The following is a 72,089-nucleotide window of genomic DNA, read 5'->3' on the forward strand; positions in this document are numbered from 1 at the left end:
AGAATAATGCTCTAACCTGGTTTGTACCTTCCTTTTTTCTCTTGAGGTTTAGAATTGTATTCTTATCTTTTTAACGGTTGCAGGGATTTCATCATCTAGATGTACCATGATTAACTTAAGCATTCTACTACCGATGGACGTTTATAATTTTTTCTGTTCCCTTTGCTTTCTCAAATAGACTCTTCTTAGTCTTTGTCTGCATCACTGATTACTTCTCACAGCAGAGTCCTGGAAGTAGGCATCACACTGTCCTGTGTATGAGGAGGCACTAAGTGGTCAACAACAGAAGCTCCAGGGCTAGACCACACTGACTAGCTCTGTGACTTGGGTAGGGTATTTAACCCCTGTGAGCCTCAGCTTGCTTACTTGAAACTGCAGCTGATAATAGTTACCAACAAATAGGATTGTTGCAAGAGTAAATGAATTAATATATATAAAACACATAGAACAGCACCCGGCATACGGGAAGTGTTCTATGAATGTTTGCTATTATAGTTGTTGTTGTTATTATTATTATTTATAATTACATGGCTGTGTCCCACAAAGCTGGGAGACCCTTGACAGCAATGGTCATGTCTCACCCAGCCATGTATTCCAAACCTCCACAACCTGGCACTGAGGAGGAGCTCTGTGCATATTTGGAAATAAGTAAGAAACACAGATGTGGAAATCAACCATTGACCTGGCCGTTGCCCAATATCCCTCAGTAAGTGGTTCATTAGTTTGGGGATTAAATCTCCATCCCCAAATATATATTGAGCTTTACCAGTACTTTGCAACTACATTTGGAATGAATTTATTGGATATATTCTAGAGATAAGGATTGATAAAAGGAAGGAGAAAGACACGTGAGGAATCTAGGTGCCCTAGGTAAGAAGAAGAACAGACCTGAACAAGGAAGCAAAGGGTACAGGAATAGGAGTGGCCAACCTGAAGACATATGTCAGTGGCTCACCAATTTTTCCCAGGGTTGGCTCTGTACTTGTGAAATTATATTACGCAGGCTCCTATTCACTTAACTGTGGCTGATCGTACCCCCTTCTATCAACAGGATAAACTTGGAATGAGGAAGCAAACAGGCTAATGATTATTGAGTGCCTAATATACAAAGAAGACTTTTAAATAATGGTCTTATTTGAATCTCACAGACGGCCCTGGGAGGTCTGTGTTATTATCCCCTCCCTACAGATGAGAAAATGGAGACACAGCCATGCATAGTCATAACAGCCAGAACACACAGAGCAATAATTTAAACTCTGACCTCTGTACTTCCCTGTTCTAACCCTTTCTTCCTTGTTTAAGCAGAGCCTAAATGGGGCTCACTCCCAAGGAGCAAAGCATTGTAAGCTTAGTATTCTGGCTTCCTGCACCAGGCAGGAAAAGAAAGAATACATTAACTTTAAATCCCATCCATTACATTGCCAAGAAACAAGCACAGTCATTAGCTTTTGTTTCTACTTTGGTACCATGATTAGAGAAGCAAAGGTGTTGAAACAGGTAAAAGTTAAGTCTGCCCAGTCGACAGGTGGGAACTTGCATCATTAGGGAACAGATACTGTTGAAAGTTCTATAGTTGGAGGGAATCCAGCGCAGCTGAACGTCAGAAGCAGTGTTCAAAGTTTTACGTAAATTTCCTTTCAGTCACCAGCTTCCCTCTTGGTTGTAAAAAAAGGGAAAAAGGAAAGAAACAGAATTTTTTTTTCTTAGTGTTCATTTTTGACTGTGTCAGAGTGTGGTCCCAAGACCCCCCCAAAACGGTTGAAATGATTCATTGTGGTTCCTACAAGAATTTGGTATTTTCTGGAGAAAAGCGCAGATATATTTATGTGTCTGGAATATATGTACTGCTTTAGGCATCTGAATCATTCATATCCTAGAGTAAAATCTTAGATTGATTTTCAGTGGTGCTTCCAAGGATTTGATAACACAAATCTTCTATTATTGTCTCATGTGTTATCATCTCTTGATGGGGAAATAAAATAGAGCCTAGAATTTATATCCCCACCTATACAGGTAGGAAACTTGAGGAACTAGGATGAAGCAACTCATCTAAGCAGTATAGATAAATAAAAAGCATTTTTGAAGAAGAAAGAAAAATCATGTCATCCAGGGCCCTATAATCAGAAATCTCAAGACATTGGACGTTACAGCCAATGGTTGCCACCATCACAGGGATCCTCTACAGCCTATCCATGGGCGATGGCCATCCAAACCCTGCTTCAACATGCTCAAAGAAGAAACGATGTTTTTCCCTCTTTGTAGAATGCCATATTTCACAGAAAATATTACCCATGAGCAAGGCAGATCCTCAGTAGACATGGAGCAGGCCTGGGGAAGGCTGGAATCTGTCTGCAAGACAGTGTTAATCCCAGGTGGTTACTGATGAGTGACACGGCTAAACTGATGGTTTATTGAACTACTAAGAAATCTGTTTCTCCAGTAACAGCTAGGTACGTGGCTGCTTCAAAAGCTGAGTCAACACTTCACTCTTGTTCTTGTCACAAACGCTTTATCTTCATTTTAACCTTATCGGGTTTATATTTACAACCTGAATATGTGGAGTATTTACTGAAATCAGACACCGGTGAAGCACTTCTAAAGCTTTTGCTCGTTTATCCTTACAGTCACCCTGATGAAGGATTACTATCCTCCCATTTTCTGGATGAGAAAACTGAAGGTTATAATTTTACCCCAATGAGGGAAGCAGAAGACCAAAGGAGCCATTAGCAGTAAGTGCTGCATTAGGAGTTACTCTAGGAATCTTTAGAAAGAAACCGTCATCTCCATTGATGGCCTATTGAGAGAGGATGACTTCTGAGCGGGGCCTGGGGGATGAACGAAGGAGAGGAAGGCTTACAGACAAAGGTAACACCATAATGAGAGGCCTAGGGTCTTGCAGGAAGACAGTGAATTTGCAGTATTTCTTAAAGGTAGCTCACTGGACTCCCTGACCTGGCTGTCTTCACTATAACCTTACACAGAGCACATATACCTGGTATATACGTATTGATTGCCTTCTGTGTGGTTCAGATGTTTGATTTCACAGCACTTGCCCCTGGAGCTGGGTCTTCAAGCTCCCAAGTGTAGAATTAGCTCTTAAACCCCACTTGATGTCATGGTGATAAGGATGGCATTGGCTAATCCCCCAGCAGGCAAGGAGAGAGATTATTTCAGGAACCAGGCTTGGGTGGACAGAATGCTCAGGCCTTCCAGGTCCTTTCATAATAAGCAGAAGATTTGCTTTTCCTTCAGTGATACCTGTACTAAATTTTGACTTAAGGCAATAACCGGCTCCACTCACCAAATGGCAATCAGCTATGAGTATCAACCCTCAGGGAATCATTCCTCTTTTAAGAAGAAAATTCTCATTTAAATAATTACACATTGGCCTCTGGGTTAACGCAAATTGTAGGATGTGCTACCAGGACTTTTGTGAGAACATATGAGACATTATTACTAATACTCAACACTTTCTGCCTTAAGCTATTAACCCATTCTGAGCTTTAATGAGATCAGCTGTGGATCTAGAATATTCTGGGAAGTTTGACACTGAGTTAAATGAGAGAAAAGTAGAATCAGAGAAAAGCAGATCTGGAGAGGTCTTAGGAATGGTCTTCTCTAGAGATTTCAAACTTGTTTTTAACAATGGAAACCCTTTTTCAGACTATCTTAAAGGGACCCTGAGGTAGGCATCTGTTATTCCTACTTTGCCTCCTTCTTGATAAAATACACCTTAATTTTCTTGGAGAAAACACCCTTACTCCATGTATATTATATGGGAGTGACCCTAACCCAGCTTCTGCCATTAGCAATTCTAGCCTGAGGCCAAAGCTGGCACAGGAGGCAGATCTCTGAGAAACACAAAGAAATGAACCTCTAAGGTAAATACAGTTAACCTGCTTGATCAAGCTGTACCTGAAGCCAACTGACCATGGACTTCTTAGTTATGTAGATAAAGAGATTATCTTTTATACTGAAGCCAGTGTGAGTGGAATTTTCTGTTACTTGCAAATGAAAACATTGTAAACGAGTCTAAAAGCCAGCAATATAAAAAAGATAAGGCCAGACTCCTCTGATTAAAATGAAGTTAGGAAACTTGGGGCCCCACTCACAATGTATTCCCTCAATTTCCAAAAGGCTCTGTAGATGGACTCTACAATCTAACTCAATTCTTTTCTTTTACAGATAGACAAACGATGGTCCAAGGAAGAATAGTAAAATATTGGCATCATGCTTGAAGGACTTAGAACGTGAGTACAAGTTTTTTGCTTTTTGTTTTAAGCAAGTTTCAGAAACTTAGGATGAGTAGTTACTACTTAAAAATTAGAAAAGATTTTATTGAGGGAAATCATAATAATACAGGACACAAAATAACACTAAATAAGCTATCAATAATTATAGCACAATAACCCATGTAATATGGGTCTCGCAATGTCCATAAAAAGCATTAACAGTTATTGCCTTATGGATAGTTGGTCATCCTTCAGAAAAACAGGTTTGTGTAGACCTGACCATGCATCTTATAAACTTGCCAGTGAAATTTCTGGTATGTTCTAATAAAAATGCACTTTTCCTTTGGGAGCTGGCTTTATCTGATGCCATTCATCTTACCTCTTACTGTTGTGCAAAGCTTCACACCACGTAACCTCAACTTTCTCCTGAAGGACATCACTGTTGCAGAAGATATCTTTACGACAAACTAAAAGAAATTTAACATACAGATCAAAATTTGGTAGCACAATATGAAAGGCATGTGGTAAACCATTGTGCCATGGTAGACTAGTAAAAGGTCAGAAGACTGGCAATTTCCAAGTCAAAGAGAGGAGAAAGTAGATTCTGGCCATGAATGTATAATTCATAAGTGAGTCATTGCTCTCTTCATTTAAATAAAATTATCTACTTAGAGGGACTAATTCCATAAACCACACTGCCTCTTTTCTCTTTCCAGTGAGGAAAAAAAACCACAATTTAGTGGTTAGATAAACAGATACTAAACCAAAATTTGAAAGAACATCATTTCCTTCTGTCTCTTGTCTAAAGATAAATCATTACATGACCCCTTTCTGAAGTTTGAGAAGCATCTTAACAGAAATATGTGTCTTTAAGAGCTTGGAACTCAACTCAGTAGAAAAACCTTTTAATCCTGCTGTTTGGTGGAATGATTGTAATATTAGTAAAAGTACATCCATTCTGCCTAAAAAGAGTTTATTTTTGGAGACCCATATAAATGCTTTTATATTATTTTTTGTTTGTTTTTTGCTCTCTCATCTAATATTTTTGAGTAAAGGAGAGTTCTTAAAAACTTCATTTGCTTTTAGTGGCAAAGTTGCTGAAGTATTTGAGAAACACTGAAGAGGCTGAGAGTTGTTATATAAAAACACAATATAATGATTTATTCAAGAAAATGCAAGGAAATTAACTTTTCTCCATATACAGAAAGAGTAATTTTGCTATTCAAACTTCATCTTGTTTGGGCTTTCATCACTGAAAACATCTATAACTAGTTACTAGTGCCAAGGAGTTATTAGAAATGCCGCTTTGGTGGGTTTTAGTAAAATTTGAGATTGTGCAGTTTTTCTGAGATCTAATATCCCACAACAATATGCTGCAGGGTTAACCGACTGCTGCCACTTACTAATTATGTGAACTTGGGTAAATTACTTATCTTTCCTCAGATGACTTTCTCAGTTTTCTCGTCTGTAAAATAGAGCTATGTTCAATACTTTAATAGGGTTGTTGTAAAGATTATATGAGTTAATATATATATTTAGGGCTCTTAAGATGATTTCTAGCGTATGGGAAACACTTAGTGTTAGTCTTTATGAGCATATATGCCTAGTGTAACTAACACTAGCAGGCAGTCTGTACCATAAAGGGCTTCACCTTGAGGAAAACTGATACAGCAAAACCTGATCTCACCATCCAGATACACATGCGGCTAGTCTTTCAGGTCAGCCTGAATACTCACTGGTTGTAGGAGGCAAGATTCTTAGCTTCTTCCAAGATTCCTGCCCCATCATGTATGGGCCCTTTATAATCTCCTCCTCTTTAAGTGCAGCCAGAACCTTGTATAGGATGGGGTACCACTCTTGTGATTAGGTAACTAATCAGTGGACTTTGAGTTAACCAAAAGGAAGGTTACCCAGGTGGGCCTGACCTAATCAGGTGAGCCCTTAAAGGGACCAGGTCCTTCCTGAAGTCAGAGATAAAGTGTGAGAGGGCCTATGGAAGGAGCCACATGGCAAGGAACTGAAGTGGTCTCTAGGAACTGGGAATGGTCTCTGGACCACACCCAGCAACATAATGGGGGGCCTTGGTCCGACACCAGCTGAATTCTGCCAATAACCACGTGAGCTTGAATGGAACCCCTTGCTCTAGAGGAGATTACAGCCTCAGCTGCTACCTTGATTTCATCCTTGTGATGTACTGAGCAGAGAACCCAGATGAGCTCTGCCTGAACTCTTAACCTACAGAACTGTGCAGAATAAGTTGATGTTGTTTTAAGCTGCTGTGTTTTTGGTAATTTGTTACACAGCAATAGAAAACGAATACCCTTGCTAATAACCTAAAGTTGTACCTCATCTGCTGGACTTATGAGAGGCTAGGAGGCTAGACAGTAAGAGTATGTAGTCATCGTTTTGCTCCTCAGTGCCTCTGTGAGGGAAGCATAACTCAGAGAGTCATGTGGCACCAGAGAATAGCCCTGTTGATTTGTGTGGACCTGCCTCCTACAGGGGAGTTTTTGTCACCCCCAAAATGCCTTTAATACACTCGTATAATCCCCAGAAAACCCTTCCTCTAGAACTCTGTCATCCTTTAGGCTTCTTCTTAGTAGAAATTCCAAGAAACTTTCCCTAACCACTCACTCTAACTTTGGCCCCCTCCCGAGACATCACCATTTACTTCCTTTGTAGCACTGGTCTGTATGAGTATGTCACCTTACATGGTAAAAGACTTCGCAGACTTGATTAAGTTAAGGATTTTGAGATGAGGAGATTGTCCTGGGTTAACCAGATGTGCCCACTGTAATCACAATAGATACCCTTATAAGAAGGAGACAGGAGGGTTAGAGTCAGAGGAGATGTGGCAACAGGATCAGTGGTTGGAGCTATACGATTGCTAGCTTTGAAGATGGAAGATTCCTGGAGCCGAGGAACGCAGGCAGCCACTAAAGGCTGAAAAGCACAAGGAAGCAGATGCTCCTGTAGAGCCTCCAGAAGAAATGCAATTTTGCTGACACCTTGATTTCAGCCCAGTGAAACCCATTTTGGAAGTCTGACCCCCCAGAACTTTACGACAATAAATTTTTGTTATGTTAAGCCACTAAGTTGGTGATAACTTGTTATAGCAGCAGTACGAGACTAAAACAGAAAGGTAGAGAGACAGAGCTATCTTAGATATATGTTTCCTCTTCATAAAGATCATCTTGCATTGCTTTGTCTATTAGTCAGTGGTGTTAGGTCCTGCCAAGAATGGGAAACATAATTTTTACCTCTAGTAAATCTTTCCTCATCATCTCCCTGGCTCCTCCTTGTGCCTTGGATGTGATTTGGCAGATGGAAACAACATGGGCTTCAGAATCAAAAAAAGTTGAATTCAAATCTTAGTTCTGTTATTTATCAGTAGCATGCATTAGGACAAATAACTCCACCCCTTTGATTCAGTCTTTTCATCTCACTTTCAGCATTGTCACAAGGGGTAGGAAGCAAACAAATAAATCATAACAAAGAAAATAATGCTATTGTTGATAACCAAGGCAGCCTTCCAAGCAGATGGATGGAGAACTCACATTAGTGTGTTTCTGCTCTGGACATCCATACGATTGCATGGTGGCAGGAGCTGTGGATAGCTAACTTCCTTCTTCACATTATAGAAGAAGATTTGGTGCCAACAGGCCCAATCTTGGAAGGAAGAAGCAGCAAAGATTGGATGGGGAAGAAAAGAGGAGGCCAGTGAATAGCAGAAGACAGCAAGTTTAGTGATGTGAACTTCCCTGCAATTTCCAAATCTTCAGGAGCGAGTTCTAAATTTGTATATTCTTAGTGTGAGTGTATTTTTTATAGGAACGGATAAGGGCAATTCCTATAACCGCTTTGACTTAGGGCAAAACAGAAAGAAGTTTCAGGTGGAGGGTGACCATGAGAGGGTAAGCCCCTGGGAATTAGTAAAAAATCAAGGAAGGACATTAGACTTCCGTGGACCATGAGATCGAGAATTGAGCCAGGCTTACCCAACTCTGTGAAGTACAAGGCCAGGGCCCTGCTAACAGCTCATGACAGGAGTGCTTGGCAAGTTATAGACACACAAACCAGTTATAGACACACAAACAATTTGGGGATGTTCTGTACACTTTCTCCTCCCATTTGAAACATGTTATCTTCCAAGTTTGTTTAGATAAGAGACATGGGAAGCCCTGATGATCTGAACTAACAGGAAAACAGTGGGTTTGACAGGTGGTAATAGCAATCAAGAAGTCCATTCCACCTCCAGGGCCCAGAATTTATCCCTTTTGTTCCCAATCACCTCTCTGCCCTCTGGTCCAGTGCTGTCTGCTGGGGAAGACTTAACACAAGAGAGCAGGTGGCTTCACAGACCTCTCATTTGGGGGATGAGTTAGAAATTTTACCTAAAGCCAAGCCCAAGGACCCCTCCAGCTGCTATACACTGGGAGTTGACAGACAGCAACGTGTGTGTGTCTGTGTGCGTGTGTGTGTGTGTTGAAAGGGAGGCTGAAATGTCTTTGTAATAATCAACACATTCATACCTGTTTCCTTTCTTTTCTTTTCCTTTTTGTAAACCACAACAGTTTCTTGAATCACTTGATTCTTTTATGGGGTAGTGAAATAAATAAAGCCTACCTTCAATCAACTACCTCTTCAAGCAGTTAGCTTTATGCACAAATTTTCAAGGAACTCCTCGTTGCCCCTTCTGAACTGCTGTGGGAAAAGATTGGAAGGAGATAGCCAAAGGTCAATAATATAGGGCGAGGCACCTGGGCACCCTCCTCAGCTCAGGGAAAGGTTAATGAATTGCATTCTGGGGACAAAGAGAACTTTGACAAGAGAGAGTCTGGCAGTTTTCATAAGGCAGGAAAGGTGACCATTATCAACTGAGAGCTGGGTGTGCAAACACAATCTATATGTTTATATACCTTCTCCCACCTTGTAGACATTGTTTAAATGGGAGGGGAAGAAAGTGCAAGTGTCTGTGTCTTCCTTTTGGAAAGACACAGACAGAAATTCTCATGCTTGACCTGCATCTTTTGTCTCAAGGAGCAAGTGCCACCTTCTCTGTGTTGGGTGTCACAGAGAGAGTTTGAAAGACAGCATCACAACCATCAACATTATTCATTCAACAGCCATTTACTGAGCACTGACTGTGGGACAGTCACTACCCTAGGTGCCAGACCTACAATAATGAGCGAAAAGTCAGTGTCCTTTCTTTCTCCCGTAGGACTCTTGGTCTACTCATTGTTGTCATTCAACTTGCCATCATCATCATTGCTATCGTCACTATCGTCTTTTCTTGTCTGTTAGTGCAATGTTTAAAATTTAAGTGTGCTTTTGAAATGAGTAGGGATGAAACAAGTGAACATAAAAATAAAGTCTTAAAAAAATAAAACAGTGAAAAATAATCACCTGGAGATTTCATTAAAATGCAAATGTCCGTATATTTGCCATGCTATGAACTAGCAAATCTTGAGATGGGTTCCATGACTCAACGTTTCCAAAACAGTCCAGAGGATTTTGATGTAGACATTTCATGGCTCTCACTTTGCAAATATAGGCTTATGTTATAGCACTTCAAACATTTTTGTCACAGTCATTGTTTCAAATGTCACAACAGCCCAAGAAAGTAAATAGAATGGGAATTATTGTCTCCAATTTATGGATGAGGAAAACAAATGCATAAGAATGTCTATTTAATCTAATTTAATATAACTGGCATCCAATTTGTTCAAGCTTTGTACTAGAAGTTGTAGAGGAGAATGACATGCACAATGAATTTGTGTTAGAAGGACAAAGAAAAGTACACAAATATTCCAGGTGCTTTACATGCTATCTTATCTGCAGTTTACTTTTACATATATCAGTATATACATGCATATACAGGTATTATGTCACCTTTATTCTGTACCTTGAGGGTGATAAATTCATTTATTCACTAATTTATTCATTGACTACCTAATATTTAGTGAACACTGCTACGTGCCTTGCATTCCTCTAGGTATTGGGGATACAGTAATAAATAATATACACAAAAACATCTGCCTCCATGGAATTGACATTCTATTTGGAGAAACAGACATTAGGAAAATACACCATGATGTAGTTCATTCATATTTGAAGGGACCTATCCAGGAACAGAATGTATGGCTGTTTGGGACCTATTTGATAATATAATAAATATTTATACAAGTGACAGAATTTAGCCTGAAACTTGCTTTGGTCAAAATATTCTTTACAGAAGTAAGATTCTTGAAGAGTAGATTAACAATGCCCATCTACCTTTAATTGTCGTAAACCATTGTTTACCAAAATAATCTAACAGTTGTAAACAGCCAAACTGGCATATCAATTTGTAACAGATTGTCTCATTTCATCTTTACAGTAATGCCGTGGTGTAGATAATATTATTATCTCCATTTTGCAGATTAGACATTTGAGGCTTAAAGAGGTTAAACAGTTTCCTGATGCTCAGTTATTAGGTATTGCGTAGTAGAGCCAGGATTTAAACTGGTGTGTCTCTATAGCCTGAACTATATCCACTTCACCATCCTGCTCTAAGAAGATCTCAGTGTCACAAAATCTATATAACCCATCTCTCAACACTTCCCAGTGGCCTTGGGTTTCAGCTGGCCATTCTCTTTCACACTGGCAGCATTCATCTTACCTCTGTGCCTCCTCTCCAGCCTTCTGCCTATCAAAGCCAGTTTAAGGTTCCCTTATCACAGAAGTTTCCAGGACCAATTCTAATTGGTGATGATCATGATAACTTCTTAGTCTATATCAAATCTTGTCTCTCCTGAGTAACTAACTGAAACTTTCCTTGAAATTAAGGAATATTTTTCCTACACTTTTCTAATATCCCACAGCATCTAATATGATACACTGCATACAGAAGGCGGGTAACCTTTGTTGCTTCAGTACATAAATGTTAACTGCACTGCTTAGAATATAGTGCCTGTCACATACTAGATGCTCAGTAAGTATTTGCTTTCTTAGATAGAATTTCCACAAGATTCTGAAGAGTACATTGGATGTCTCTTTCAATTTAGATGATTAGAAGGAGAAAATCAATGAGAATTCAATTTTTAATTTAGGCTATTTTTATTCTAAACAGCTATTATTTACATACTCATTTTAATATAAGGCTTAGAGACCATGGAACAAGAAGCTCATTTTCAATATATAATGTATGTGTCTAGAAATCTGAGTCAGCAATGAGGTTATCTGAGGCCAAATTGGGGAAATATTCATAGAGAGAGGTCCTGGATAGCATGGGCAGGATTGACATGGAACACAGAATGTGGGAAAGAGAAAGTATGCATGGGGCCAAGCTTTTACATATTAGGTTTTCTCTTTTGTATTACGAACAAGTTGGAGGAAGAAGTGGTGAATAAACCATATACTAAGCTAAAAGGGGTTATTTAAGCAACCCCCTACTTACTTTGGAAACATAAATCATATTTCATATCTTGTCACTTCTCAATGACTCATGCACACAGTTAATGTCATTTGATGGCATTGAAACAGACAGATTTGGCAAATATTGATTAGTCACACGTAAACATGTGATAGACTCATAGCATTTAATATATTCATATATGTGTGTCTCAATATGTGGACCTTGTCTTCTGAGGCCAATACTAAGATAAATGGTTCAATAGGGGATTTTATTAATTTATGAATTTCCTTAAATTAACGTCTCAGTCAATACAAATTTATCACGTTCAGGTATATGTATTTGAAAAGAATAAAATTATCTGAAATTGGACTGTTGTCGATGTGGGAAATATGTTCATTCTGTGAACAAGTGTGTACAATATAATTACAAAAAGCCACTGTCTAAGCTTTATGCAGACTCATAAGGTCAAAAAACATTATACCAGTAAAAACTTAAGAAAAAAGTATTTGTGTGACACACACCCAGGTATGTACACACACATACATACATGCATGTTAAACTCCTAGAAACAGTGATTTCATGATGAAAGCACTTTGGGCTACATTCGTTTCTCCCTCTGTACTTTTAGTTTTCTCCTTTCTAAACATGGGGATAATTTTAATTGTGTCTATTTCAAGGAGATGTCAGAATTAAATGAGATGGTATATATAAAAATGCCTAAATCATGCGGGACCTGTAATACAGAGTGTCCACCTCTGACCTCTCTTTTTGTCTCTGTTCCCGCTTATCATGAGTCTAGCCTTATGCTATTCTTTTTGGAAGAGCCATAAGAAGTAGGTAAAATCCTACCTGCTGCCAAGGGCAATGCTGTTTGGGAACCAAAATTGTTCATAAGCAGATTAGAGAACTTCACGGGAGAGGATGTAGCCAAACATTCACTTGTGCACTTTGTGCTTTTATGTGTATAATGTAGAAGGTGGGAATTTTGAAAAGTGCTGGTTAAGGTTTCTTCAAGGTTTATCCTATTAGACTATGACCAGCAAGAATTACAGATAAGATCTCCAGTGAGCCAGAAAAGTCAGAATCAGGTCATTGCCACACTGGAGAGATACCCTGAAAGCAGGAAGCCCCCGAGGAAAAATGATGGCAGCAAGTAGGCAGGAGGAAGGGCAAGGGATTCGCTGGAGCCAGGCTATAACAGTCAGATGACAGGAACTAGAAAAGTACACCAGCAGGAAAGGAATCTTCCATCTGAGCCCAAGCTCCATGGCCTACTCAAGTCCTGAAGCTCACAGATGCTACCGTACACCTTTGCAGCATACCCAGGTGTAAAGCACAGGGTAGGTAAGGAGCACTTGCTTGCCTCAATGACATGGATAGCAATATCCTGACCTAGTGGAGCGAGCACTGAACCAGCAGCCAGAAGACCCAAGATCGAATCCCCCTTCCACTTAACAGCTCCATAATATTGGGCAGATAAATTCCCTTAGTGCCCTTACTTGCAAAGTGGTGATGTTCACTCTCTTTCATACATCGTGTGAGATCCAAAAAAAATAAATATGAAGCATCATAGGTTAGTGGTGAAGAGTGAAGACAGCCTGGATTCAAATCCCAGATCCACCACTTACAGCAGCACATGATCTTACTAAGTGTAGCTATTCTTCAGAGTCCTCATCTGGAAAGTGGGATAATAAGATGCCTTTTTCACAGAGTTATTGTGAGGATTAAGGGTAACTGGCAAAACATGTGAAGTAATTACAAAAGAACCAGGCCCATAGTAAACATTCAATAAATGTAATGGGATCTATGATCATTCATGAGGACACAGCTTGTGAGCAAGGTGATGTGGGAGCCCAGGAACCTGGCTTCAGAATCAGACAGGCTTAGGCTCCGATTCAAATGCCACACGTATAAGCTGGATGACTGGAAGGAAATTACTTAACTCCTCAATATCAAGTTTTTAATTTGCACAGTGGGCATGATAATTCACTGTTCAAGGTGTTCTTATGAAGATTTGAAATAGCCTATATCAAGCAAATGGAATATGGTATATTTTCAATAAATGGGAGTTATTATATGTAACAATAGGGTAATAGACACATCTAGAAAGTATTACTATTAGAATTGATCTTGCTGTCAAGTTCTTTCCTAAGCAAGATATGACTTCTCAGATGCTGAAACTGAAGCACTCTTGAGTCCATATCAATGAGGTTGACCACTACAGCTGGGAAATTTGAGAACCTCATTTCAAGCAAGCATAAATGCATCTTTCTTTACAGAAAACTTGATCAGAGCAGACCGATTCACACAATTCATCCATCCCCAGTGGTTTGTATTTATAGTGGCACTTTGCCCAGCCCTCTCTTCTCTCTGGTCTTACGTGTCGGTGAGACTGATGAGGAGAACATCAAAATGTCCTGGGAGCGAAATGCCACAGGTAGCCTGAGGACATGAGCTGCGTCTCCTGTGGGCCTCAGACCTCAACAACACTGCCACTGTCCTTCCCAGAAAGGCTGGAAGGTGGACAAGGGCCAGCTGGACCCAAATGCCACGAAGCAGACCAAAGTGTTGCAAATGGGCCAGGAGGAAGCCTGAAGATGGATCTCTGAGAAGGTGGCTGGCAGTGCATTCTCACAGTGCTCTTCAAAGCCCTGGACTCATCCCAGCCCCAAGTGCCAAACACCCAAAGGAGCTAGCAGCACACCTCTAACTCCGTGTAGGGAGTCCTGGCTCAGAGGATCCACGAAGGAGAAAAAGGGCCCAGCAATGGCTAAGTTCCTTGTATGTGGCGAGTACTCTACCTCGACCCCGTTTGGTCCCTACAACACCTGTGTCAAGCTCCAGTCATTACCCCATTATACGCAGCCTGATACGTTGTGAGCCTTCAACAAATGCTGGCTATTATTACTGTTGTTGTCATCATTCTTATTACAGATGAAGAGAATGAGTCTCATGGCTGTGAAGTCACTTGCCCACGGTCATATCGTTTGTTAGTGACAAAGCTGGGTCTCAAACCTGATTATCTACTTCCAAAGCATGAACACTAGCATCAAAGCCTGCAGCCAGTATGGCTTATTAGACACCTTCCCTGCACTGGGGGCCATAGAGGTGCATTGGCAGAGACAGGTAATTCCTACCTCCCCCAAAACTTTAGAGTCTAAAGTTTTTTTCAGACTATGAGTCTTGGCCTTCAGTAGTTCATGAAACCACTTTGAGATCATCCCAAATCCATTTTTAATGATATAGAATCAAATTTAAACAAAGAATGCATCTTACATAATTCAGCGATGTAATGACACTTGTTTCAATCATGTATATTAACACGTATATGCATATGCTGGATCATGACATACAAAATATAGCTAATAAAGATAGTGGTCAGAAGTATTTGAAAGCCATTAATCTAGCAGATCTGCAAGCAGCAGACAGAGATTTAAGTGGTACAATTACTTGCTAGCAAACTCTTCTCATTGGTCTCTTTGGGACTGCAGGGTGCCCTTAGTGGTATCTCCAGTGGAGGGGAGGGCTCATCACGGCCCACACCAAGGTAAGGGCATCACAGGACAGGACTTCATAGATCAGACTTCCGAAATCCATTTTGAACATTGCAGTATCCTGAATCCAATAACATAATATGAATTGAGTTTTGAATCAACCTGGGGTAAATCCATTTTTTTTTTGATTCCTATGTGGATATTTGTTTCCAATTTTTTAATTTATTTAAAAAGTTTTTAAAATTTAAGTATAGTTGATTTACAATGTTGTGTTAGTTTCAAGTGTACAGAAAAGTGATTCATATATACATAAAGATATATAGATATTCTTTTTCAGATTCTTTTCCATGATAGGTTATTACAAGATTTTGACTATAGTTCCCTGCACTATATAGTAGGTCCTTGTTGTTTATTTTATATATGGTAGTGTGTGTATGTTAATTCCTAACTCCTAATTTATCCCTTCCCTTCTGGCTCCCCCGTTTGGTAACCATAAGTTTGTTTTCTATGTCTGTGAATCTTAAATCCAATTATTTTTATTTAACATTCAACTAACATTTTTTAAGCCCCTCTGGGTACCAGTCACTGTATTAGGCACTGAAAAGAAGAGGTTCGAAAGACAGATGCACTGTTGCCTTGCCCTGGTAGTGCTCCCAATTCCTTCCACAAACATGAACTGAATCCCTTTTACGTACTAGAACCTGAGCCAGGCGCTAGGAAGATCAAAGCCAGACCAAGCTGTGTTGGAGCTTGAGGCCAAAGGAATTTTAGCATAAGTTTTTAATTGCTGATTTTTTCCAGAACACTAGAATGGCTGAAAAATCAAAACACAGAATTGTTAAAACTCACTTTATTTTAAGTTTAAATGTTTTATTTATACCCCAAACTGAATTTATTATAATTTTACCTTCCTGGTTTTATTGGAAGCAAACTCATCAATAACATTTCAGAATCAATTCCTTGCTTATCTCATTTTCAGCTGGGAGAATTCCTATGTCTGACAATTTCCCTTGGCCAAGTAATGGTCTTAAATAATTTTTAATTAACTTCAGTTTACTGATCCTGTCTTTATTTTAAACGTTGATATTATGTTCACTGTGGAATGTTTGCACTAATTTTGATTTTTTAAAGTCATGCATTAAAATAGTATTTACCTTGGTAATTTATATTGCCCACCCTCTTCCCACCAAATATTGTGCCCACGCAAGCACCTTACTGGGTCCATACTAGTCCTAGCACTAAGGGATCCACAAATGAGTTAGGATGGAGCCTTTCTTCTTCAGCTTTTGTAATCCAACAGTAGACTCGAGCAAGTAAACACATACAGTTAACACTTCTTGAGCATTTATTTAGTGTTGTTCTAACTACTTTACATGTATTAATTAATTTAACCTTTCCATCGATCCTGTGAGGTAGCTACTACTTATTATCCCCATTAAAAAAAAAAAAAAGAAATTTAGGCAAAGAGCATTTACGAAACTAGCCCAAGGTCACACAGTTCTAAGAGACAGAGCCTGGATTTGAACTCAGAGTCAGCCTGTCTCCAAAGCCTAAGCCATCAACCACGGAGTAGTTTCTAGGTTAAGGCAGGAGGTCGTGAATTTCAATGTAAAAGATCACCTGCTCAGCTGGAGGAACAAAAGTACACATCATATTATGTCAACCCAACAGTTTTAAACCCAACTGTTAAAAAAATAAATACAACGATGAATAATACTTTGAAAGCAGTGTGTAATCTACCCCCAGATAATTTTATTTCCTTCTTTTAAAAGAATTACCTTCCTTCCATGAGACATATGCTTCCCATTCCTAAGGTGGCTAATAGGACTCTCTCTACAAAAGTGTAAAGTAACCAGAGGGTTTCCTTAGCGTGACAGTGTGCTCCCAAATCAGCCCCTCTTCCACAGTAAGTGGCCACACTGAATGAAACCCACCACATGGTATCCATGTCTCTTGCATATTCCATCACACCTATTCATTCAACAAATATTTATTAAGCATCTACTCTGGGTCAATTTCAGAACCCACAGTCTCCTTTTTAAAGAAAATATAAAATGTCTTTAAAGGATGCATATCCAGAAGTCTATTTTACTCTGAATTTCCCTGAAGAGATCCCTGAGGAGGAAGCAGTGCTAACGCATGAAGCCAGATGCTCAAATAAAAAACTATATATAACTCACATCTGTATCATGGCTTATAGGTTACAAAGTGCTTTCATATGCATCATTTCATTTGCTATTCGTCCTCTAGAGTGTCTCAGGAGATAGTTAAGATTAAAACAACACTAATTTAAACTACTCTAATTAAAGAAACCTAAAATGACAAGCATTAGCAATAGATAAACACTAATTGTTACCCCACTGAGGAAGAGTGTTTGAGAAAAAAAAAAAAAGTCATGCATCATGCTTTCCCTGATTAAGGAAGGAAGATAAAATGCTTAAGCCCTGCCACTAACCCCTTGGGTGATGTCAGGTTAAGTCATTAAACTCTGTGTTTCAGTTTCCCTATCAATAAAGCAAGTGTTCAGTCATGTGCCAGTTCATCTCAGAGAGTGATTGTGGGAATCGGTGATGATGCCCTTGACAGAAACTGTTAATATTTTCATCTCTGCAGCCCCCATGCCTCTCACAGCTCCTGGTATGTGGAGGGTAAGCAACTTGATGATGGATGGACAGACAAATAAATGACCAGTTGAACGGGCTTCCTCTGCCACTGTCCCTTTAAATGAATTTGCACAACCCTCCCATCACCTGGAGCTCCTTGTGAGCACTAGCCTATGAAAGGTATTTGCCCAGGGCCTTTGCATGTGCTGGGGCTGCCGCCTGGTATGCTCATCTACCAGTTCTTTACCTTCCTTGTTTATACTTGTAATTTGGATCTCAGCTCCAATGTATTTTCCTCATAGGGATCTTCCCCAATATTGCCTGCTCAGTCCTGTTTTATCAATCACCCTGTTTTATTACCTGAAGAACTCTCAACACTCTAAATGATCTTATTAGTTTTTGTCAATTTATGTATATGTTATCTGTTTTCCCCCTTGAATATCAGCTCCATTAAGGCAGTGTATTAGTGTCTCTTATTCACTATTGAACCCTCAGTCTATCCATAATATGCTGCTGGTACTTAGTAGCACTTAATAAATGATTATTGGATGGATTATTGGTGGTATATTAGCCTATACCACCCTTCCAAGACCTAATTGTCCTTTTTTTTTTTTTTTTTTTTTTTAATTTTCTGGTTCATTTGACATTATTGTCTTGGTTGGTCCCAACACTTTTTCTAGGTCTGCCTATGCATTTGACAAAAGCCTTTGAACTTTCTTATCAATATTATCCAAAGTAAATCCATCATTCACTAATTTTCAGAACTCTACAAATAAGAGAACTTTCTCCTTCTTCCCATATCCCATGAAACTCTCACTGGTCCGGCTTATTCCTAGATTTTCTGTTAAGAGAGGAGCTAGTAATAATTGGGTGGATGGGTGGATGGATGGCTGGATGGATAGATAGGGCAGACAGACAGATAAACGAGTGATGAATTTGAAAATGCTTTCAAGGTTTTATGGCCATTTTCACCAGTTGGGTATTTGTTAAAGTTCTTTTGTTTCTTCTGTGAAGGCTCCTCCTATGAAAAGAGAATTGCCGTTATCCCAGGATCCCAACACTACTCTGTTTTTTCAAAGATTGTTCACAACTGTGTCTTCAACCACTATTCTGATAGTCTGTGGTACATGTACAGGCTGAGTTTCCACCTTGAGTTTAGAAACAACTGACTGATCAAAACAAAAATTTCAAAGCTGCATCTGAAAGTCAAGACATCAATGTTATTACTAAAAAAGTTCTATTGGAGGCTGTGACATAGATGTATCATTGCAATAGGGTTTATTCCAATTGCCTACCGTCACATAACAACCACCTCAAAATTGGTGACTCAAAACAACAACAATGATTTATTTTACTCATGAATCTCCAACTTGGGCAAGGCTTAGTGAGGACAACTTGCCTCTGCTCCATGTGGCATCCGCTGGGGTGGCTCAGCCAGGGCTGGAGGATCCACTTTCAAGACAGTTCATCCACGTGATGAACAGGTTGCTCCTGGGTAATGACTGAGCTCAGCTGAGGCCGTCAGCTGGGAGTCCTGGACCCTCTCCTTCCCACATATTCCAGTAACACTTGGTTCAGACCTGGGCTACATGTCCCCCAAGACTTCTCCAGTTGCCTCCCCAGGGGTGAGTTAATCCCAGTGGCTCCCACCTCCGCTCCGTTCCTCATTGCCCCACTCAGCTCTTCCCCTCACCAATACCCACATTTTTTTCTGACCTGGACACTCCTTTTCTCACATCGTTTCATCAGCTCCCCATCACCCAGTCTGTTAAGTACAAAGTTCTCAGCCTTGCCCTTCTAGGCCTTCCATTTTACCTTCCCAGATTTAACTCCCAGGTACTTTATAATCTATCCAAACTATATAATTCAATTCTCTGAAAAAAAAAATGCTCCCTTTTTTCCCTCATGTCCTGACTTTGCTCTTGATATTCCTTCTATGATAGATTAATGATAGCTACAAATCCTTTGCTACTTCTCCCATTAAGAGGGGAAGTCTGTCTTGAACATGGGCTGGTCCTTGATGACTTGATTGACCAATAGAGTACAGCAGAAGTACATTTCTGGGAAAGACATTTCTGGGATTTCCAAGGCAGGATGATAAGGAGCCTTGCAGCTTGTCTGGGCTTCTTAGAATGTATGCTGTGAGGATGCTTTTTCTTAGAACACTCTCTCTCAAATCCCAGCTGCCGTGCTGTCAGGAAGCCCAAGCCAGCCTTGTGCAGTAGATGCAAGTAGAAATAATGCCCAGCCAGCCTCCAGCTGTTTCAGCCATCCTTCCAAGACACCAGACCCATCCACACTGAGTGACCTCAGTCTCAGTCAGTGCTGCTTGGAGCAGTCGTGAGCAGACAAGCTCTCCTCAATTCCAGCTGCACAAAATAGATATCATAAAATGGCTACTTTGTAAGCTACTAAGTTTTGGAGGTAATTTGAACATAGCTGTATGGCCAAAGTAAGGCCAAGTTCCCGAAGGAAATCCCATGACAAAATTCCTCCTCTCTCCTCAATCAGAATTTTAAAAGTTTATGGACAAGAAGTTTTCATTGATACTAAGTGGTACAAGACAGGCTTAAGGAGTATTTCAAGCATGTGATGCCTTTATGTATCTTGTGATAAATGAATGTGTAGAGCTGGCAAGGCGTGGGCAATAGAATATTCTTGGGATAATGGTAATAGGAGGAAACGGTGTTATCATGTTAGAAGTCCAGGAATGAGTGTGCACAATCATGCCCTGAACAGAGAAGCCTTCAAATGACCCCATATCGAACAGCCTGTTTCACAAAACGTAGAAGAGAATCATTATTGCTTATTCTTCATGATAAACATTATGATTGATTTTTATAATAAAGATGATTTCTCCTTCTCAGATGCTCCTAAAAAAGCAAGTGTAGATTTTTATCTGTTATTCTAAGCTTTTCTCTTTAACCAAACTCTGCCTGCTGCTTATAATTTGCAATTGATTATGGAGGTTTACACATTAAAATCGAGAATAATTTTGTCATATTTGAAAGAGGCCCAAGGCTACATTATCTATTTCCCTTACCATTAGCAATAACCAACCCAAAGAAGAAAAAGAAGGAGGAGGAAGAAGAGGAAGGTCATTCAAAGTAGAAGTGCTTGCTTATAAATAAGATTGTGTAATTCTTTGCCATTTTTCAAACCCTTATTCAGAAAATTAACCTTGAACTGCTTTTGCTTTTTCACTCCCTATCATGTGAAGTGAAACACTATAGAAATAAAACACAGAAAGCACAAAGTAATTTTTAGCATAAAGCCTGAGTACAAAACGAAAAACTCTAAGCATGCTTTGAATACCATTGTAGAAATAAAATACCAGAATCTCATACACATACATTCATATATATATATATATATATATATATATATACCCCATACATGTATACATACATACACATACATCTCAATATTTACCATTGTTGAAGTCCTCTTCATCAATCTCAACAGATCTCAAGGACTGTGTTTATTCATTCATTCTTATATGTATTCATTTAATAGTGTTGATTGTCTCCTACATGTCAAGCCCTGTGCTAGATGCTGAAGATACCATGATGAACAATACAGACTTTGACCCCATTCTCCTAGATCTTAAAATCTAATGGGTAGACAGAAGTTAATCAAATATTTAAGCAAATTTTTATTATAATTTTTGTCATTATTTGGGTGTGATTTATCAAAGAAATTGTCAACCAGTGGTGCAGGGTGTTATAAGAAGAACACCAGAACCTTCTAGAGGATCACAGAAGGCTTCCTTGGGCAGAACTGTAGGTTTCTCTTTTGCAGCATGTCATTTGGCTTCGTAACAACCAACGATTTCAGTCCATTTCTTCCTTTTCCTTTTTGCCTTAACTAGACGGGCTGCAAATGCTAGGTCATCAGCCCAGGCCTCCCGTGCAGCAGGGGGTAGCCAAATGGCTCAATTCTAACCAAAGACTCGTTGAAGGGCCTTTGCTAGTCTTATGGGACATGTTTTCTCTACCTTGTCAAAGTAGATAAGCTTAAGAGGGGAGGTCTCCCTCCACTCTGCCTCCCCTCATTTGCTGACTTTGACTTCAGTTGGCCACAGGAGACCACCATTTTGCAGCCATGAATGAAAAGGAAGGGGAATTACATCAGTGGTGGCCTAGAGCCCTGATATTCTTGAGCCACTGGGCCAGCACTAGACATCTTGCCACGTGCAATAATTATGTCTTAATTATTCTAGCTTGGCTATTATGTTACTTGGAGTTAAAATCATTCCCAGCTTCCAGCTCCCCAGAAAAAGTGACATTTAAGCTGATCCTCCTGAATTACTGTACTCTCTACCCTACTCCTTGAGTAAACCCAGCATCTTATTTATATCTCTCCTACAGCATGCATTTCCTTATATCTTGCATAATTGCCATTTATATAATTTTCTAAGTTCCTCTAATAGACTATTGTCCTCCAGGGCAGAAATCATGGTATAGTATTCTTGATATCTCTAGGTCCTAGTAGAGTGCCAGGCTGTACTCAGTTAATAACTATTTCAATAACTGCTCAATTGAAAACTGCTGAATTAAATGAAGGTAGTGATGATGGTGCCATTATTAGCGGTAGTGGTGAACGTGGAGCAGCTAAGATGTAGTTTTGGGTGGATGAGTTACTGGTGGTGGTGGTGCTGATGGTGGGGATAGTGGCAGTGATGGTGGAGGTATGGCAGTGATGCAGGGGATGCGAGTCAGGGTTCAGTAATGGTGGTTGTAGCAGTACCAGCAATCGTGGTAATACAGGTGATGGTACTTTCAAGCCTGGATCAGAGGGAGGGGTGCTAAGTTATCCAGGAGTGATATCATTTTGATGATGAGGGAAAACTTGGTGACAGCCCTGATTTTCTGTCTATGCCACAGTTTTCGGGAGGAAACATTACACGTTCTCTAACACACTTTGGGATCTGATGGATAGACAAGCAGAGGCTATTGGGAGAAATTTTGTCAACCACCAGAAAAGATGGTCTCTGGAGTGTTCTTCTAGTTGATCCTCCAAATTCCTCTTTGCCCCAGGACTTATGTTTTTGAAGGTACTGAGCAATGAATAGGAAAGAAGAGAGATCAACAGTCACACCCAAAGTGACTTCCCCCTCCTCATTGTCTCGTGCGAAGAAAAGAAATTCAAGGAAGAGGGTTTCTTCCAAAGAAAACATCCAGGGCACCCAGGCAGCCTGCTTTGGATCCTCAGTAGCCAGCAAGCTGACTCACCGACATTCACGCAGCTCCCTGGAGCCAAGGAATTGTAATGAGAACATTCCAGGCAATCAAATTACCGGGGCTGGAGGGGTTAGGGAAGTGGAGGTTGCCCATGTCTGTCACTTTCTAGAAAGCAGATTCTGAGAATGTCTTTCTGTGTGCTAAGATTCAGACCTCACTCCTCCAGCAGGAGATGTTCTGCCCACAACATACACAGGCTCAGGGAATTAAAATGCATTGGGCTGAGTTGAAAGCTTATTGTACTTAAGTCCACAGAAATTCGGTACTTTCAAGCTTCTTTACCCTGCACTGTATTTAAACCATGTCCCTCCCACTTTTGTTCTGTAAATAACTATTCCCAAATCCAAACTGCCTATCGAACAACAAAGCAATGATTCAGTTAATAATTGTAAACTCGAACAATTCGGCACACACCCACATGCAAAGGAACTAGACATCACTTGCCTGAAATATTTGACCATGATACAAGAAAGCAAACAGGGCTACTTGAACACGACAGTCATGTTGGGATGGGAGAATTGTTGTTTTTGAATGAAACTTTGCCTAAGCGGTTCCAGTTGATTCTTTCCCACACAAGCTCAAGCCTACATCTCACAGAAGCATTAGATCTGTTCCCTTCCTTGTGCTTTGCTCCAAGAATCAGTGAGTCATGTTTTAAGCACAAATTCTTAACATAGGTGCTACCAGGGAACAAAGGAAAACAAAACGCCTCATTCTTTTATTCATCCTTTGAAAGGAAGCTCATGGCGGAAACATTTGTATAACATTCCATTTATGTAACAGCAGAAAGACCAGCTGAAGGAAAGAACAGTGCAGCTGTGTGTTTTCTTTTCACACGGCTGCACCCCTCCTGGCCTAATCGGTTTATAACACTCTATCACAGGTTCTGGGCCAGCCAGGAAATGTGAAGGACCATCACAGGAGTCAATGAGGTGGAGGGGAATACACCAAGACAGCCGAAGTCATTCAGCAGGGATTAGGAAGTGGTTCAGTGAAGTGCTTGCAAGCATGGGCTCCAGAGTCAGGCAGCCTGGAGTCAGATCCTGTTCCTTACTGGCTGTGTGGCCTTGGGCAGGTTGTTGGACCTCTCTGTGCCCTAGTATTGTCACTGGCAAAATGGGGATCATAAAATCTACTCCTATATAACCTATATAAAAGTGTGACTGATAACATGAACCAAGTTCAGAAAAGCCCCTGAGGTCCAATTCTGACTTCTCCTCTTGGTCTGGCCATTTTAGGTCTCTTAGTGTCAGTTTCCTCACCTTTCCCTGGATCTCATATGTTCAACATTGACGGAAGAATTGCAGAAGTGTTCTGAAAATGGGAAAGTCATTGGGCACCAGCCATAGCTTGATGTTACCCAAGCATGACTTGCTCTGTGACCATGAAGGGAAAGGAATAAGGATGTAGGCTATCTGAACTTCTTACAGCCCGTGCATCTTGGAAATGTTGAAAAACCTTTATTTACCATCTTCAAGTCAGTTTATTAATGTCCTATTTTCTTGATCCTTTTCATAGTGGATGATATGTTAGACAGGGCTCTGGATGCAGACAGGCAGGGTTTTTTTTTGTGTTTTTTTTAAATTTTTTTTTTTTTGGCTGCGTTGGGTCTTCGTTGCAGCGTGCAGGCTTTCTCTAGTTGTGGCGAGCAGGGTCTACTCTTCATTGCAATGCGCGGGCTTCTCATTGTGGTATCTTCTCTTGTTGCGGAGCACAGTCTCTAGGTGCACAGGCTTCAGTAGTTGTGGCATGTGGGCTCAGTAGTTGTAGCTCACGGGCTCTAGAGCGCAGGCTCAGTAGTTGTGGCGCACAGGCTTAGTTGCTCCACGGCATGTGGGATATTCCTGGACCAGGGATCGAACCCGTGTCCCCTGCATTGGCAGGCGGATTCTTAACCACTGCGCCGCCAGAGAAGCCCGACAGGCTGGGTTTTAATTATAGATTTTCCACTTTTCCACTCTGTGCCCTGGAGCAAGGGAAGTGAATGTCCTTTTTCCATTCAGCAGCTCACCACGATTAATCTCAATCTCGTTCATTGGTCTTTTCAAAGAACTAGGTTTTGCTCCTCTTTGTCTTTTCTACTGTATTGTTTTCTATATCGTGAATTTTTCCTTTTGCACTTGTCAATTCCCATGTATTCCCTCATGATTTACCTGTCTTTTTCTGGACTCTTAATTGGAATTATTCATTTATTCTCAATGAAATAATTAAAACATGTTAGGCTATACATTTCCCTCTAATTATATGTTTATATTCAATGGGTTTGATAACAAGTAGTCATCTTTTCATGGATTCCTAGATAAGATTTAATTTCTGTTTTTACTTCTTTGCTCCTGGATTTATGTTGAACAGTATTCTATACTTTTCCAGTGGTTAAACTTTTAAAAAATATATATTTGCTTTGGTTTTCTATTTGTTGGGCATATGAACTTTTGGTCCTTGATTCTCAGATTTACTGAATTATGGTCAGAACATTGCAACTTCAAAAATCTCTATTTTGGGAAAATTTTAAAGTAGTATTTTTTTTTTATTGTGACAAAATATGTACTGGGTTTTTACAACTGATACTGGATGAACAGAATGGTTAGTATTATCTATTTGTAGGCTCCTTGCATATATTAAATCAAACCTATTTGAATCATTCAGATTATCCATATCTTTCTAAAATTTTTTGTCAAAATTTTCTGTCACATTCTGAAACAGGCAGCTTTATCTAGTGATATTTCTAGTATGTCTTTCTGTTTGAGGCAAAAAGATTCATGACACATCTTCTTCCTTGATTTTTCATCTTACTCTTACATAACAAGGCTCTGATTGAACACTTTGGACTCTGAATTCATCTTTACTGGACTTACCCACTCTTAGCCTTAATTTACTCAGCCATAAACTAGGACTAATAGTGCTGCTATTGCAATGTTGTTGTAAAAATATACAATGCGAGAAACATGGTCGAATAGCCAGCATAGCAGCCACTGCACAGTCAGTACACATTACCTCATTTTAGCTCTCTTCCTTCCTGCCCTGTAAGTTTTCTCTTAATCCCAAGAATAAAATCTTGAAAATGGAAAAAGCCCTCCTGATATCTATTTACGGCCCCTTAGAGACCAGATCATTGGTATTCTTTCCTATTAACTACCGGGCTATGGGTTTGAAAGCAGAGTATCATTACCTCATTCTAGACAGAAGCATGGAAAACGGGTGTTCTAAGCTGGATCAAGGGGTGTTTTGTGAAACAATGCAGTCCTTGTTCCAATAGGTAAAGGATGCACTGGAGTATCTGGGGTAGCGATGCATCCTGGAATTTCCCCTTTACTACAAAACAGATGACGTAGGTATGAAATTCCAGGCATCTTGCCCATCTTTTGTAATCCATTCTTCCTTTCTTCTCTCCTCTGGTTTCTTCAGATTCTACCTCCACAGCCCACCTGGCTTAGAGCACTGATGCTTTCACAAGGTTCCCTCCTTAAACTTCCCAGCAGATATGACTGTTCCAAGGGAGACTGAATCACTGTTCTGGAAAATGAAATGAAAGTACACACAATGCTTATCAATATCAGAGAAATTCTTTCTGGTGACTCACCCAGCCAGTGAACCTCTACATTTTAAATTATAAGCTCTTGCTCATTAAATATCCATTTAGCTGCTTGCTCTCTCTCCTTCCTTCTCCCGTAAGTGTTTTCTTTTCCCTGTGACTATAAATACCTCCACAATGTTAGGTCTCTTAAGAATGAGAAATGTTGCTTAGTACAAGAGATACAACACTTGTTAAACAGTTCAGTTGGCACCTGTATATATCATCACCTTGAGTTTTCACAAAAAGCCTAAGAGAAGGTACCGTATGCACCGTTCTGAAGACAAATCTGAGGCTCAGGAAATTCACCCACCAAAAGTCTCACCCGGCAGATCTAGGAGCCTAAACCCTTTCTGCTAGGCTCAAACCCACGTTCTTTCCATTTGATTGTGCCATCCTCCCACAAAGCTCCCTTGGGCTTTAGGAGAGTGCAAAGTGAATGTGGAGTGTTAGCCTGAGTTTCCTCTCTGGTAAGTCCCCTACATACGAACTTTCAAGTTGCGAACTTTCAAAGATGCGAATGTGCGTTCGCATGTCCAATCACGTAAGTTAGTTCACGTGTCTGGCATACATTGTCCCGTGTGCGCATCCTCTACAAGTGGTTGTCCTTTACTGTACAGTACTGTAAGCAAGCCTAAAAGCAGCAGTGATGTAGCTGGTACTGCTAAGAAGCGCCAAGAGCCAAGAAAGGATGAAGACAAGAGGAAGAAGAAGTAACTGAAGAACCGAAGAGATTCACGATGCAGGAAATGGCAAGGGGATTTTCTGTATTTGAGGAGGCACTGTTAGTTTTTGAGGCACAGGACCCAAACGTAGAACGGTGTACAAAAGTTGCAGCAGCCGTTCAGCATGCAAGCCAGTGCCACATGTCATCTATGACAAGAAAAACAGAGCTACTACCCGGACGTCACTGGATCGTTTTTCAAGAGGGTAGATAGAATTGAACCCAGCAAGGAACCAGAACCTGTGCCATCAGCATCAGGCGTGAGTGACATTGCAGCTTTCCCTCCGTCTCCTATCGCTGATGATCCTTCAGCTCCACCATCTCCCACCTCCTCTCCCTCCCCCAGTCAGTAACTCTTCTTGCCTGTTCACTCAATGCCAGCCCCTGTATGCCAACTGTTGTACTGTATTACTGTACTTTTCAACGTACTCTACTGTAAGATTAAAAATGTTTTCCTTATTTTTTGCGTGTATTTGTTTTTTATGTATTATTTGTGTGAAAAGTATTATAAGCCTATTACAGTACAGTGCTATATAGCCGATTGTGTTAGTTGGGTACCTAGGCTAACTTTGTTGGACTTACAAACATGCTCTTGGAACAGAACTCGTTCGTATGCAGGGGACATACTGTAATTAGAGTTGGTCAATTAGCCTCTTTTCCAGGAATATAACAGAGGGAGGAATCCCATTAGTTCTCTAATCCCTTTAAGACAGCCATTTACGGTCTCAGATGCTCATCTGGTCCAAATGCCCATTTTGTGCTGTTTTGTTTAGTGTAAGGATTGACAGTCTTCAGAAGTAGGTGCTATGTTTCAGATTCCTGTTCTTTAGCAAATTGGTAGGAAGATGTCGTGGTAAGCAGTCTCCAAAGATGACACTACCTGTTCCTTCCCTCCCTATATGCACTTGTCATTCTGTCCATCAAAATGTACTATCTATGTCACATCCCCTTAAGCCTGGGGAGGCATATCGTAGATGTACCAGTTCTAAGCCTTGCCTGTAAGAAGCCTGGCAGCTTCTGCTTTCACTCTTGAAGCTAGCAACACTGTAAGAAATTTCATTATCCTGAGACCACCATGCTTTGCGAAAACTCAAACTATTCACATGGAGAGGCTGCATGGAAGAGAACAGGCCCTGCAGACATGAGAGAAGACTTTTCAGATCACCCAGCCAGCCTCAGACCTCAGCAGAATGCAGCCAAACGAGCGACCCAGCTAATGCTATGCGGAGCAGAAGAGCCGCGCAGCTGAGCCCAGGCAATCTCAGAATCATGAGAAATATTTAATCATTTTTGTTTCATTCATTAGGCCTTGGGGTGTTTTATTACACAGAAATGTATAACTGAATGGATGTTTAAGTCAAGAATAGGCAGAGGAAAACCTTCCAGTATTCCATAATAATTCACCAATAGACAGGAGTTCGTAGCTCTGATTGGGCATCAGAATCACGTGGAAACCTTTCTAAACTAGAGATGCTCAAGGCCTAATATAGATATTCAGAATGCAAAACTTAAGCTTGTGCATTTGTATGCTTTTCCATTCCCCAAATTTGTGCCATGAGCAGTCACTGTAACCCACAGAATGGGAGACTCATTTACTTTACGAAGCGCTTCTTTTAAAATGCAGATTCCTTCTGGGAGTGATAAATCAAGCAGATGGTCACAGGATTATATCCCTAATCAGATTGTTCTCCTAACTCCTGGCTGAGAATAGCAAGTGTAGCATAGGAGAGAGCTAAATACGGAGCATGAACACAGCGGAGCGGGATGTTGCTGCTCAGGCCCCCAGAGCCGCCACGTGAATAATCGAGGGTCAGCTTGTGCCCAGCAGATACCTGCAAACCAGAAGACAGTACAAAGAGGACAGTGGAAAACTGACAATGCCAATTACACCCACACCGGATGGGAAGTCACTAAAAATCACCCCAGGGGTTACCTTTGAAGTTTGATATTTACGAGCCTGAGGAATGATTATGGCGGTTACTACATGGGACCATGGTACAGATTGATCCAGATAGGAATGTTTGTGTTCACATCTGACCTTCCAGGAGGCCAAAATATGAAGTTGTCCTGATCCCTTCATCCTAATTATATAAATAAAATGTGTCTAAAGATCTAAAGATCTAAAACCCAGCAGGACTCAGGGTTCAGTATTGAAAGCAGAGAGTTGAAGGGAGAAGGCTTGTCTTGTAAAGTGGTAAATAGTAGGGGAAGTTCCTGTGTCTTTCTCTTGTCTTTTTCACTTCATGTTTCCCCCAAACTGGCCTTAGCATCTTCCCTACAAAGCCTCACAGGTTGGCTGCTTTTCCCTAAGGAGTGTGAGTCTGCGCTCTCTGAGAGCTTTTCACTTTTACTCTTTTCTTCCCAATGATTCTGTACTAAGACACAGCTGGGGGTTTCATGCCCCGTAAAGAAAGGAAGTGAAAGAGATCTTTCACTTTCACTTTGTAGCATCTTTTCCTACAAAGCTTAACTTATCTCTGTGAAGGGGAAAACCTATAATTCCTGAAACTTCTTTACTTGCAGTGTTGCTGAGTCAGTAAGAAGAGAATTAGCATGTGTTAAGCGCTGGCTGCATACTAATTGCAGTACATTCATCATCACATCATCGTACTGAATTCTCACATCCTCTGAGTCTTCCTGCTTGAGATAGATTTTATTACTTCATTTTATAAATTGGAGCACTGAGATGAAGAGTTTTGAGGTAACGTGCTTAAAATCACATGGTTAGGAAGTGATAGAGACAGGATTAGAGACCAGGTCTGGTGGTCCTAAATCCTATTTCTCTAGCCAAAAAACAATTGGTTTTAATCCATTATTTCAGGCTATGGGGTGAAAATTTTTCAGAAGGTCATTTTGGAATCACACAGATGTAGCCTAATGACCTGCTACTCCAAGTGCAGTTCATGGTCCAGCAGCCTCCACCTCGCCTGGGAGTATGTATGATTCCAGTGTGGTCCACCGGCTGACCTCGCTGACATCACCTGGGAGCTCGTTAAAAATGCAGCATCTCAGCACCCCCTGCCCCATAGCTACTGAATTAGTGCCTGCATTTTAACAAAATCCCCAGGTAACTTAGTATACACATTAAAGTTTGAGAAGCACTGACCAGAATTAAAGTCTTTTAATTATTTGAACCTGATACTTCACTGAATGTCGACCTCTTTCTAGACCCAGTGCTACTCAAATACTTGAATTCCTAGAGCCTTGGAACCGCACAACAGGAGGACCTTGAAACCCAAAGAGGCAAAATAGCTGGTCTTAGGCATCCCATTAAATAGTGGCAGAGTCAAACCTAAAATACTTCCTTAGCAGGTGCCCAATTCCTGTCGTTTCGTCAACCATCATGTATTAAGCTCTTCGTCTGTGACAGTCACCTCGCTCAGTGCCGAGGATTCAGAGACGATTGGAACCATCTGTGTCCTTAGAGAATGCATGGTCCACCGGAGGAAACACACACAGGCCCAGACAGTTATAATACAATGTAGCAGCGCAGTGACATAGAGAAGTACAGGGTATTGTGAAGTCACCAATGAGAGACACAGAGCTTCCCGGAGGAGGCCTTGCCTTCCTGAGTCCCTGCAGGGCACTACCGCATGATTAATTGACGTACCAGCTCCCTCCTCTCACTTTTCTTCACTCCACACCGCCCCCCTCCCCCCGCCCCGTCACCATTTCCCCTTGGAAAAGATCCCTTCAGCCACTCAAATTCCTATGTTTTCCTTCAAGGCTTTTCCTTTCTGCACATCCCGACCCACACGTTCTCCTTTCTCTCAACATCCACAGCTTTTTTATTTACTAGCAGTTCCCAAACGTGACTGCACATTTAAAAAAGGAGGTTTGAAAAAAATGGCCCTTAACAGTCCCTATGCCAGTATGTGGAAATGATGCCAGGACATCAGCATTTTCTTCATGGCATTTGACATAATTCCAATGTACAGCAAGGGTCAAAACGGGAGCCTTACTTAATCTTAATCTTAAACTACTCACTTAATCCTAGTAGCTTGCATTACAGAGATGTAGAGTTTACAAAATGCCTCATTTCATTGGATCCCCACATCAGCCCTATAATATATCAAGTGAGAGATGGTTATCCCATTTTACATATAGGAAAGCTGAGTCCCAGAGAGGTAAGGTACCATGCCCAAGTTGCACCAACCGTGGACCCACATCTTCTGACTTGCCCTGTCAGGTTTTGATGATAGATATACACATGGAGTTAGGATGAAAGGAAGGACATGCCTTTCTCTCTGAATGGCCCCCGTCTCCACCCCGGGGCTAACACATGTAAGATGCTCAGCACAGGACAAACAGGTTAACTCCAGCCACTCCTCAGAAGTAGAAATCTTTACAAGAGGTCAGAAAGGTCTCCACCTGAGAAAGAGGAACTAGGAGTCAGTATAAATCAGAAGCCATATGACCAGACACACTTGAGAGAGCTCTGTGAGAAAAGGGAAGGATGCAAATAGCCTGGGGTTTTGGAACTTTCCTCAAAATGAATCAGGAGTCACGTTCTGATGAGAAGGGCAGATAACAGGGTCCTGAGGACTGAAATGTTCTAGGGTTTCATTTCTTTCCGCCCAGCGGCCACCTGCTATTTTGGCTCACCAGTGCTCTTGTGAATGGGTCCCTTCTTACCTGTCTTTGCTTCAAAAGCAAACCCGGAAACATTTGTTAAGCTCCCCTCTCTCCATTACTGAAAGCAGCCCAGGAAGTAGGGCTGACTAAAAGAGACCTCAGCAAACATGAACTTGGGCAGGAAGGGTTTTGGAGTGGGGGGCTGGCAGAAAAAAAAAAAAAAAAAAAAATCCTTTTTTTTTTTTTTTAAATTTAATCTTTGCTAGGTTTCTTCCCTCCTCCACATCTTCTCAGGAAAAATGTTCATATTTCAGAAGAGAGCAAGCTGGGGGATGAGAAGGGGTGGTTGGATGCCCGCCTGCTGTGGGGAATGAGATCCCCATCGGGTGCACGGGAGCGCTGACGTTACACCGTCAGCGGATCCGCATTTCTGGGGCACTCAGAAGGGTATTCCTAAGGGGAGCATGTTTTAAACCAGCAGAAAATAAATGCTGCTTCAAAAATAAGCCTCTCAGGCTGTGACTTTCCTGGGTCAAAGCAGCCTTGTTATTTTTTCAGAGAAACGCCGCTCCAGTGCACGGGGGCTGCTAACGCGCTGACTTCAGAAGGCGCTGGGTCCTCATTTTCATAAATAAATAAACCCTCACAGGCTTTGGAATCTGATTATATTTGGAACAAAACTCCTAAATATAGGACCATTTTCTGAAACCATGTGACCAACCCCAGTCTTTAAACCTAATTTTGTCTATTAGGGAATGGCGTGCTTCCAGGGCTGTGATTAGGCATGTAAGCTGGTTGGCAATAAATATCCTGGGTTCTCTTCTCTTGTTTGGGAGAGAAGTGGGGACAAATGACTTTTTCTTGATTAAACAAACCAGTACTTTAACTTTCACCTGGATAAGCTCCCTCCTCTTTGGTGTTGCTCATTTGTCTTGAATAGGACACAGTCCTATTCTAAGAGGAAAGCCTAATACAGCTGTCATCTGTGCCAGTAACTGGTGGGGAAGTTGGTTTCTGTCTTAGAAAACTTATCCATCCCCAACTTGATTACAGTAAGTCCCCTACATACGAACAAGTTCCGTTCTGAGAGCACGTTTGTAAGTCCAATTTGTTTGCAAGTCCAATTTGTTCGTAAGTCCAACAAAGGTAGCCTAGGTACCCAAGTAACACAATTGGCTATATATTGTAGTACTGTACTGTAATAGGTTTATAATACTTTTACACAAATAATACATAAAAAACAAACACACGCAAAAAATAAACATTTTTAATCTTACAGTACAGTACCTTGAAAAGTACAGTAGAACAGTACAACTGCTGGCATATAGGGGCTGACATCGAGTGAACAGGCAAGAAGAGTTACTGACTGGAGGGGGGTGAGGAGGTGGGAGATGGTAGAGCTGAAGGATTGTCAGCAATGGGAGACGGAGGGCAAGCTGCAATGTCACTCACGCCTGACGTTGATGACACACACATGCACATCTTTGAAAGTTTGCAACTTAAAGGTTCGTATGTAGGGGACTTACTGTATTGTAAGTTAAAGAGTGAAGGCAACTCTATTCATTGACCAGATGCTGATTTCCTAGTGTGATCATGTTTGACGGATAACTTGATCAATAGGACAGATGTCTTTCTTGCTCTTATCAAGCTGTTAGTCCAATGGGTAGGAAGACATTAATACTCACACTGTAAGTAACCTAAATGGCATTGGGCTAAGTCTCTTGGAAAAGGACTATGAAGACATAGAGTAGGGACATAGGTTGGGGGTGACAGTATAGGCTGGAGGTTCAAGAAGCCCATTTCTGAGGTCAGGATATTGCAAATGAGGCTTAACAGGTAAGAGTGACCACTGAAGAGAAGCCAGGAGGGCACGTGTTCTAGGCAGTGGGAATGGCCCACGTGAATGCCCTGGAGGAAGGCCAGCCCTACGTGGACACTAGAGGTGGCAGTGATAAATGCAAAGGGAACTATGCGGGCGTGTGATGGGAACACAGAGGAGGGATACCAGAGTCCAAGATTCCCTGGAAGAGCCACACCTGAGCCAGGTAAAGAACAGGATGAAATGTATTCTTAAAGGAGAATTGGCCGGGTCGGAGAGGTGACAGGGACCTGGGGGATGAGATGAAATGTAAGCTGATCCTTGTGGCAGGAGTATGAAGCTGGGGTAGTGAGGGCAGAGATGTGAGACCACTCCGTGGAGATGTGGATGAAGTGGGGAGAGGGACTAGGACAAATTGCCATTTCCTGATGGCTTTGAGGGGACAAAATTGGAAACAAGGACTCCTGTTAATGGAAGAATCACGTCTCTCAGACTTCTCTAATCTTAAAAACATAACTTAAAATCCCTTTTTTTCCTTGAGGTTTTTTTGAGTACACATTTTATCTGCATTGTTGTTACTGACTTAGTGCTTCATAACTTTTCATTTCTGCAGGACCCATTTACACTCCTAGCTGCAGCGGGGCCCGATGGTGGAGATACTGTTTATTCTTTGTGGCTTGTGGCTAAACTGCAAGGCAGTTGTGAGAGAGATGGATTCAATGGTATGAGGAAAAGTGTAGCGTTGGAAGGCTTTCCTGGAAAGAACTGCCAATGGCAAGGTTGGAGGAAAGAAATGGAAGGGAATAGGCATCAGTCTCTTCTTTCTCCCCTTGTGCCCAGGCAGCTGAAAACTTTGAGAAAATCCAGGAGTCCAGCTGCCCTGGCTCTTTCATGCCCCACCCCCCGGCCCCGATCCCCGCAGTCATGAAAGCAGCAGTACGTCTTTCCTCTAAACATTTCTCCTCATCTCAGTGTATCTTCTGTTGAGAAGGTCACCAGGAATTTCCCAAGATTACTCAAGGGATCTTTCTAAGGATAGGATATAATCACACCATCCCCCCAGCCAGTATTCGTCAGTAGCTCCTCATCACCAAAAAGGCAAAATCCAAACCCCTGATCTAGCCACTACTGCTTCCCCATCTTCATTTTCTGTTAAAAAAAAAAAAATGTAAAAACTTACTTTTCCATCGACCTTGTCTTAAAGCACTTATTCTTTTTCTATGCTATGTCCCAAAACACATGGCAAGCGCTCCCACCCCCGAATGCTGTTCCTCAAGCCTGGAGCAAAACTCCTTCCTCACCCCACCCCTTTCCTCCATCGGTGTCACTATTTGCCTAGAGAAATCTTGCTCACCATTAGGTCAAATGTCACCTTTCTCTAATTCCTCCAGTTACCTGTAGGGGTTCCTTGCCCTGTACTTTGGGTAAACCCACATTAGAGCAATGTCACGTTGTAAAAGAATCAGGGGAAGATCCAGGTGATGTGGGACATGAAGCTTTAAGCAATTTTAGGGGCTTCTTTTTAAGGAAAAGAACAGAATTACAAAATTGGACACAACTTATTCGGGTTAAAATATCTTCCTATTGCAAATTTTGTAAGTACATACGGATCATGTGAACCTATTAATAGGGATGTGGAAAGGGTCCATGGGTGTGAGGGATCCTGAATCCTAACCTCTGGGAGCTGCACCGTCAATCTGGCCACGACTGTAGTTGTGGGTTATCATGCCTGGTCCCCCTGGAGACTGAGCTCCTTAAGACAAGGGAACATGTCTTCTTTCTCTCCATTTCTTAAGAGGCCAGCTTTATGCCAAGTCACATTTCACAACCTCATATGACCTTTCTCTGGATTCTCTGAAAATTATATTTGGTTTGGACTAAAGTTCCTTTTTTTTTTTTTTTTTTTGGAAAACCTGCATAGGAAGGACATGATGGTTTTACAGAGATGAACACCTGACTGTGAGGGAGAACTGAGAATGCCCGTGGAAGAAAAAGGGGAGAGGCACGTGAAAACTTAAAATGTGCCTTGCCTAATGACATCGCTGCTTGACATTTAACAGGTAGCTCAGAGTTACCATATACAAAATTCTCCCAGTTATGTCCCATTAGGCAAGTCACTTGGCACTGCTCCCAAGAAGGCAACACATTAGGGCCTTTCCTCTCATAGTAAAGACTCAAGAATACCAGCCATTTACTATTAGTTCGTGGGCCAGCAGCAGCTCATGAAGAGTATAACTCTCTGGGTTATGATAACCAGTTTTCTATAATAGGGGTTGGCAGACTTTTTCTATAAAGAGCAAGAGAATAAACATTTTCTGCTTTGCAAGTCAGATGGTCTCCATTGCAACTCTCATTGTGTAGACAATATGTGAACGAATACGCATGAGCATGTTCCAATAAAACTTTATTTACAAGAGCAGGTGGCAGTGGACCGGATTTGGCCTATGGGCTGTCGTTTGCCAACCCCTGCTCTAGGCCACAGACTGGAGGTTCAGGAAAAAGTGTGTGATGTATACTAACCCTAGTGTTATTCTCTTTTGGAGGAGAATGCATACATAGAGAGTGTCGATAGAAGGTTCAGGAATAAGTATGTGATGTATATTAACCCTAGTGTTATTCTCTTTTGGAGGAGAATGCATACATAGAGAGTGTCGATAGAAGGTTCAGGAATAAGTATGTGATGTATACTAACCCTAGTGTTATTCTCTTTTGGAGAATGCATTAAAAGAAACCACCTTGCGAACTTCTCTTTCTATGATAGTTGGTTTCTTGCAGTTCAGAAACACAATGAGTAAGCCAGTCAGAGCTACTTCTTAAGTGTCTGCGAAGTGCCAGGCCCTGTGCTAGGCCCTAGAGAACCAGTGAGAACAAGACTGACTGGGCATCTTTCTGTCCGTTGCATGAGTAGGTGTGTGTTTATTGTCCATCACATGCCAAAGCTGTGTGTGAGGGCCAGGATTCAGAACTGAATAAGACTGACGGTCCATCTGTCCCTCCGTTAGTCCATCCATCCGCCCATCTACTCAACAAGCAGTTACTGAATTTCTATTATTATGAGACACGTTGGCAGGACTCTGCAGAATTGATCATCCGTAACCAAGCCACGGCTCCTGCCTCCATGTGGCGTACCTTCTAGGGAGGACATAAGCTGCGTGCACTAATATCCAGGCTTTGCAGGGAAAGGTGCTACAGGAAAAGGACAGATGGGGCGCTGTGGGTGCTCAGAGCTGAGCAGGATGACTTCCAGCTGGAAGAGATCAGGAAGGCTGACAAGATGATATCTCATTTCCTGTTAACCCTTTAAAGTGACACACGAGCCTATGCAAGATTACAAGCAGATTCGGAGAAGACAATGCTCTTTTGTACATGTTACCAGCCCTCAGGTCCCACGGGGACAAGCCTTGCACACACTGTGGATTCAGAGTTCCAAGAATGGCCTTTCTCCTCTCCCAGCAAATTTAGCTTACCTCTCAGTTTGCCTTTTGGCAAGAAGTTTCCATATTTGTCAGTCCTTGAGTTGTGCACTAAAGAGAGTTGTTATTAGGCAAAATAACACTAGTAATAATAATTCTTGCAATAACTCTGTGCAGAGGACTTTTATATCTGTTTTGAAGATGGGGAAGCTGAGGTCAAGAGATATAAGTGGCTGGCCCAGCAGCATCACAGAAGAGAGGAAGGAAGACCTAGAACCTGTGTCTTTTGGCTATCAGTTTGATTGCCAGTCTTTAGACCAACAGTCTGGAGTTCAGTTTGATCCTTCTATGATCTTGGGCACTGAGGCCAGCTCCCTGCTTGACATTGCTTTCTCCACTGTATTTCTCGAGATGTCTCTTTCTGTTTCACTCCCACAGCCAACGCAGCAAGCCATGCTCTGCAGACACCATTTACTGGGTCAGAAAACATTCATCCCCTGCCTACAGGGAGTTTACAATCGATTATTCAGGGCTTTAAACTGGCTTTCCCACCTCTTTCTGGTTTGTTTCAAATCTACCAAGGAGAGGATATTAATAAGCCACCTCCTTAGGGTAACTTAAGATACATTCTCTGATTATTTACTTTGTTCCAAGCACAGTTCTGGGTCCTGAGGAAGAAAAGTTACAAATTTACAGATCTCATAGTTTACAAAGCATTTTCCTTAAGTCACAAAGGTTTCAGGACAAATAACAAATCTCAGATGAATTGGTCATGAGGAATCTGAGCAAAAGAAACCTTAAGGAACCAAGAAGAAAGAAAAAAAATGGGTTTTCTTAAAGAAAGTAGTGACTGAAGAAGTTTTGTGCAGCCTTCATCATTCCCAGGCCTGCCCCATCGGCCAGGCAACAAGAGGAGAGGGAAGGGAGAAAGACGATCTCATTCCCAATTCCAAGGCAAGAATAGATACAATATAGCTGCAGAAAGACCCAAGAAATGAGCGGACAAGGCCTGGCCTGTCACCTGTGCCCAGGAGGTTAGCACCCTTGACCACCCTCTGTATTCAGAGGCCGGTTAGCAAAGGTGGTTGGTTATGATAATTAAACTGGTTTTTTAAATAAGATTAATTCCAAGAAGGTGGGTTGACCTCTGGGAGAATTTCTCATAGCAATCACTTCATGATTGATTGTAAATATCTGCAAATACACATGCCCTGAGAGGTGAATTAGGAGTGTATGTTGCTGCTTTTTCCCAATGAGTTGATGGGTCCTCGTACAACTGTTTAGGCGAGAGTAGCATTGAGGAAGAAAACATTTTTGAGGAAACACAAATAGCCTGGGGATCTAGGAAGCGCCATCTATGCACGAATGGATTCCATGGTTCTAGGATTTAGGGGGTTATTGAGAGCGTAGATAGAAGGCACTGCAGAAGAGGAGAGTAAACGCAGTAATGATTTTAGGTCATTAGGATTGATTTGGGAGAGAAAGAAAGTTAGCAAAAATAGAAAGCAATGTTACCAAGTTTGAACTTTATCTTCCTAAAAACAGTGCTTCTGTGGGCAGAGTTCATATGCTGGAGTAATGAATCATAATGACACCCTTGGTGTGACCCCAGGGAAAATATCTGTGCCTCATTGAGTTCTCAGCAGAGTCTCCTTTGACATTCAGAGAGCAAACAAGAGGAGACGGAAGTACCCTTTTTCCTATTATGCTGTCAGGCCAGAAACCCACTTTAGAGGCTACGGTCTATGACAAATACGCTCATGCAAATTCTGTGCTTGCTTCTGTGCTCCATTTCTTTACCAGCTATATAGCTAAGCAAAATGGGACAAGAAATAGTGTCTTGGGAGAAACAATATTGCTGGATTAGTTACAGGCCACCTTTATATAGAGAAAAAAAGTTAAACTTTGGTACTGCTGAAGAAAGTCTGTTTGGGTTTTTGTAGAGTTTTATATGATACTGAGATTGCTGATTAAGAGGATGATGCCTGAGTATTATCATCTTGGTAATAAGTAGTCCCAGAATTAAAGGGGATAATACGGTGCATGCGGAGGTTGGCAAACTGAGGCCATGGGCCATCAGCCTGTTTTTGTTTTGTTTTGTTTTGTTTTGTTTTATGGCCCTTGAGCTATGATTTTACATTTTTGGCCTTGATGTTGACTGTTGGCCCACAAAGTCTAAAATATCTACTATCTGGCCCTTTAAAAATTTGCTGACCACGTTATATTGAATATATACTGCTATTGGATAAGAATGTATAAGCTCTTGGGTCAAAAAGGTCTGGATTTGAATTCTGTCTAAACACAGCATTCATTCACTTGACAAATACTTACCAAGTATATACTCTTTCTTACTTGTCTTCCAAGATGCCACCCTCTCCTGGTTTTCTTTCTTCCTCATGTGCCACTTCTTTTCAATCTTCTTTGCCAATTTCTCCTAATATTCCTGATCTCTTAACACCGGATCCAGAGCTCAGACCTTGTACCCCTTCTCTTTCTCATCTGTACTCACCACGAGGTTGGAGGTCATTCTTTCCCATTGGGTTGACCTACACGCTAATGACTTCCAAATTTGTATTTCTAGTTCAGACCTCTCCTTCGAACTCCACAGTCATAAATATGTGTCTTCTTGAACATCGCCACTTGACGTTTAACAGGTAGCTTAGAGTTACCACATACAAAATGGAGCTGCTGATCTTCACCCCCAAACCTGCTCCTTCTAGGGTCTTTCTCATCTTACTAAATGATAACTCCATTCTCCCAGTTATGTCACATTAGGCAAGTCACTTACACTTTCTGAATTACAGTTTCTTCATTTGTAAAATGGCACTGTACCCATTTCAAAGTCAGTGCAGAGATCAAATGAGATAATGTAAGGCAAATGCTTCTCATAGTATTGGATTGGCCAAAAAGTTCATTCAGGTTTTTCTGTAAGGTGCTACCAAAAAAACCGAATGAACTTTTTGGCCAACCTGGTACTTGCCACAGTTAGCTTTCAATAAGAGTAAGTGACTAAAGTATAACCTTTCAATTCTGCCATCCTAATGTCTCTTAGAGCCATCTTTTCTTTCTTCTTCTCAGACCCTTATTGTCTTATCCCAGGACCATTACAAAAGTCTTTTCAATGGTAGTCTTGATTTAGTAGTAAAATAGTAATCATAGATAATATTATTCTTCCCATTTAAAAATGAGGAAAACTAAAATCAGCCAAGTGTGACCTAGTGCCACAGCTGGGATTTAAACCCAACTGAAAAGACAGTGTTCTGTATTCTCCAGTAGTCTCCATGCTCATCCCCTGGAATGTAGCCTTCAACCATCGTACTCTCAGGTGAAGAGCAGAAACTAAGAGGCTGAATATGATAACCAAGGAGGGCAAATGAAGCCTGAAAAGCAAGCAGGGCTTCCCAAACTGGGCGGATAGATCAGAGTCCTCTGGATTTTTTGTGCAGATTCCTGAGCCTTGCCCTGGAGTAACTATATCAAAATTTCTATAAATAGGGCTCAGAAATATTTCATTTCATCTTTTTCAGGCACAAATTATGCTAATTCTATAATTCAGACCATTCTGCTCCTTCTGCATAGAAGGCCTTACCCAGCTTTCTACACTGGGAAAATGTTTTTATTTTAAGAACTAATGTAGGTGTCATCTCCCCTAGGAAAACTCCTTTGTCTCTTACCTGGGTTGTGCCTCATTTACCACCCCCCCTTATTTGCTAGCATAGATTACCCTTACCTTAGCACCTATGTGCTATTCAAAAATTATCTGTTGTTGCATTTATCACTCCTAGTAGACTATGAACTATTTGAAGGTAAGATTTGGGAGTTCCAGATGCCCAAAAGTGCTTATTGAATTCAACTCCATGAATGACAGAGAGAAAGCCCAAAGTAAAACTCTCATTTGTGTCTGTGACTTCCTCCAGAAGAATGGTGTGAAAGACTTTTGGCATCTACTTAGGATGTAGAAAGTGGGAAAGAGTGGCATTGCCACAAGTACTACAAACACAATGCTGAAAGATTTGCAAATTCACAATGTCTTTTGAACCAGAGTACTGAGGTCACAGGACAACCGACTAACTCCAAATCAAAAGAAAGGAAGATGCCTTCCAGAAAAGCCAGGACATGAACAGCTGCTTACTGAGGACAGATGCTACCAGGAGCCATAACAGCTGTTAATAAGAATTCAGCTAAAACTTTAACAAACTGCTAGAGGCCAAGTGCGGGCTAGCATGAGATTACAGAACCCCTGGCACCATGGTAATTCCCACCCACTAACTGGCTGTCCTCAACAGACCTCGTCAGGTGCTCACAGGAGTGACTGGAGGCAGGGTGAGAATCCCAAGAAAGTCTTCCTCATGGCACAGGCCTCTGAGAATCAGCCAGCAGCCACCGTGGGAAAGGCATGAGCCCTTCCTAGATCCGTCTACCCTACCTTACAGAATAAAAACATTAAGCTTGCAGGAAAGAGCAATAAAGAGTATTGGCTTTGGACAGTGGTGAAGACTCACTGCAGCTGGGAAAGGAAACAAAAAAGACCCTCTATCCCTGGATGAAGGGCAGGAATATATCCTGGACCCAAACCAAGAGGTTCCTTACAGCTTAAGGAAGGGTAAGATCATGGAAAAGTCTTGTGTTCCAAGAGTCAAGGACACAGTACCTACCCGAGTCTCAATCAGAACAACAGGGAACACCTTCTGCCTTCACACCAACCAGCAGCCATTAACTGCTAAGAGAGGAAAAGAGAACAGGAAGAGAACACCTCAAGGAACCAGAGAAAAGAGAAGACTTGAAGCTGAAAGTGGAGCAGACCTTGAGGGAAACCATCTTGCAAACCAGCCTCCACCCTAGACACAAGGTAACACTAGAACTTGAGCCTGTGATGCAGGAAGGGTGAGGATAGCAACTGTAAGTACATTTTACAGCTCAATTCCTGACCTTATTGACTCAAAACAACACTCCTTCTCCCTGAAAGCCCTGGCAAAAGAAAAGGCATACCCATTTCCAGAGGTAAAGATTATATACCCGCCTCTACTGTCATATAAAATGTCATGAAGCATACAAAGAAACAAGATAAAACAACATTCTGTCAAAAATCAAAACAATCAATGGAGCCAGACTCAGAAATAAAACTAATGTTGAAAATGTCAGTCAGGGGGTTTTAAAACGATTGATTAAGATGTTAAAGAGTCTAGTGGAAAAGATACATAAGATGCATGATCAGATGGATCATTTCAGCAGGGGGATGGAAACTTTAAGAAAGAATCAATTAGAAAACACTACAATGGAGACGAAGGATACCTTTGATGACCTCATCAGTAAACTTGATGCAGCTGAAGAATTAGAGAACTTGAAGGTAGATAAAGAGAAATCACACAATATGAAACACAAAGAGAAACAAAGTAGGTTGTCCAAGAGCTGTAGCACAATATTAAGAGCCCGACATATATGTCATTAGATTCTAGATGCAAAAGAGAGAGAATAGAGCAGGAGGAATATTTGAAGAGACACTGCATGAGAATTTTCCAAAATTAGTGAAAGATACAAAACTACAGATCCAGGAAGCTCAGAGAATATGAAGCAGGATAAATACAAAACACACACACACATACACACACACATGCACACACACACATCTGTACATACGATATTCAAACTGTGAAGACCAAAGACAGAGAAAATCTTGGAGGCAGCCAGAGGGGTGGGAAACATATAAATAAGAGCAAAGACACTTTGTCAGGAGCTATGCAAGTCAGAAGATAATGGAGTAATATCTTTAAATGCTGAAAGAAAAAAAGTGTCCACCAAAATTGTATCCCCAGTGAAAATATTTTTAAAAATTAAGGTGTAATAAAGACCTTTTCAGTCGAATAAGAACTGAAAGTATTCATTGCTGGCAGGTTTGAAGTATAAGAAATGTTGAAGGAAATTAATTCTCTAGGCAGAAGGAGTACATCAGACAGAAATTGCAGTCTGCATAAAGAAGGGAAAAGGATTGGAATTGGAATAAATAAAGGTAAATATAAAACTCATTTTTTCTTATTTTTAATTGTTCAAAAAGATAATTTTAAAGTATGTAACAAATAGCGATACATTGTGTATATGTAGAATGTGTAAAAGTAAAATACCTGACAACAGCAGCACAAAGGATGGGCGGGAGGAACGAAGAGCATAGTGTGTTTAAGGTCCTTACACTATACCTGAAGTGGCGTCATATAATTTGAACGTAGATGCTGATTAGCTAAATATGTATATTACAAACTCTAGTGTAACCACGAAAAGTATTTTTTAAAAGAAATAGCAATAATAAAGCAATAGTGGAGGCAAAAATAGGATCATTTAAAAATTCTCAATTTAAAAGAAAGTAGAAAATAGGGGGTAAAAAAGACAGATGAGCAAGTAGAAAACAGCCAGCAAGATGGTGAACATTAATCGTACCATATCACATAATTAGAGTAACTATAAACGATCTAAACACACAAATTAAAAGACAGATGATCAAACTGGATAAAGAAAAGCAAGACCCAACGTATATTTTCTACATTTTAGATAGAAAAACAGAACGGTTTAAAGTGGAAGGATGAAAAAATATGTATAAGATGCAAACACTAATTTTAAAAAATTGGAGTATCTATATTAATATCATAGATCAGAATAAGGAATATCACCAGGGGTTGAAAAAAAAGGCGTTACATGATGACAAAGTGATCAATTCTCCAAGACGACAAAAAAAGCCTAAATGTTTATGCACCTGATAATAGACCTTCCAAATAAGTGAAATAAAAACTGATAGAGGGGCTTCCCTGGTGGCGCAGTGGTTAAGAATCCGCCTGCCAATGCAGGGGACACGGGTTTGAGCCCTGGTCCGGGAAGATCCCACATGCCGCAGAGCAACTAGGCCCGTGAGCCACAATTACTGAGCCTGAGCGTCTGGAGCCCGTGCTCCTCAACAAAAGAGGCCACGATAGTGAGAGGCCCGCTCACCACATTGAAGAGTGGCCCCCACTTGCCGCAACTAGAGAAAGCCCTCGCACAGAAACGAAGACCCAACACAGCCATAAATAAATAAAAAACAAAAAAAACAAACTGATAGAACTGAAAGGAAAAATAGACAAATCCACAATTAAAGTTGGAGTCTTCAACACCTCTGTGTCATTAATTGCTAGGACAAGTGTTCAAGAAATCAAGAAAGATACAGAAGAGCTGTACAATGCTATCAGCCAGCTTTACCCAATTGACATTTATAGAACGTTCCACTCAACAACAGCAGAATACAACAGCATGGAAAATTCATCAAGATAGACCACACTTTAGGCCATCAAATGAATGCTATTTGCTTTGGAAATATGGGTCTTATATGGAGATAAAATTTGGCTTATAAAGCAAAGAGCTTTCCAATATATCAGAAATTGGAATAAGCAACCTTACTAAGTAATAAATTCCGCACCAGTGGAAGTATTGAAGGATGGCTGGATGACCACACCCAGATGTTATAAATAGGAGAGAGACTTTCCAGCTTATAAAGCTAGAGAACCATTATTCAAATTAAACCATATAGAAAAGCATAAAATGTATAGCAGACAAAAGGAAAACCAGGATGGGCAAGAACATAACTGATGTACCCTTAGACTCTACAGGAGGCCTGAGGTGCCATTAGGAGATCTTTAGGGCTCCACTGAACATGGTTTTAAACTACCAGATAAGCAGGTTTGGGTGGGATGTGACCACTAAAATACTTTCCAACTCAGATTGTCTATGATCACCATTCTCCACTCATCAAGCTGGCTGTGTCCTCACTCTTAAAACTTCTGTTGTCCTTGTTTTATAAGCCAGGTTCACTCTGAATAACAGGGGCGGCTCTGGAGTAAGTCTGCCTGTGTCCAAATTCCTCTCAATAATTTACAAAGTTTATAATCTTGGAAAAATTCCATAACTCTCAAAGTCTCCATAACTTGATCTGGAAAATGGGGATACTGTTAATAGTATCTGCCACAAAGGTTTTTGTTTTTTTCCAGTGGGAAGAAATAATTTAATGTATGTGAAGAATTTAGAACAGTATCTGACACACAGTAAACATTTAGTAAATATTAGCCATTATTTTTCTCCAGGCATCAGCAGCTTTTTGGGGTGCAAACTGCAAAGACTTTGGAACTAGTTAGACATTACTTCAAGTTCAGCTCTGTCAGTAGTAGCTCTGTGATTCTACACAACTTACTGCAAGCTCTTCCCTTCATTTTCTTCATTCTTTATTCCATAATCATTGACTGAACTACTACCATGTGCTATGCATTCTTCTTGGTTCTTTTTGTACACAATTGGGGTAGAGAATTAAAGGAGATAAAGGTTAAAGTAAATCACTTCATAGTAAATTGGAGGATGCTGAAAAAATTAACCTCATCTAATTTGTCTCTAGGTCCCAGATCTAAAACTGTATTTTCAGAGTATTTTCTATGTTCTCAAATCCCTTGATTTTATGACAACCTGGAACATAATTAGTACCAATAACTACTTGCTGATAAAAATATAGTAGTCATCCAAATTGTGATAACAGAACACGTGGGAATCGTGATGTCCTTTGTGGGGCCCAAAGAATTATGGGCACATCTATTCACAGCAAATCAGAAATAGGACTCTTTTGTACATATTGTGGTTCTTCACATCCCAAAACCTAGCACTAAATCTGCATTTTTCCATTTATTACCATCCATTCATTTGGGGATGTACTTGCTAGCAGGAAAGTCGAAGGAAGCTAAAAAGAATTATGAGAGAAAACTTTTAAATTGAAAAAAATTCTTTTCAATTTGTTTATTTTCTTTGCTGTGAACTGAGAAAAAGTCAAAATGATTAGGTATAGCTGAAGACCACACAAAGGGATTTTTCAAATAAGTGATTTTTCAAATAATTATTTTTCAAATAATGATGAAGTTTGAGAATCATTGTTGGATGTATCAAAACCAAGCAGTTTCTAGGGTTTGGTTGGCAACAATGAGCATGTATCATTTGTGAAATCACATAGTTGAAACCCAAAAAAGATTGTATTTGCTGTAGATGCTCCCTTTTCTTAAAATAGCTATTTCTTATCCTTTAGGCTTCTCCTTTCTCTCTCTCTCTCTCTCTCTCTCTCTCTCTCTCTCTCTCTAGTCAATCTACTTGGTCAGTCCCCACCACCTGACCCTTTCTGACTATCCAAGTCCCTCAACAACAGACTTACAATGCATACCTCCTTCTCTCATTATATCCCTCCTCTTTCAACCATTATGAAAATATGCACCTTTTACAATACTACCTTGAGTTAGTTGGGTTCTCACACTGCATCTCTAATCCTAATTGGCTTATTGTGCACGTTGTTGAGATCTTCATAGGGAGAACTGAGCGACCGGGCAGTCCCTGGAAGTGCCATGTGCTCGCTGTCATATCTGGGCAGTTTTAAACACACTATTCTTTCTACTTGTCACACTCGATGTCTCCTGTCCTGGCAGGTGAACTTCTCACATCCCTCACAACTTGGCTCAAGGATCAGTTCTCCGCAAAGACTTCCCTTTCTCATATCTGTTGGTGACATCTCTGGACTGCTTTGTGTGTGACTTGTGGTAGGCAGAATAATAATCCTCCACATATGGCTGTATCCTAATCCTACAAACCTATGATTGTGTTACCTTACATGGCAAAAGGGAGTTTGCAGATGTGATTAAATTACGGATCTTGAGCTGGGGAGGTTAGCCTGGATTATCCAGGTGGGCTGAGTGTAATCACAAGAGCCTTATAAAGGAAAGAGGGAGGCAAAAGAGAAAGGGTCAGAATTGGAGTGATGCACTTTGAAGATGGAGAGAGGGATCGTGCCAAGAGCCAATGAGTGGAGGCAGTCTCTAGAAGCTAGAAAATGCAAGGAAACAGGTTCTCCCCTACAGCCTCCAGAAGGCACACAGTTCTGCCAACACCTTGATTTTAACCCAGTGAGACTCATTTCAGGCTTCTGATCTCCAGAACTGTAGATAATAAATTTGTGTTGTCTAACGCCAAGTGTGTGATAATTTGTTATAGCAGCATAAGAAAACTAATACAACCTCCAAAAGAATGACTGTCTTAGGGAATAAAGACGTCAATGTATGGGTTTTTCTTCTTGCTGCACTGTCAATCTGCCTATAACTATTAGTACTGGGCAAGATAAGGGCTTAGTACATTAATGATGATTAACAAATTAATACATAGATGACTCACTGAACAATTATTAGAAGCATTTAATCAAGGGGAGCATGACACAACAGACAGAGCTACAGACTCAGGGTCAGAAGCCAGAATTACAATTTTAGCTCCTCTGCCTGCATGGGGATGAATCACTTCACCTCTCTGAATCTTAGCTTCTTTACCTACAAAGAGAAACCAAGATATTCTTTGGTCCCCAGTGTACCTCCCAGTCATAAGACTGTGTGACCATATGCCAGGAAATTTTTGGAAGATGCGCCTGAACTGGGTTGGGGGTTGGATTAATGACCTTAGAGGTCTCCTCCAGCTCAAAGATTCTATGACACAAACACAGCAAAACACATCTTGTGTAGAAAGTAATTCTAAGAAGCTGATTTTTCAGAGCCTCCTGGGGGGAGGGGAAGTCCTCTGAGGGAAAATAAAGGCACCAGTAGCTTTGGGTCAAGCCCTACTTCTGATTCAGGCCAAAGGCAACGAGAATGCCACAAAGAACATCAAAGGGCAGAATCTGGCCCTGGAACAAGAAGACGGATGGAGGGGAAGTCATGATCTGCAGTAAAACAAATAAATAACCTTTAAAATCACATCTGCAGACGGTCTAACGTTCTTAACTGCTTTCCAATAAGCTTCCCTGGTAGTTTGCCACAAAGCCTGTCCAAGAGGATTTACAACAGATGGAGGGAAGGAACCGCAACCCAGGCTTGACGCTGCTGCAAACCATTTGGGTGACCTTGGGCGCGTTATTGCACCCCTCTGGCCTGTAAGTTTCTCATTTCAAAGCGAGGGGACTGAATTTGATGACTTTTGACCTCCCCTCCAGCCTCAAAACCTTACCGTCTCAACCCAAGCACTGATCATGGATATGCAAAAGCACAGTGGTTAGTTTTATATTAAATAAGCAGGCTTTTACAGGATTCTGCAAAGGAGCCCAAATTTAAATTTAAATCTTAGCCTTGGGAGAAGGAAAGGAAGGGAAGGAAAAAAGGGGAGAATAGGGAGAGTTGCAGGAGTGTTTTTTTTTTCTCCCTTGTTAAACCATGTTCTCATTGTTTCCCCCTGTTGATACAACAGCTCAAAATCATCCATGACCAACGTCCTGTTACGTGACCCTGCTCTAGCCAGAGGTGTATAGGTCAGGCTTAGAGCTGGGGCTATCTTCCTGTGCTTAGGCAGAACTGTGGACGTGGGCCTCCCAGGCATGAAACCCAAATCCCAAGATAATGCTTAGGACACTTAATCCTCTTTTGTCCTCAGCTTTCCAGTGTAGGAATCCAGCAAGATGGAGCACCGAGCTATCTCCCAGATTTCCCATTTTAGGACAGGTCTTGAAATAGTTTATGATGTAACTGTTTCCACTGCATTTATTTCAAACCTTCTCCTATCTAAGCCAAAGTTGTGAGAACAAGAACTTTTCATTTTTTTTGAGAAAGGCCCAAATGAAAATCAAAAGGGGGGAGGATTTCCGATTACCAGATGTTAAAAGGTATTCTGAGTTTGAACTTCAACAAATTTGTAACTTTACCAAGGCCAATCCTCTACCCGCCCCCGAGCCACCATATCAATACTTAGCCAACTGTGCCCATGGGATCATTTTGAGTTGCTAGATACCAGGATATATCTACCAGGGAAGAATGAAGGAGAATGGCAAATTCAAAGTGTGTTTGAAGAGCTAATTATAAATGATTCCATATATTTGGGGAATGTTTAAAGAGGTATTTCCCAAGTATGGTACATATACCTATGGTGGTATCGAATATACAAAACAATTTAACGTAGGACATGTGTGATACATTGCGTGTTTTTAGCACTTGTTCACGGCCACCCCTGCTCTTAGAGTCCAGTCCCAGGAAGAAAACCTATGAAACTTGAACTAATGAGGACACATATTCCGTTACCACCTCTCCTCAATAACCTGCCCACTTCCAAACAGGTACCCTGGCTTATCCTGCTGCAGCATCACCGTGGCAACTTCGATCTCTCAAGTCCTATTCAACATCCCTCACCACCCCTCATCAGCACCCCTTCCCTTAACTCTCAACAGCCCCTCATTACCAAACCAGCGTTAGGTCTCCTCAGGTTCCCCCAGTCCCTCAACCTTGACCTTTATATGACCTCCTTTAACCAAACTTTTCTTTAAACCCCTAACTCTTCTTCCTCAGTCAAGGCCTCTTCCTACCAGCACTGCCTCATCTTACCACTCAACCATAAGCCGCAGACACCCCACACCTCTCAGCCACTGTCCCTCCCTTCCTCAATCTCCCCTTTCAGGTTAGATTTCTCTTCCTTCAGTGGGTCAACCCACTGCCTCAGGTCTTCCTCGTCCTTACTCATCCCACCTTTTGATCCAATACAGTGGAAAATTGGTCCCTAAGTCAGAGATTCACTCCTGTCTGTTCTTCTCTGGGACATACATTGAGCAACTCTTTCTCTCTGGGCCACGATCCATCCTACATTTCTCTCTCTCTTTATTTCCTTTCCACTAATTTCCCTTTATAAATAAATGTATGTAAGTTAAGACAAAAAGTAAGCTGAGTTCAAAGATATTTACTAAATACTAAATAGTGTAGTGATAAAGTGGATTTGGTCAAAATTTTAATGCTTGTACATGTATGACAGTGTGACAAAGACGACTGTAGAATTTCAGGATATTTTCCCATATTTTTTTTTTTTTTTCATTTGTCCCTGAGACATCTCATAACAGCAGGGAGGATAGGGCTAATTAACCCACTGTTGAGATGAAGAAGCTACGACTCAGAGAGGTTGGATGAATTACCCAAGGTCAACAGCAAGTAGCTGGTAGATCCTGGATTGAAATGAGAACCCACTACCTTCAGGTCCCCAGCTTTTTAAACTTCCTGACAGTGACACTCTTTCCTTCCATATGTACTTAAATATGATCCTTCCTAACTCAAGATATAAATGTGAGATAGAGACCCATGAGTAAAATGAAGGGACATTTTTAAAAATTCATCTCAGGTTGTTTGAATGTGTGTCAAATTAAGAAAAAGTATGATCTGTAGCTAAGGAAAAGACAACAAATCACTGAAACATAAATACGGTCCCCTTATAGAATGTGGCAGAAATATGAAACACAAATATAGCTCAAGGAAAATACTGTAAGCATGACTCCTGCATTTTCAAATATCAGATGTCTGAAAAGAGAGGTTGTTAAAAGGTGGCAAACACAGATTCTGAACGGAGTCCGTTTCCAGGGACATCGTGGTCACCACACAGTGGGCCCCAGTGAATACTGAGACAACAGAGTGGTGAGGAGGAGGCATGAGGTGAGCCAGGCATTGATTGGGCATACGATCTGCCCCAGCAGTCGATTTGGACCCAGGGGAGGGTCCAAACTGAACTGAAATGGCCTTAGACAAAGCATGGTGTTAAACCTGAATTTCATGCGGTCTTAGGACATCATAATGAAGAGTACAGGTGATGAAGTCAGAACTGGTCCAGGTTTAAATATCAGTCGTCTCACCTACTTGATGGATGATATTAGCCTAACGTCTCTGTGTCTCATTTCTTCACCTTTAAGAAGGTGGCAATAACAGTACCTGTCTCTTATAGCTGGTGTGAGGAGTGAGTGAGATCATTCTTCTAAGAATATTAGCACAGAAAAGTCCAGTTAGCGGCAATAAAAGAATAAAAAATCACCCAAAAGGGATGAGGAATTAGAATGACATTGGGTTTAACAACAACATTCAAGACTGCAAGGCAATGGAATAATATCTTCAAACACCAGAGCAAATGTGATTTCCAACCTAGGATCCCCAAACCCTCTAAACTATCAGTCAAGTGTTTAAGGAGATAAAGATATTTTTAGACATTCAAGGTCCCAAAATATTGCCTACCAGACAACCTTACTCAGAAAGCTGTTGGAAGCCATACTCCATCAAAGTGAGAAAGTCAGCCAGGGAAAAAGATCGAGGAAACAGGAGAAACAACCTAGGGGGGGAAAGGAAGATAATTCCAAGATGATGTTAAAGACAAGCTCCAAGGTCACTGATGTAGCCAGCGTGGAAAGCAACACGATGAGATTGAATCAGGAGAAAGAAGGCTCCAGGAGGACGTCTCCAAGGGAAAAAAATTTTAACTGACCTATTACTTAATGCATTTGACAATAATATGCAGAGTTTTGCCACCTGGAAGGGAGTTTGTGGATGAATTTGTGACGGTTACATGGAACAAATGAAAATGTAGGGCAATTTTTATCTCCAGTAACACACACCAAAATGAAAAAAAAAAGAGAAAAGAGAGAAAATGTCATAATAGCACACTGTGGCTCACCCATGAAGAATATATCGTATATACAAATTTAAACACTGGATTTTGGTATAGCAGAACCAGGAGAGGGGTTTAGTGCTGTGGCATTTAAGAGACCTAATTCCTTACCTTCCAAATTGGAGGCCAAAGATATATAATCTAAAATTGAAAAATTAAGAAATGATAATATAAACTTGTTTTCAGGAAATAAGGAGATAAATAGAAGACCTGGCCAGGTGATTTTAAAAATAGTGGCCCCTGAGTTTTATAAGCCTATAGTGTTATATGAATGTTTAAACTATCTATATGCATTATTTGAATTTTAAAAAGAAAATGAAATATAGGGTGCTTAATAGAGTTTCTGGCATAGAGAAAATGCTCACTAAATACTAACTCTTATTATCATTCCTGTTAATATATTTCAGGAGAGAAGTCCCAGAATTAGCTGTGCATTGTCAGGAAAATTAGTAATCCAGAACCTAGGAGATGCCAGGATTTTAGTAAACTGTCTGAGGACAGAGACCCTGTTTCTCCTCTTTCGTGATACACCATTACCCACCACCACTCCAATGTAACAGAGAACAGGCAAAAAATAGGTATTTAAAATATAGTTATTGAATGAATGAAAATATAATATTCAATTGCTAAGGTGGGGTTAACTCAATCTACAGGTACAGAAAACAAAGTTGAACATACTTAAAGGGGGTTTGAGTGTTAATTCTGAATAGAGCTTAATTCACTTGTTTATGGACCTAGCAAAAGAGTTAATGACAATTTTAATTCTCATATTTAATATTTAATTTGAACATGAGAATGAGACTTTAAATTCTCATATTATGTTCCACCAACTTGTCTTCAACACCTCCCCAACTCTCATAATCTTGAATTTCCAAGAATTTCTCTTATGGAGACCTGGAGACAATGACAAGAAGAGTGGGAAGGAAAAAATATATATATAAACTATCCAGAACTCTCTGAAAAGAAAAATTAACTACAATTTCAACTGTCAGGAACATGATAAACAGGGCCTGCCAAAGTCTTCCAGGAATATCCTCCAAGGGAAAAGGACATTGGGACATTCTCAGTCCGACATGTTCAGTTCTCTGTGTCACAGGCTGACAAAAGACGGTGTCCTGGATCGAGTACTGCCTGCAGAAGTCATGGGAAACCAAGTGGGAGACTTGGCAAAAACTAGCTTTCTGAGGCATGCATCTTGTATAGAAATGAGAGCTTAATTCATCCATCAGATACTCTCTGTCTGCCCCTTTAGATTCATTCTGTACACTTTTCCATCCTGCTAACCTGGCCAATGTGGATGCAAGCTCGTCACCTTCTGACCTCTGGTTGTGAGATGCCAGAGGTCAGTGGACAGAGGAAGGGAGCTCAGGCTGCTGAGTCCCAGCCTCTACTGCACCCATGCCCACCGCTCTCTGCTCTGTTGGCTCCATTTCTCTACTGAAGCAGCCTTCTCCATTCAGATCCTCTCTCTGGGTGCAGGGAATTGCTCTCCAGACCTGGGGATACTGACAGCTCACTGCTATTGCTAACCCTTGGGATACTACACTCTTTCATGTCTATTTCTCCAAACCTTTGCATCGAGTCACTTTACAAAACTCTCCCCCATTACCCGAAGTGAGGGTGGTATCTGTCCGCTGCATGATTAATACATGTTTGATATGTGTAATGATTGCATAGTTAACAAATGTTACCAGGATTTATCAGATTGGGGATAGTCAGTGAATACAACTTTTCATGAACCCCCCTTTTTCTGGGAGACTCCCATACATTGGGGTTTATAGTATTCGGCCAGTCCACAGTGGAGTCCTGCCAGGTACCAAAAAGCCCCCAGTGAGATTATTTTATATTTCTAATTACTCTGAAACTCTAGTTAGAAGAATACTGTGTATTAGTTTCCTATTGCTGCATGACAAATGAACACAAATTTAGCAGTTTAGGACAACTCCGTTAGCTCACAGTTTATGTGGGCCAGAAGTCTGTGTATGGCCTAGATGGGTTCTGTGTTTAGGGTCTCACAAAGGCAAGATCATGGTGCAGCCAAGCTCATGCTCATCTCATCTGGAGCTGGGGTTCTCTTCCAAGCTCATTTAGGTTTCGGCAGAGTTCAGTCCCTTGCTGCTATCGGACTGAGGTTCCCATTTCTTAGCCGGCTGTCATGTGAGGACCACTCTCGGCAGCTAGAAGACAGTCACATCCCTTGCTGCGTGTACCGTCCATCTTAAAAGACAACAACAAAGCCTCCATTATGTTAAATAATTCTCATGCTTTGAATCTGACTTTGTCCCTAACCTCTAGACCCAGATTTAAAGGGCTCTTGTAATAAGTCAGACCCACCTGAATGATCTCCCTTTTGATTAATTCAAAAGATAAGGATCCTGATTATAACTGTTGAATTCATTTTGCTATATATCATCATTTTCACAAGTTCAGCTCACACTCAATAGGAAAGGATTAGCAAAGGGCAAGGGGTAATGGGGGTCATCTTAGAATTCTGCCTACCACACACTGCCTTTAGCAATCCGTGTTACACCCAGGGTCTACGCTGTATTGCACAGAGGTTGAGTGGGTGGGACACCTGTGTAGTCATATTGCAACTAAGTGTGGTGATGTGGTGATGACCAGCCTGTGGGCATGGACAAGGGTTGAAGTTCTGAAAGGAGCTGGGAAGGGCAAGATGGGCTATAGCCCACGCTTTTTTTTTTTTTCTTTATGGAGAACTTAGAGCAATAGTTTTCATGTATAGTCTCCTCCCTAGGACAAACTTATGTAGTTCTCATGGTCATTTCAGTCTTACAGATGAGGAAACTGAGGCTCTAAAGAATTGCTCAAGTGCTCAAAGTCGCCCAAAAGGAATTGGCAAGCGAGGGTTCAAGTCCAAATAGGTATCATCTCAGAGCTTTGTCTCTTAATCACTAAGTTGTAAAACTACCCAGATAGTTCTGTGTTCTGAATCCTGCCTTCCCTTCAAAACCCCTCCATTGCATCGGCCTGAACTTGACCTCCTTAACTAAAACTTTCCTTCGGATGAGTTCTTTCCCAGAAATTACTGGTGGCCAGTATTTCATGCAAATTGATCTCAGGTCCTCCAAAGATGATTGGGGAGATGTGGGTCCTACCACAGGGACACCGCTCAGCAAAGAGGTTACCACCACATGAAACAGCCAGTCCTGCTCATCAGTGTCACCATAGTGAACTGGTATAATGTCAGCAAATACTGAAGAACCTTGAAATTTAATTAGTATGTACAGCCTAATCATTGGTAAGTGTGTTGGGCTTTTGAAATATTTAGAATAGCTCAAAACCCTTCTTATTGCAGTGACAAACACTTAGGGACCAAAAGAATTCATGTTAGGAAACAATGTTCTATTTAAAAGTGACCTTTTTTTTTTTTTTGCAGAGGCATGTCTCTGTTCAGGATTTTAATGACAAAAAATTGCATCCTGAAAAGAAGCACTGAATGGGGTAATTTTTTTTTTAACATTTTTATTGGAGTACAATTGCTTTATAATTGGTGTGTTAGTTTCTGCTTTATAACAAAGTGAATCAGTTATACATATACATATATCCCCATATCTCTTCCCTCTTGCATCTGCCTCCCTCCCACCCTCCCTATCCCACCCTTCTAGCTGGTCACAAAGCACCGAGCTGATCTCCCTGTGCTATGCGACTGCTTCCCACTAGCTATCTATTTTACATTTGGTAGTGTATATATGTCCATATATACACTACCACTCTCTAAAAGTGACCATTTTTAATTCCTAGTTTTCCCAAAGGGAAACTTTGCTTGAAATTGAACTCCAAGTCCAAATCCTAGAATATAGAACCCAATATCTTCTGGAAAATTATCACAAGGCCCAAGATTCATGGTAACATTATTTTCAGCCAATTGTGAGTGTGTGAATCAAGTAGATTAGTGCTAAATTTCTCCTTAGTCAATCAGTAAATGAGCTCCTCTTTAAAATTGTGAGAAAATATTAGATCTACTGATTTTCAATCTCATCATGTCAATTATTTCCTAAAAGTTCTCATTACTTCTTGTTTCTTATTGGATAAAATTCTATATCCTTAACAAGTACACAAGGATACTCATGACCCAGATACTCATCCTAATTCTCTTCATCTCCTACATTCCCCTTCTTTTCATTCAGTTGCTCAACAAATATTTATTACCTATAGGCTGTGAGTTAGAGATATAAAGGTAGAGAAAGACAGTCACAAGAACTTTCCTCTTAGACATGCCTTTCTGGACACATCATACCTGTGGTTCCCTGAAGATGCTTCTCCTTTCATGCCTGTTTGCCCTTGCATATGCCTTCGTGATATGCTCCCCTTGTTTCTCCATTCCCATCCTTCAGATGAACTCCTACACATTCTTTATGTCTCAGCCTCTATATCACGGGTTCTGAGAGGTCTTCCTTGAATTTCACTCCTCCAACCTCAGCAGCTGCCCTTCCCTGGACATTTCCCCTTCTGTTCATGCCTGTATTTCACAGCACTTACCCACATTTCTATAACGCCCCAGCATAAAATGGCCTCTACTTTACACCTTCAAAATCATCTCATGGCCCCTCTCTCCTCTCAAGCCATACTGACCTTTCATTTCTCTAAAGCACCAAGTTCTTCATGGCCTCTGTCACCCACACATGCTCTTTCCTCTGCTTGGCCAGTTCTTTGCCCACACTTCACCTGACACACATTTCAGGTCTCAGCTTCTATGTCATTTCCTCAGAAAGTCATTTGTTAGCCACTCAGTCCTAAGGAGGTTTCTTCAGTTACTGCTTTTATGACACCTGTTGCTTTCATTCGTAACATTTACCACTATTTTTAATTCTATATTCTTTGAGTTATTACATTCATCCGTTTATTCTATCAATATTTATTGAGCAAATGTCATGGGCCAGGTACAGTTTTCAAAGCTGGGGTAATTGTGTAGTGACTATCTTCTCAGCTGTGGAAAGAGATGGATCATAAACAAATAAACAAATACACAAATAAATTAGATACTTTTTGGCACTGAGGCATGCTATGAAGAGGATAAAATAGGGTGATGTGACAGAGTAACTGGGAAGGGAACGCTGCTTTAGTTCAGGGAAGAAGCAAACCAGACGAAGATCGTAAGAGCCATCTCTAGAAGACAACATCATGAGCAAAGGCCCAGGGATGGGAATGAGTTGGAAGTGTTCAAGGGATAGACAAAGGGATAGTGTATCTGAAACCTGGTGAATGAGTGGGGATAGAAGAGAGAGTGAAGCCATGTAAGCAGGCAGGGTCTATGTCAAGCAAGGCTGTGCAGACTATGATAATAAGTCTGGATTTTATCCTGAGAGCAGTGAGACAGCTCTAAAGCATGGGTGTGGCTTATGCTTTAGGAAGATTTTTCTAGCTGCAAGGTAAAGACTGGACTGATACAAAGTAGTTCAGGAATCCCAGGTATGAAGCTGTTTCAGGAGCCTGGAAGAAAGGAGATGGCATCTTGGACTCCAGGTATTGCAGTGAAGATGGTGAAAAGTAGTTGCAGTTAGGATATGTTGGAGATCGGACTTATTGATGGATTGAATGTGGGATATAAGAAATGAGAGAAATTCAGGATGACTGCTGGCCTGGGAAGCTGGGTGGATTGTAGTAGTCTTACCCTAGATGGGGAAGGCTATGGAGAGGCAGATTTGTTGGGGAGACTGAAGCGAATGAGATCACTGGTACCATTTTGCCCAGGTGAAGTGTGAGATGCCCATTGGACTTCCCAGTGAAGGTATCCATTCCGTAGTTACATAAATGTATGTAACTTAGAATGTGAGTTGTAGTTGAAGATGTAAATTTAAAAATAATTAATACATATAGATGGTATCTGGAGCCATGAACTAGATAAGGTCATGAGGGAAAAGGGATAGAGGAAGGAAAAGAGGAGTGAGGATAAAGTCCTGGGGTATTTCAACATATAGCGGTCTGTTAGGTTTCAGGAAGAGGAGTATCCAGCAAGGGTACTGAGAAGGTACATCTAGAAAATATGAGAAAACCCAGAATACTGTTACATCAGAGAAATGGTGCTGTAGCTAAAGGGTGATCTTATCAGGCAGGGTTCCAACAGAAAATAGATGGCACAGTCAAATTAGGTTAATCCTGGGAGAGGTTATTTATAAAGGCGCTGCCTATGAAGATATATACAGGGCATGGTAACTTCAAGGGATGGCACAGTAGCTTTCTACTTAAAAGGCAGTTTCTAGGGTAGTAAGTACTCTGACCCTACTCTCCTGTCTTTCTCCAATATCCTGCAGAGGCTGCCTGGTCACTAAATCCAACTAGAAGCCCAAACACAAGGAACCCATTGAGTCAGGGTGCAGTGTGGAGAAAGGTCAAGAATGGATCCAGAGGAGCCAAGAGAAGCTATCTGGTAAGATGACCTGGGCTCAGGTCAAGGTTTTTACGCTTCTTGTAAGATAAACGATATAAAAAGATGTTTGTGTGCCAAGGAAATTGATCCCACAGAGGAGAGATTGACAGTGGAGATAATTAGAAGAATGAGGTATTTGAAAATGTTAGAGGGGTGAATCCAAAGACCAAGAGGAATGGTTTGTTTTGGAGGAGAGTAGAGACCGATCTTCAGTTGTTATAGGAGGGAAGGTACAAATGAAGGCAGGGTCGTGGAATCAATGGAGGTTATCAGAGGGAATATTGGAGGGAATGTCTGTTTTTGTCTAACTTTTTAATAAAGTATGAAACTAAAACATCGGCTAGTAGGGAGGGGTGCCAGTGAGGGGAGAGAAGATGCACAACAGTCATCTCAGAGAATGATCAAGTGAATTCAATAGAGGAATGTCGGATTCTGATAGGTATTCTCTGTACACATCTGAACTTCGTGGTCACGTGTTTGAAGTGAGTCTTCTAAGCAACACTGTGATTTTTTTCAACTTCTCAGGAGCAAGCTCAGACAAAGTGACTTGTTGGGCTTATCCAGGGGTTTTTCTAGGCAGGATTGGCCAAAGGAGAGCAAGGAAAGGAAGACAGGGAGTTTTGCAAGGGAGTAATTTTAATGATGGACCATAAAATATAAGCCAGATGATGAGAGAAGTGAAGATGAGAGGGGGAGAAAGAGATAGTGACAAAGCTGCAGAAGGGTGAATGGGTTTAAGATCAATGATGTCAGTCTCTGGCGGGCAAATGCTGGAGTGAATATGCTAGTAGGAGAGGAGATAACGGTATACAAGTGCGATGTGTGAAATCATGATTTTGGAGAGGAGGCAACCTCTGAAGATGACAAAGTCTAGGGTGTGGCCATGTGTAGGTGGCTGAGATGCGATGGAGGGAGAAATGGTTAGAGCTGAGGAGGCCAAAGGTTGAAAGGTCAGAGTCACGCATAGAGGGCCCACCTTCGTGGATGCTGAATCTGCCAAGAATGTTATAAGGCAGACATGAAGAAAAGAAGCAACCCAGATGCCCAAGCCATCACTCAATTAATAACAAAATAATAACAAATTTATATGGCACCCATAATATGCCAACCGCCATTCAAAGTACTTCATATATTACCTCATTTAATTCTCACATCTACCCTATCCCCATTTTAAAGATGAGGAAACTGAGTCCCAGAGCCATTAGTTAACTTGTTCTAATCTCACAACTAGTAAATTACAGAGCCTGGATCCAACCCAGGCCATTTGATTCCAAGGTCTATGCCCTTAACTACATCTTTCCCCCGCTGCTTAAGAAAACAAAAATAAAATGATACAATATATAATTAAAGCCAACACTTTGGAAATACTTCCTCTGTGCCAAGTAATTTTGGGTAAAAAAGTCTAATGATGTGCTTCAAAGCAGCTGGAATTTTTGAAGTAGGAAAAAGACACCACGGGCAAAGGGAGATAACTCCCTCACCCTCAGACCCTGAGGTGTCTGGGGTGTGCAAGATAAAACATCCACCAATGGGAGGCTTGTGGGGAAGCTGCTTCACTGGGGGACAGAAAGTCTTTATGTAGATCCAGAAGGCGATGGGACCTTTCAGAGAGGAAGTTTGGGACATTAGAGGATTTGTTCATTCTTCACTCTGAATTCCAGGGAAGCGCAGGGGTTTAAAAGCACAGGAAAGGTGGGGATAGATCAGATTTGGGAAGCCTAGAGGCATGTCCACTGAGAAAGAACTAGCTGGGAGCACTAGTCTGTGATGGTGACTAAGGAGAAGAGGATGGGGGGTGTGACTGGACAAGTCCTGGAGCATCAGTGACAGGAGTCTCGGATCTGGGAGGAGCTTTACACCTGCAATGATGGGAGGCCCTCAGGGCAAGTGATCTGGTCCACAAATGTGTTTTTGGTCTTTATAGCCCCAGCATCTAGCACCCAGCCTGGTTTCCAACACAGAGTTGGAGCCTATGCTACACAAGGGATTATCTTCCCCTGCCCACCTCTCCTACTTCATCTTAAACTACTACTCTCCATGTTCACCCATCTCCAACCACACCGGGCTCTGTTGTGTTTCCCAAACCCACCAGGTTCCTTCCCACCTCAGAATTTATATACCCACCGTGCTATCTGCCCGGACACCCCCAAGTTACCCCCGACCAGTTTCTCACATACCTGGCTCTTTCTTATCACTCAAATCTGTACTCAAATGTCATCACTTCATCGATGCCTCACTTGACCTTCTACCTTTAACATCACATCCCAGCTGAATTTCATCATCCTGTTTTACTTCCTTCATATTTCACTTATCACGATTTACTTACGTGTTTATTCATGTACATAGTACTTGTTTCTTGTATATTTTCTATCTGTACTAAAATGCCCATAAGGCAGAAGCTTAATCTGTCTGCCTTATCCTCCTGCCCTAGCACTTAAAATAGAAAACGCAGTAAATGTTAGTTGAAGACAAATGCATTAATGACTGTTCAAAAAAAGTTTGTTGAAATACATTCACAATTTTTGAACACAAGAACTCTGGTATATCAGAAAAGCCCTCATAACTCAGAACAACCCTCTACAGCCCAGCAAGATCAGGATCTGGCTTGCTGTTCCCAAGCCAGCTCATCACACTACATCTGCAACTAAGTGTGTGGGTTCACTGGCCGAAGCAGAACGATTCATAAGAGGAGTAGCAAATATTTGGCAGGCTCCTTTGCCAGAGTCATTGCCACTGATTAAAAAGCAATTAATTATGGGAATTAAGGGAAGAGAATGGCCTGCATGTCCCCGGGCCACCTTTTTCTGAATGACTCGTGTGGCCCAGGGCAAATCAAGACATAAAAGTAAAAATAAACCATGTGATCTGAAGCCACACTGATGCGTTGACAATAAAACTGATGAGATGGTAGGTCGCAGATAATGTGACCTGACTGCAGAAGATTTTAAAGAGCGTGCCTTTGAACTTCAAAATGAACAGAGGAAGAAAAGGATTCTTAGAATTAAAAGACAAAATAATATAATTGAAAAAAACGCAGCATGGGTTAAAGAAAGATAAGATTTACTGCACTGGAAAAACCAAAGAGAACCCATGCAAAGTGCTGTTGTGGGATGAAGCAATTGAGATAAGCCGTTTCCAGCTCCGAATAGAGGGTATTAGTTCGAAAGCAAAGGGGGCTTTGTCTCTTCCACTTGGTCCATTTGATATTTTATTTTCTGGTTAACTTGACCTTTGAGTCTTACTCAAGTGATTTTTGACCTAGCTGTGGCACGGGGACCTTAAGCTCCATAAAACAGAACTTATTTGTTTACATTGCTTGGCCACTGTGCAATTCCTTCACTTTTTCCCTATTTTTAAAAATGGTTTTCCCACCTCAATTAAACCAACCTAGTCTTTCAGTTCACGGCTGCAGACAATAGCCTATTGCTTCAGTACATTCCAAAGTTAAGAAGTAAGTTTAGCAATCATTCAGTTAGTTCTCAACTCTCCACCCGTTTTCTGGATGAGCAAAGAAAGCCCTAGAATGGTGAAGGAGCTGGTCCAAGAGCCCATTACCTAATGACAGGTTATAGGGCAGAGAATCCAAATATTGAGTCAGGTGTTCCTGAGTTTGAATCCACCTCCACTACGTACTAGCTGTGTGACAGTGACCATGGCTTTTGTATATTCAATAAACAAGACTATTTCTCCTGACTGAAATAGTCCTCATCTATAATATGGTGAGAATTCCGTTAATGCCATAGACATTTATTGTGCACAATCTGGGGATTCAGTACAGATACAATGCAAAATAGACACATGGAGTTTACTCTCTTTCAATAAATTGGTAACTATGATTATTTTATTTAATTAGAACTCAGATGTTTTGAGAAGGGGATTTGTGGGGGAAACAAAGAATGATTTCTCCTACCCACTGCTAAGGCCAGGAAGACACTGCCCCAAGAGGAGTAGAAGGCTTGTCTGTGTCCCTGTTTGGGGCCTGCTGAAAAGGCTCCTAGCTCTCTCTCCTCCATAGCTAAAATTATGTATACAGACTATTCTTTCTGCACCTTCGTATGTAGTATTCTAGAACAATGTCTTCCATTCGGTGGAGGCTTAATGCAGACCTTCCCAACATTTTCCATGTCGTGGCACACACGGAAAATTTAGCTTCTTAAGACCCTATGACCCAACACAGAAATTGGCAAAATTTTCAATAAAGGGCCAGATAGTAAATATGTCTGGCCATGTGGGCCATGTGGTCTCTGCTGTAACTGTCAACTCTACCCCTGTAGCTTGAAAGCAGCCACTTAAAAGATGGAAATGGGTGAGCATAGCTGTGTTCCGATACAATTTGATTTATTAAAAATGGGTCCCTCAGCGGATTTGGCTCACTGACTGTAGTTTGTCACCCCCTGGCCTAGCACAAAGTAAAAACTCAATAAATACTATTATTAGTCACTCATTAATTCTAAAAACATTTACTGAACACCTTCTATGCGCCAGACCCCATCCTGGGGCAAAATATTGAGTGAAAGGGTATAGTTCTTACCCTTACTAAGTTTACAGTCTACTTTCTAAATAAGTATTTACAAAATAAGAAGCAATATGAGATAAAATGTGGTTTGAGGTAAAGAACAATCTAACAAACATCAAAGGTCAAGAACTAATACTGCTTATAAGCTCCCAGAGGGTGAGAAACAAATCTTCTATTCCTATTAAATCTTTTTGCCAGGCACAGTACTGGGCACATCTTAATCACGTCAATGAAAACTTGCGGACTTTAATGTGACAGTAGGGGATTTAGGTTGTCATAGAGACTATTGAATACCCCTGCGTTTTCCTATCACTACAACCTCCTTTCTCTCTGCAGAGGTAGTAAAAAGGGGCAGGCTAACTGACATGACTAATTTTGTCCTTGGTTTCAAGGCCATGGGCAGTACTAAAGCAACTCGTTCAAATTCTGAAACTCAAATGACCTTGAGAAAATTTGATGAAAAACAGTATATCACCTCAAAACCTTATCCTAACCTAGGTCCCCCCTCTCAACCCCACAAGAAAAGTAGAGCCTAGACAAGGGCTTTCAGGGAGTTTATTTTGGAGAAGTGGTGCCGAGGAACAGAAGAAGGATTGTGAAGAGGGAAACAGGGAATGAAGAAAAGCCTATCCAGGGTGCATGGTTGAGCTGGTCAACACCGTGGGCATCTGCAGCTCAGTCCTGCTTCCTCCCTCCAGGGAAGCCTTGTGCGGTGTGCGCGTAACAGCTACCTGAGGGATAGATGGGGGGAACGTTTACACACCTGCTCCCATCCCCCACAGGCCAAGGCTTATCCCAGGAGGTGCCAACTCTCTCATGCTCTCAGGGATGCATATGCTCCAGAATATCTGAGCAGGTGCCTTCAGGAACCTCACCTTGGCCATGTCATAGACACTCCAGGGCAGAAAGTAAGAGCTATAGGGTGCAGCTGAGGCCAGATCCTGTTAAGTTTGGCCTCAATGGTAGCTGGTTACTGCAGCAATGTGTAGAGTAGGAAATGTAGACCAAGAGGAGGTAAGATGATACAAAAGAGATGTCCAGTCCAGTCATGTATATACAGTCAGACAAAATATAGCCGGTGCACCAAGGAAAGACCTATGCTCTGTACATAGTGACCATCCAGCCAGCTGCCTACCAGCAATTCTCACTCCGACCTTCCTCCACTGATTACACTGATTACAATAATGATCATAATTCACCTTTGTGTAGCATTCATATAGGACTTTTATGGACATTTGACTAACAGGACTCTTGTGGTGTAACGAAAGGCTGAATTATTATTCCTCCCTTTTCTCGGATAAGGAAGCAGAGCTTGGATAAGTTAAAAGAATCACTTACCCTAAAGCAGCACCGTCCAGTGGAACTTTCTTTGATGCTGGAAATAAACACTCCACACATCGTGTAATATAGTAGCCATTAGCCACATGCAGTCATTGAGCGTTTGCCACATGGTTCATATGATTAAAAAGCTGAATTTTTATTTTATTTCATTTTAACGAATTCCAACTTGAGTTGATTTTTTTAAGTTTCTTTTTTTTTTATAGTAATCTTTTTTTTTTTTTTTTTTTTTGGCTGTGTTGGGTCTTCGTTTCTGTGCGAGGGCTTTCCCTAGTTGCGGCAAGAGGGGGCCACTCTTCATCGTGGTGCGCGGGCCTCTCACTGTCGCGGCCTCTCTTGTTGCGGAGCACAGGCTCCAGACGCGCAGGCTCAGTAGTTGTGGCTCACGGGCCTAGCTGCTCCGTGGCATGTGGGATCTTCCCAGACCAGGGCTCGAACCCATGTCCCCTGCATTAGCAGGCAGATTCTCAACCACTGCGCCACCAAGGAAGCCCCCTTTTAAGTTTCTTTTTAACAGAAGTAGAGTTGATTTAAAATATTGCTGGTGTACAGCAAAGTAATTCAGTGATAGATAGATAGATATATAAAAATATATATATATATGTATTATTTTTCAGATTCTTTTCCATTATAAGTTATTACATGATATGGAATATAGTTCCCTGTGCTATACAGTAGGTCATTGTTGTTTATTTATTTTATAGATAATAGTATGTATCTGTTAATCCCAAATTCCCAATTTATCCCTCCCTCCTTGTTCCCCTGTGGGAACCATAAGTTTGTTTTCTATTTCTGTTTTGTAAATAAGTTCGTTTGTATCATTGTTTTAAGATTCCACATATCAGTGACATCATATGATATTTGACTTTCTCTGCCCGACTTAACTTCACTTAGTGTGATAATCTCTAGGTCCATCCATGTTGCTGCATCTAATTTGAATTTAAATGGCCACATATGGTTAGTGGCTACCATATTGAACAAAGCAGCAATGGACACTATATCTTTTTAATATACTGTATTCAAAATATTTTTCACTGTTGAAGTATAATGAAAGAAGTGTGTTGACTTTCTCCATATTTCATTCTTGTTTACAGATTTAGTTGTAAGCGAAACTATTTTACATACGTTTTTCTGGTTGTTCTCCAATCTTAACTGTCATGTAAGAAGGAGGGTCTCACCCAGAAACAGCACTGAATAACTAATACAGGCTGAAGCAGCAAGAAACTTCACAGCAACAGAACAAAGGACAGCTTCTCCTCCCTCTTCCCACCTTGCATTCGTGTTTTCAGTTTGCACCTGGACACAAGACCATTTTGTGTTTGCACGCACTGAGCAAAAAAATCCTGCACACCTAAAACCATGGCATGTGCTTTAGGGAACAATGCACCTAAGATACCATTTGTATAAGGTAAGACTTGCGTGACTTTGGGGCATCCGTGACTGATAAATGGGAGATTTGAGAGGCTCTAACTCAAACCTTCTGAGTTTTAAGCCCAGGACTTTTCACTTCGTATCTTACCACTTCTTAATTCAAGTATGATAAGTATGTCAAATCCAAGTACATTCAATAAATGATTCACGAGCTACTAAGTTACAGTACAACTGTTATTTAAATATTTATGTGTTGTTGGGAGGGAAAGAGGCATTTTAAATCTAAAGACCGTAGCAGATCATCCATCCTGAATTGTTAGAGAATGAGGCACCTCTCCTTCATGCATTTTTCAGAAAACCGAAGCTTACTGTAACAAGACTAAGAATTCTAAAATCCTACCCACTTTTGCTGGAAATATTTCTGAAAGCACTCTCCCACTTTCTTAAGCAGAATACTTCAAACATTTTTACTCTTTCATCCATTCACTTATGTATTCATTCTTTCAAGAAATATAAAATAAATACTTCTCATGGACCACGCACTGAAAGGCTCTGGCCCTGGGGCAGACCCAGCAAATAAGTCATTCTGCTCTCAAGGAATTCAACGGTCTTGACCCACCAGCCTCCCATCCTGCCGTTATTACTCAGGACAGTACCAGTATACAGCAAATGCTGTAATATACTGATGCCTTCCAAAGTAGTGCTTTTCCATAGAAATCGAATGTGAGCCACTTAGGTGATTTAAAATTTTCCAGAAACCGTGTTTAAGAAAAGTCAAGGGAGGGCTTCCCTGGTGGCGCAGTGGTTGAGAATCTGCCTGCCAATGCAGGGGACACGGGTTCGAGCCCTGGCCTGGGAGGATCCCACATGCCACGGAGCAGCTAGGCCCGTGAGCCACAACTACTGAGCCTGCGCGTCTGGAGCCTGTGCTCCGCAACAAGAGAGGCCGCGATAGTGAGAGGCCACGCGCACCGCGATGAAGAGTGGCCCCCGCTTGCCGCAACTGGAGAAAGCCCTCGCACAGAAACAAAGACCCAACACAGCCAATAAATTAATTAATTAATTAATTTAAAAAAAAAACTTTATAAAAAAAAAGAAAAGTCAAGGGAAAAAGTGGAAAATAAATAAATAAATAATTAATATTAAAAAAAGTCAAAGGAAACAGATTATAATTAATTTTAATAATAGATCTTAATATATCCTAGATGTTATCATTTCCACATGTGTTCAGCATTTAAAAATCACGAATGGCACGTTTTACATTTTTTCATAGTCTTCAAAGTCCCGCATACATTTTACATACACAGCACAACTCCATTCAGACCAGTCACATCTCAGATGCTCAATACCCACATGTGGCCAGAGGCTTTTATTCTGGACATCAAAATTCGACAGCTAATAAAGTATTCATGATTAATTGTCCCTTTATTAAACCAGAGCAGGCACTTGAATATTTTAACTTCATAAGTCTGCTTCACCTTGTTTCTCACTTTTCCCCCTCACTCTCAGGCAGCCCTTTTTCTTCTGGTGTTTTCACAAATGTGCCTCTCCAGTAAATGCCAGTGCCTCCCGTTATTCATGTATTCTGATAATCTAGAAGCTAGGAAAATTGGTAATAAAATAATTGTCTAAAAACAGGACTCTTTTACTCAGACAGAGCTCTGAGTAAGGGCTAAAGAGACACATTTGTGAATAAAGCATATATGTAATCATGTATGAACTTCCTAACACGGGTTTGACTTCAAGAAGCCTGTTACGTCTCTCTTTCAGTGGTTCCTTTACTTCTTCTTGATCAGTGGTTCCCAGAGTGCAGTCCTCAGACCAACAGCACCAGCCTCCCCTGGGGAGCTGTTAGAAACACAGAGTACAGTAGGTCCCCACACCAGACCTACTGAATCAGAAACTCTGGGCATAAGGTGTAGCAATCGCTGTTATAACAAGCCTTCTGGGTGAGTCTGGTACCCGCTAAAGTTTGATAACCTTGGTTCTAAAAACTTCAGACAGTTGTCTACACGGATTTGAGATGAATGAGTATTCCTTCACTCTTCTATATCAGAACTGTTAATACTACTAATATAAGTGAGCGATAGAGCTGAAATATTATACATTTTATAAGCATTTTTAAGCTAAAAAATCAAGTTTTTTTGAAAAGACATCTCTTTGTTATGGATGGGAGTAGAGAGAGAGCAAATCATGGCATCTTGATTGTATGAAACTTTTTCAAAAAACAATATTTCAAATAGTCCCTCTGAGGTTTCCACACCTCAGGATAATCCTTTATAGTACAATCCTGGGCCATGAGAGACAAGCCTTTATTTGGTAAATTGGGAGTAGTTCAACCATGAAAGACAAGGTGGTCGTGGAGAACCATCAAGATGCCCAGTCAAAGTAGACTAACTCTTGTGATAGGGTATACAGATTTCACAGCAGATACAGTTATAACTGCATCTTGCATGTTTTTCTTCTCTGATTAAAATCACATAAAATAACACGTATCAGCAATTTCAGTGTTTTAGGGCACAAATCTCCAGCAGTACTACAAATAGTATGTCTCCCTGTGAGTGAGGTCAAATGTCTTATGCATCTCAACTATCAAAAATAAACAACAAATTCCAGTCAGCCCTGCTAGAGGAAAGACTCAGTTAGCTTCCAATGCCCTCTAAGGAAAATGATATTGACAAATCATTGTCATCAGGAGGGGGGATCAAAAGGTAGACAGCCCGAAAAAGTATAAAGTTGTGTTTAAAAATTATTTAAAATATTATTTCTTGTAGACTTCTCTAACAGTAATTGTCAGATTTATTGTGTGACTTGTTGTGATTTCTTTTTTATTCTAAGTAAAATATTCATTTGCACACTTTGTATTCATGATTTTGTAAGGTTTTTAAAAGGGAACCTCTAAATTTATTTTTTAACTTAAAAATAGAACTCAATTAATGCTTGTCAAACCAAATAGAATAGAATTCATTGAATCAAATGGAGGACAGTTAACATTAATTGATTCCTGGTGTATGCCAGGCAACCTGTTTAAACTATTTGGAAACAGTGCTTCATTTACTTCTCACAAAGCAACCAGCCAAATAAAGGTAGGCAAAACATTATAAGTGTGTATTCTTGTTCATATTTCTCTGCCAAGGAAAGGTTAAACACAATGTTCACAGCTTGCCTTACAGCTAGTAAAGCAATAATGCAGGATTCAATCCCAGGACTTTGGGACAATAAATTGTATCTGTCACCAAGTCATTATTCATATATTCAATGGGTGAGGTCATGGTCAGTGCAAATTAGAGCAAAGAAGGGGTGGGAGGCACAGGGCTCAGCACAGTGATGGTGGCAGTGGTGGAGGAACACACAGTCTTTAATGGGGTGGTCAGGAAAGGCCTCATCAACAAGGCAGTCCCTGAGCAGAGACTCAAGCAACATGAGGAATTAATTTAGCAAATATCAGAGGAGTGAACCTTGCAGGCGGAGGAGACAGCAAACGCAAAATCTCTGAGGTGTTCTAAGATGTCTGATGAACAAAAAGAAGGGCAGTAAGTAAGGGCTATGTATGGTATCAGGTGGAGCTGGGGTTGGCTGTGGTTTGCAGCTCGCAGAGGCCCTTATAAGCCCCCATAAGAACTTCAGCTTCTATTTGGAGTGAATTGCAAAGCCAAGGGAGGACACAGGGGAGTGACTTGATCTTTCTGGCATTCTCCAAACTGACTCTGGCTGCTGGGTGGAGACTAGGCCGCAACAGTGAAGGCAGGGGACTAGGGAGAAGGCAACTGCAGTAACCCGGGTGAGATTAGAGAAACAATGGCAGAGGTGGTGACAAGTGGGCCAATCGTGGACATATTCTGAAGGCAGAGCCGAACGGATTTGCTGATGGTTGGTATCTGTGAGGTATGAAAAAAAGAGAAGTCAAAGATGATTCCAGTGTTTCGTTTTTTTTTTTTTTTGGGAGGGGGCAGTGGGGATTGCTGAGCCACTGAAAGAATGGAGTTTCCATTTATTACAGGACCGTTATTATTCTGGGTTATTTACGCAAATTATCTATTATCTTCATGTCAGCCCAACCCTGCAGGCAAGATGGCGGAACCACGAGAATCAACAAGATCCTGCCTGCCCCAAGAACCCTCTGTGTCACACACAGTAGCACCTCCATAACCTTGGGCAATAAGAGTTTACTTTTATGAAGGACTTGGCATGTGCCAGGCACAGTGCTAAACCTTCCTACATTAATTTTCCCATATAATTCTCAAAGCGACTCCACCAGTAAGGCATTATTTTTCTAAGGCCTCATCATGTCCCTACCAGTGCCAGCCGGGCAGCACTTTCTCTTCACCTCCCTCTTCCAAACTTCTTAAATCTGATGACCCCCAACCTCCTTTTTGTTCCTTCACACTTAGGATTAATAACTGCTTCCTGTGACTATTTCACTCTTATTTTTTTTCTTTTTGCCTTTGCAGTGCTCTCACACTTCACTCACACTTCACCAGTTTACTCTGTTAAATTCTGCCTGTTGAAATAACTAAAGTGGTTTCTATTTTCTACTGATAGAGTGAACCCCCATTTACTTCCACAGTGTCATATCTCTGCCATGTCCCAGGCAATGTGCCAAGTGCTAGAGACATAAAGGTGATAAAGACCAAGGCCCTGACCTCAGAGATTCTAGTGAGCTAGACAGACACATGCTTCCATGTTCAGTCGCTATAAACCAACAGCCCATGCTACAAGTTAAAATGCAAGTACTGTCAACAAAGTGTAGTGGCAACACAGAGGGGATAGTGACTGATTCTGACGGGAAGAATCCTAACAGCTGATGATGGGACCACTGCTTGAAAGGAAAATAGAATTTAATTGAGAAAAGAAGTGGAGAATGGAGAAGTGGAGAATGGATGGAGGCAAAGGAAATGGCAAAAGCCCAGAAGAGCAGGAGTGCTTGGAATGTCAAGGAAATGAATATGTCTCAATAGAATTGACATAACTAAAAGTGAAGGTGTAGAGGAGAGAGCGCTGGTTATGAAGTTAGACAGAACTGGTTCTGACACTTGCCTTTGCTATTTACCAGCTGTATGACCTGTAGCAAGTTGCTTAACCTACCTGAGCCCTGTAGACTACATTGAAATGAAGAGGGTGGGAATTCCCTGGCGGTCCAGTGGTTAGGACTCCGTGCTTCCACTGGAGTATTGAGAAAATGCATGGACAGAGCCGGGCACATAAAAAGGCTCAATAAGTATCAGTTTTTCTTTCTCAAAAAAAGAACGTCAAGGAAACGTGAGGAGCTCAGCAGAGTAGAAACAACGCTGAGTAGGTGATGAGACAGTGCAGGAACTGAGGCAGAAAGAGTAAGGCGAGCCCTCAGACGGCATGAAAAGAATTTAGACTCTTGTTCTCCGGACAGTAATGGGGTGTCATCAAAGGAATTTAGTTAGAGAGCAACATGGTCAGATCTGCCTTTCCAAGGATCACTCCCTCTCACCCCCAGAGAAGGAGGTAGGAAGCTGAGCTCTGAATGGAACCCCAGGGATTGATAATGAGGGTTGAAGTAGGGCAGTTGGAGGGGTGTGTGGAGGAAGGGGCAGGTCTGAATGGGATAATATGTGAAAAGTTACTTTGAAACATAAGGAATCCCGATAGAAAATTCAGTGTTATTCTCAGTTTCCCTCCCTCTGCCTGCCACTCTGAGTGCCAGCAGTGGCCCCATCCCCGGCAGGCAGGCAGTCCGGTCAGCTTCATATTCTAGGTCTTGCATACTCTTCTCTAGTCCTCCTAGAACAGCAGTGGACACTCTGACAGGAGGCTTTTCAAATCTTATCTTGGTCAGTGTCTTTTCTCATTATTATGTCATTGTATACTCAGACATTAACCCCCGCCAGAGCTCAAGCCCTATTTAAGGAAGCCTAGTGGCTAGCGCTTTGTTGCATCTCTGAATAACTTCCTGGACTGAAAGATCATGAACAATATAGCATGGACTGGGGTTGGACCTGACTCTGTCATTTACTCGCTTCAGAAAGTCATGTCAACTCTCTAAACCACATTTTCTAATCTGTACAATGGGAATCCCAATACCTACCTCATAGTAGGTAATTTACTGGGATGTAAGAATGAAGTCTGTAAGACACCTGACATGGAGCTCAGCTCACTTGAATGCAAGCTCCCGGAGAGAAGAGATCAGTCTGCTGTGCTCACCAACTCCATATTTACTGACTGGCTCTCTCATTCAAATTAATACTTGCCTCTCTTTTTTTCTTTTATTTTTTGCTTACTCCTTGCATGAATGTCACAAGGCTTAATTCTGCTCTGCAGAGTTCTCATGGAAAGCAGAAATCCTGGAGAAAGCTCAATCATGAATTCTTTATACTACTCTGGCATTGCAACGTGCAGCTTCCCAAAGCCTTCCATTTACATAAATTGATTGACCTTTCTTGGAAGCCAAGGATGGTTATATCCACACCACAAGAGAGGAAAGGGAGATCCAAGAGGGGGAGTGATTTGGGGACTTGCACAAGGCTAGAATAATAAAGTTGAGACTCGAATCAAATCAGATGTGTCCAGCTCTATAGTTCATTCTGTCCTGAGCCATCAAGTGGTAGTAAGACAGCCAGAATTCTCTGCTGGGGAAGTGGGAAGGATGTGTTGGAGAAAAATTGGTGACCATGCTCTCAAGCTAATGGAGAACAGTAGGGCAGAGTGCTGAGCCCCTCCCCCATCCCCAGAGGGGGCAGCTATCCCCATTTGGAATCTACATCTAGAGGTCTCCCTGCTTGTAATCTTTCTCTCTCCTAAGAGCAGGGCTACTGCAGATGCCGCCATTCATTTACATTTCTTTCTTTCTTTCCCTTTTTCTCCATAGTGCACGTTCCCCTTTCACTGCCCTTGACATCCCTACACATCTGCCCATTTCCGTTATAAAGGTACCTGCCATTAGGTGCCACCTCTTCCT

The sequence above is a fragment of the Eschrichtius robustus genome, chromosome 17, assembly GCF_028021215.1.
Source record: "Eschrichtius robustus isolate mEscRob2 chromosome 17, mEscRob2.pri, whole genome shotgun sequence".
Classification (NCBI taxonomy): Eukaryota; Metazoa; Chordata; class Mammalia; order Artiodactyla; family Eschrichtiidae; genus Eschrichtius; species Eschrichtius robustus.